This window comes from Martes martes (assembly GCF_963455335.1).
Source record: "Martes martes genome assembly, chromosome: 2".
Lineage (NCBI taxonomy): Eukaryota > Metazoa > Chordata > Mammalia > Carnivora > Mustelidae > Martes > Martes martes.
This window is the reverse complement of record NC_137889.1, coordinates 16,862,609-16,933,957: the sequence shown is the minus strand read 5'-3', so window position 1 is coordinate 16,933,957 and position 71,349 is coordinate 16,862,609. Positions and strand designations below refer to the sequence as shown.

Sequence of the window (71,349 nt, the reverse complement as noted above, 5' to 3'; positions counted from 1 at the left end):
TATACAGTTACATCAAAAAAAACTTTTTAAGTAGAGCTGGCTGTTTACTTCTTCAGTGTGTCTTGTAAGAAGTATCTTTAGTGTTCAGAGAATTATTTGCATTAGTCTCATTTTATAGAAGAAAGAACTGACACTCAGACATGATTATGTAGACAGCTAGTTAAGTGGCTAGTAAGGGCTAGGGACCCTGACTTTCATTTATGTGATGTTTTTACTATGCTACTTTGGCATGATCTTCCTCTCCTCTTCCCTCTGTCCCTTTTTTCCCCTCCCCTTGGTTTGTGTGTTTTTTGTTTTTTGTTTTAACTCATTCTACAGATATTTATTAGTGTTAAGAGCTGGGGTATGAGCATCAACAACAGAAAAACTTTTTCCCTGCTGTGGTGGACCAGACACCTCATTAGGGAAATAGATAGAGAGGCGCCTGGCTGGCTCAGTTGGCTAAGCATCTGACTCTTGATTTAGCTTCAGGTCATGATCTCAGGGTCATGGAATTGAGCCCCACTGTGGGCTCTATGGTCAGCACGGAGTCTGCAGCCCCTCTCCCTCTGCTCCTTACTCCCCTTCGTGCGTACTTTCTCCCTCTCTCTCTAAAATAAGTAAAGTCTTTATTTAAAAAGGGGGCGCCTGGGTGGCTCAGTTGTTAAGTGTCTGCCTTCGGCTCAGGTCATGATGCCAGGGTCCTGGGATCGAGCCCCTTATCCGGCTCCCTGCTCAGCGGGAAGCCTGCTTCTCCCCCCCCCACCACCACCACTCTCCCTGCTTGTGTTCCCTCACTGTCTCTCTCGCTCTGTCAAATAAATAAATCTTAAAAAAAAAAAAAAAGAAAGAAAAACCAATTTTAAATCTTATAAAATTACAGCTGTGATAACTGAGCAAAGGGGATGTATATAGTTGGGGGGGGGGCACTGCACATGCCTGGCCCTCTGCCTGGAATGCTCCCCTCTGATACCCACATGATTCACTCCCTCATTTCATACAAATCTGCGCTCAGATGTCACCTCATAAGAGATGCCTTCCCAGGCCACTCTGTCTAGGATAGTGCTCCCATCCTCTGACTCTACCTGATTTTTTTCATAACACTTAACATTCATTTGCTAACTTTGTTAGCTTGTTTTTTAATCATTTTGTTCTCCTGCTAGACTATAAGACTCGTGAGAGCAAGAGCTTTGATTTTTTTTTTCGTTGCTTTATCTCCGTTATCAAGAACAATGTGTGACACGTATTAGGTGCTCAATAGATATTTGTTGAATGAATGAATGTAATAGGGGGAATTGGTCTAGCAGGAGGTTTGAAAAAACTTCAGGGAGGAAGAAATGATTGAGCTGAGATCTAAAGGACATGGAGGAGTTCGCTTGGCAGAAGGAGGAAGGGAATGGAATGAGAATGCAAGTTCCATGTGTGTGGAAGGACTTTGTCTGGTTTATTAACATACCTCCAGTTTGGTTCTCAGTAAGTATTTCTTGAATAAATATTTCTTGAATGAAATGAATGAATGAAAAAGTGTCTGAGGTAGAAGAGACAACATGTACGAGGGCCATGTGAGTGAGGGAGCCTGCCGATTTCCAGGAAAAGAAAGGGCAGTGTAACTGAGTGCAGAGAGGATGGGGTAATAGGCTGGTGTGAGTGTCACTGGTGGAGTGAGAGTAAGCAGGGCCAGGTTTTGAGGACCTGTGAACGAAACAATTGGTAAACTCAGTATTTTTGTCCCAGTTGCATTCCATTGTAAACTTGAAGTTATCTGCTATAAAATGAAAAGTGCAATTCCTTTTCTTTCTTTTTTCTGTAACTGAAAATGTAATGGCATTGAGAACTAAATAAATGTGTTCAGGGTTGACATGACCTACATCAGTGATCTAAGTGAAAACCAAACTACCATGTGAGTAGGTGTCCTTGATTATGACCATTTTAATCCAGAGAAGTCTATGAGTAGTACCAGGCAGGATTTAACCCCTTTACTGTTAATTCTGGTTTGTATGTGTTAACTTTTCTCTTGGTAACTTTTAGACCTTCTACAACCCTTGTGAATTTTAGTGTTTCTCTGAAGGTTAATGGATTGCATCATTTAAAACAAAAAACACCTAAGTAATTCTCTTAGCCAGTGCAGTTGAAGAAATATAGAATTCAGATAAATTGATCATTTATATCTTTGCTTAATTCTAGGCCATTGATTAACTATGCCTATTGAAGAAAGTTGTTTCTACTAACTAATATATGTGAAAACACTTTACAAAATATAATGCTTTGTATATGTGTGTGTATAATTCTAAAAACTATGTTTTACCTGTAGAATGCATCTGTTGCTGGTGATAATATAAAATAGTGATACCAAAGAAGGATGTGTACCATTATCCTGCACATTTTCCAACGTATAAACAATTAGGGGAGGAAACCCAACTATAGTTTTGTAAACTATTCAAAGATCTATATCAAAATGAGTTGACTAAAATTACTAACACCAGATGTCCTTGGACACTCTTTTCTTACCAGTTTTGAGCACATTGGGGGTGTATGTTCAAGAAGCAGGAGCTGATCATGAAAGACTTTCCCACAGAATAAAGTTATGAAGTCCACTAAAGCTAAGAATGCACAGTTTCTCCACATCCTGCTTTTCAAACTGTAATGATCTGTGCAGCAAGTGGAACACTAATGACTGGAAGAGCATTATTGATCTGGCAGTCTAGGCTACTCACTGGAAACAGAGCCAGTAATGAGGGAATGTGGTGGTGTGCTCACTATGGGTCAGGGTTTTGAAAATCAGTGTTGCCTTTTTTTGCCTTGAAGACGACACAAAAAACTTATTCTGAGACTGACTTACACTCTTGAAGATAACTCCCTTTTAATGCATTTGGTTTTTTGTGTTGTGTTTTGCTTTTTGCTTCTGGGGTCACAGGTAATGTTCAAACTGCTAATACTAATATTAATAAAAATAATATTTAGTTTAATTAATACTTGTATTTGACTCTATTTACTTTGCAGCTTTGATTAGTTTGTCCTTTGGAGGAGCAATTGGGCTGATGTTTTTGATGCTTGGATGTGCCCTTCCAATATACAAGTATGTAAAATTTTTGTATTTTTGAGTGTTTAAGGGTAAAATTTTTTACTTTTAAAGCTTTAAAAATTTTTTGAATGGAAGTTTCAATGTTCATTTACCAAGGACAAACCTTTTTTAAAGTACGAAAACACTTTTGATTATTGCATTACTGCTCAGTTTTGAGTGCCTGTCGATAAAATTAAACACAAGGAAATGTAAAATGTCCTTTAAGCAAAAAAACACCAGAAGCAGAATCAAGAGACAGTCGACTATGAAAAAAAAGTCATGTAAGCAGTTACTTTCCATAGGATAGAAAGAAATATTAAAAATCAAAAGGATAGATTAGTAAGAAAAATAACAGGCAACTAAATAGAAAAATGCACAACAGATACCAAAAAAGAACTGCAAATTACTAATCACATGTAATTATACTCAGCCTCTCTTAAAATTAAATGAAGTCCTTTGGCAGAGATAAAAGCTATGGGCAGACAGGCACTGTCCTGTGCAGTGGGGTGAGGACTAGCTATGGGCAGTCCTCTTGGAGGCCAGTTTGCTTGTAGCTCTCGAAATGTATATATTCCTTAAACTAGTCCTTCCACTTAGAATTTCTCATATAAATCTACTGGCAGGTGTTGGCCAAGATATGTGTAGTGAGGGAAGAGTATGGATATTCTCGGCAGCCTTGTTTATAATAGCAAACAAACACAACACCTGGGGGCATCCTAGAGGCCTGTCAAAGGAGAAATAAATGGTTAAACTCTGGAATGTCATCAGTGGAAGTAGCAGGCAGTGTTAAGAAGAATGAGGAGGAGCTGTAAGTGCTAATATCTCAAGGTGTTCACAGTACAGTGTTAAATGGAAAAGTGCAATGGTTCATGTTGTTAAAATTTATCTGTCTGGAAATACAGAAGGATCCACAAGAAGGTTATTGGGAGAATTGGAAAGAGAAAGCAGGGGAAATATGTTAGCTTGGAGTTTTCACTTTTTGTGCTTTTGTTTTTTTTTTTTTAACTTTTTATGTTGAAATGATTGTGTGCTATCAAGAAGCTGCAAAAATAGTACAGAGAGGTCCTCTGAACCCTTCACACAGGCTTCCCCCAGTTGCCCTGTCTTACGTAACCATGGTTGTAGTATCCAACCAGGAAATGACATTGGCACAGTACAATAGCTAGACTGTACATTAAAAGCCATTTATTTCTTATATTCTGACTGAAAGTCTTCAGTATTACTTTCAGTTCGTTTTCTACATTTTGACTTCAGTATTTGGGGAGTTCACAGTGACCTAACGAGAGTGTGGGGATGTTCCAGCTTTACCCTAAGAAGGCTGTCATTCATTAGGAGTCAAGAGCAGTGAATCTTGAATTTTAAAAATGTCTGTGTTAATATTTCTATTTTCCATATGCCTCTTTATTTATAACCTAAAATAAAAAATATTTTTAATTTTGGGCCTTGATTCCAAATGCTTTAATTTATAAAGCGTTTTCTTTTAATATAAGAAATATTTAATCATTGTGTCATAATGGACTTTAGAAATACTGTGACTTTAAATGTTTCTCTTTTCAGTGTTCAGATTATTGTTTATTTTTAAACTGTATCATGTTTTGTACCTTGCAATATTTCTCTGGCCTGATTTTTAAAAAAGCATAGATTATTGTCTAGGAAAATGACATAGGTAGCGAAAACTACATTAACTTATTTTTTTTTTCTAGCCAATACTGGCCTCTCTTTGTTCTGTTTTTTTACATCCTTTCACCTATTCCATACTGCATAGCGAGAAGATTAGTGGATGATACAGATGCTATGAGTAACGCTTGTAAGGAACTTGCCATATTTCTTACAACAGGCATTGTTGTCTCAGCTTTTGGGCTCCCTATCGTATTTGCCAGAGCACATCTGGTAAGTGGATATTTTCTTCTGTCAACGATTTTACATTAGACTGTTAAAATGGTCTCAGGAAAAGATTTTGTGAAATGATATGAAAACGGGATGAGGGACCTAAGATCCTAGAGGATAGAGATAATCTTACTTTTGCTGTTAACTGATAAAAATGATACCAGAGAGCGCGCCTGGGGTCTGTGACAGCAGCTGGCTCCCCAGTATCTCACGCTCAGAACCAGGGCCGTCAGCTCACCCAGGGCTTACCAACCACAGGCCACAGGCCTGAGGAGACCTTGTGTTCTTTGCAGGTGGGAAAGTATAGAAGAGGAGAAGGGGCGCTGGGCTCCATATACTTGTCTCCCCAGACTCACCGGTCAGAGTCACTCCTCCGACACTGAGGAGGTGGAGAAGCCAGGGGCTGGCCACCCTTTCATATGCAGAGGGTGGTTCTCCCCCTCACCCCTGTAAAAGAATGTCTATGAGTGTGGTTTCTCCTTCAGTACTTTAAGCTGCTCTCTAGATACAATTTTAGATTCACTGAAGAAGAGTTGGAGTGAATTGCTTTATAAACAGAAAGTTGTAGAAGTCTGTGCTGCCTCCTCAGAGTCCAGAAGTCTGACTGTTGAATAATTATCATCTTCGTGACTTTCTGTCTTTTTAAAGGAAGCAAATTAAAAACAGTATTGAAAGACCATTAAGTGTGCAGTAGAGTGAAAGTTATTATTACAAATTGTATTTGTTTTAGAGCGTGACTGGCTTACAACTAGAGTCTTCATTTGCTTTTCATTCTCCTTTTGTTTTTCATGCGTCTGTTAACGAAGTGTTTATCTATCTTATTTCCCTAGATTGAGTGGGGAGCTTGTGCACTTGTTCTCACAGGAAACACAGTCATCTTTGCAACTATACTGGGCTTTTTCTTGGTCTTTGGAAGCAATGATGACTTCAGCTGGCAGCAGTGGTGAAAGGAATTACTGAACTATTGTCAAGTGGACTTCTTGTCGTTTGTTGGCCATCCGCGCACACACGAGCTGGGGCAGGAATGCTGAGTGGTACAGCAAGCCTCTTGGGGGTATCCTAGGTGCTCCCTTCTCACTTTCATTGTAAGCATACTATTTTCACAGAGACTTGCTGAAGGATTAAAAGGATTTTCTCTTTTTGGAAAAGCTTGACTGATTTCACACTTATCTCTAGTATGCTTTTTGTGGTGTCCTGCTGAATTTAAATACTTATGTGTCCCTGTTTAGTTTTTTTTTTTTTTTTAATCAGTATGCAATGTGAAGCATTTTTAAAATGTAACAACCATTTGCATTGGTTAGAAATTAGATTTCTGCTGGCTATTACTGGGCTAAAGGACATCTTTTATCTTAAAATTATTTAACCTCCATTGCAAAAAGTTCAAAAAAGTTTTCAATCAGTCAGGATGACATCACTCCCAATATTATGCAAACATGCAGACTGTTGGCATACCTTATAGACTGTATACTCAGTGCAAATATAGCTGCATTTATACCTCAGAGGGCCCAAGTGTTAATGCCTGTGCCCTCCGAAAGGGTTGCTGGTTTTGCCAGGAAGCAGGTGTTTTGTGAATTGAAAATTATTTTATGGAATTGCTGCAAAGGAGTGCTTTTCTTCTCAGTTGTTGGAAGAATTTATTGTTAAACTTAAAGGTAAGCGTGTAAAACCAGGTTTTTGAGATGGTTTTTATTTATGTTTATTATAAAGTAGAGTGAGTTGCATTGTGGGAAGAAATGACGTTGAAATTCCACTTTTTAAATCCTCTTTCTATCTATAAGTGAAACGTTTGATCTTCTATCAGCCTTTCCTATTTTACCATGGGTGAAATGGACATATGGAACTATACTACTGATAAGGGAAAGTTGTATGTTTGCGTCATCTAGACCAGAAAAACCTTTCCCTGCTTCCTTCTTTTAACTTAATTTTATACATTGTATATATTAAGTAAAATAACTTTTCAAATATAGTTTAATAACACTTTAAATTAGAGGTATTTATCTCACTTGGAAAGTAATCGCTATGCCATACATGCCGAGCGCCCCCTGTCCTGCAAGGCCTTGACGTGATTAACAAGTGACTTGTTACTCTTGCAGAGAAGTGATGCATTAACAATTTAAGATTTAGACCATGGTAATTGTAGTTCTTATTCTCTAAGGTTATATCATATGTAATTTAAAAATATTTAAGACAAGTTTCCTGTATACCTCTCAACATTTTTGGATTTTTATTTCATCATGATAGATACGCTGTTTCCTTTTAAATGGCATTTATTGTGTGAATTAATGCAAAGTAGCCAAATCCAGCTGTATAGCAGCTTCAAAAACAAACCTGACCAAAAAAATCCCCGGTAACCAGGCATGATCAAATCGTAGTGGTCATTTACATCTCAACAATTATCAGTACCTTTTTCGAGATCTAGTTATGAAAATGTTCGAGTTGGTCTGACAGTATGTTGTTGAGGATATTTGTATGTTTGTTCAGTTTAATGACAGGAAGATGACTTTGCCTTCAGACAAAACTGAGTGATCATGACAGCTACCTTTTGTTGTTTTATAAAGTTTATTTCTGAAGAAAATGGGAACAGATTTTGGGTTTGTTTAGCTTCTTACGAAAGATGCACAAAGGCCACAGGTTTTATTGCCAGACCCAAGTTGTGACTTTAGCTGTGAGATGGGAAGCAGAATGAAGGATCTGCATGTGGCCATCCCACTTAGACAGTAGGCTGGACACGACTTGCAGTGTTACAATGACAGAGACCTAAAGAGGAAGGTACAAGTACGCATGACATAGCTGGCCATGCAGTTGGGAACTCAGTGCCTGGGATCTACTTGATTGCTTTTTTGTTTGTTTTTTTGTTTGTTTGTTTTGTTTTGTTTGCCAGAAATACATCCTCTGCCCCTCCCCCATTTTCTGTTCTAGAATATCAGTGCAGTGCACTGCTACTCTTTTATTCACTTGGCCATAGACTCTTTTTCTAATAGCTGCATATTCTTTCTGTGTACTGATTGCATTGGCAGCATTGTGTCTTCCATCTTGCACACTAGCTCGACATAGTGCTGTCTCTGACTTCTAGTTAGTTGTTTGAGGTATGACTTTTCCATAGAACATGCACTGATCCTGCATTGCCATTCTTCTATGGAAAGAAAACTTTTGATGATGAAACAATAAAGATTTTAAATATCTATTTTAGTTTGTGGGTGTTTTTGAAATGAAAATATACAACGCACCTTGGAACTAAAGTGCATTACTCGTTTTAATAATGTGATCTAAAACAAGGATGGCATTAGTCATTAATGTCAGACTTGCGAGAGTTTTACTCCCAAAATAGAATTGAAACCGTAGTAATAAATGTTACTGAAGCCCTATGATTTTGTGCCATGATGAAAGGATTGGTAACCTGGAGAGGTAGATTTCTTACCTAACCCTTTCCAAAAAAGCCATAGATGATTTTGTTGATTAAAAAAAGACTGTTGATAATCTAAAGTCAAGGTTGTACCTGTTTTTAAAGCTTCAGATCTTTTTTATGACTGTATGTTTTATTGTGTATTTATCACCATTCATTGTTAGAGCATTTTGCTTTTTGCAAACACTTCAAATAGTTAAAGGTAAAAAAAAATCTGTGTGGTACAACGTGAACAGAGAAAAGTACTGTTATCTTTTATCAAACATGAATCTTGTCCCAAATTGTCCTAATTATATAATTTCATTATATACTTTAGAAAGTGTAGATCATAGTTTCTTAGTGTTTGCTCTAACAGGATTTTGGGGGTATTGTCAAAATCATCCAGATTCCTAGAGTAAACCCTAGAATATGTATATTGAATGTGACAAGATCCGTTCCTAAGTTTTAGGTAACTTTAATTCAGCACGTCAGATTTCACAAGCAGCCGTGCAACAGTACTGTCAAGTGATATGTACCTTTTACTTCTCGGGAGGCTTTATGGTTTATAAAATTGGTGGGAAATTCAAAATCATGTTTCTTCCATATAAGCCTATGTTATCCTTACTCTGGGTGAAGATTAGGGAGCTCTTTTTTTATTACAGGCCTCCTAGTTTTCTGGCACTCCCAGAGAAGAGAACATATCTTGTAAAATAAATATTCCAGGTAACTGAAGATTATCTCAGAAAGAACCGACATTTGTTTTATTTATTTTGGTGAAAGTATTAAATAAGCCATACGCTTTTGCACTTTCTTAGACTATAATAGGACATTTTGGATTTTCCTTGGTAATTTAAGGTTGTCATAAATTATTCCCCCCTCTTTTAAATAGCTCCAGATCTGTATTTTTCTGGAATTGTGTTTTTGCCGGCTTTACTTAAAACTGAATTTGTTCCTAGCATGCCTTAACTTCTTTTATTTCTGATTTTCTGAACTGTACTACATTAGGGGGCGTCTGGGTGGCTCAGTTGGTTAGGTGTCCAACTCTTGGTTTTCAGTTCCATATTCAGCAAAAAGTTGGTAGAGGGTCCCTCTCCCTTTCCATCACCTTCTGCCCTTCCCCCGACTCATGTGCATGGGCGTGTGCACTCTCTCTTTCTCTCCAAATGAGTGGATAAATCTTTAAATAAATAAACTAATACATCAGGAAGAATGGCAAGTTATTGGGGGAAAAATTAGGTAACCAAGCGGACTGAATCCATTATGTAACATTTCTGTACATAGTACCTCAGTGGGCCTCACCAGGTGCTCCCACCCCTTATACAAATGAAATGCTTTGAAAAGGCCTTTTTCCAAAACTGTAGCTGTTAAACTACACACCAGCCAGTGGGCCATTGTGAGAGGGAGCACAGACGGGGAGGTGTGACTGTGCGGCAGGAAGAGCCTCCGAGGTCCCGTGGCTGAACTCAAGGATGTAGCTTGGACACCCATAGGCCTCTAACTGATTTCTGAGAGCTCATCTCTTTTCACCGTTTGTTTTCAGTTGCAGAAAGTCTAGATATGAAAACAGTTTGACAGTTCATTTTTACTGGACACTCTGTGCTGAATATTTTGCTGCCAGTTTCTTGAAGATTCTTTGAATCCATCCTTGGGTTTAGGACCATACAATTCAGATATTAATTATTAAGCTTGTAATTCAGATATTTATTAAGATTGTAAATTCCTGTCAGAGGGAATAAAACAGTCAAACTCAAACATGTTTCCACAAGTGAGAAATTAAGACCATGAAGCATCCCTTTTCCAATTATAGTTGTTTCTTGTTTGTGTTTAGAGCTAGTACTCATGGGGAAATCAGGAACTTTTGTTTCAGAAGCCGGTTGAATAGCTAATACTGTGAGAGCGAAACTTTGTGGCAGCTTACAGCCATAGACACCATCAAATAGAACAATGTAGAATGAGACTTGAGTATTTCCATATCTCTTTGTAAGAGAATTACTATTTAATAATTTAGTTACCTTGATTTGTACTGTATCTGGCATTTAATATCAGAAATATCTTTTTCTTGGGGTGCCTGAGTGGCTCAGTGGGTTAAGCCTCTGCCTTCAGCTCAGGTCATGATCTCAGGGTCCTGGGATCGAGTCCTGCATAGGGCTCTCTGCTCAGCAGGAAGCCTGCTACCCTCTATCTCTCTGCCTGCCTCTCTGCCTACATGTGATCTCTCTCTCTCTCTCTCTGTCAAATAAATAAATAATCTTAAAAAAAAAAAAAAAGAAATATCTTTTTCTCTTTTGGCTGGTCAATATATTATGTAATATGTAAATGTAGTTATGACATAAAAGTCAGTAAACTTGTGTTGATATGTGAACCTCCAAAATAGAACAGATGTTTTCCTGAAAGCTAGGTATACTTCATAGAACATGTGGTGATTGTCTCCAAAACTGTTCACTATCGAACAGTTTTCTAGGATTAAATTAAAATGGATGGATTTTAATTCATTTTTGTCATGGTCTAAATCATCAGCTGCCAAAATACAGAATCAGCTCTAATACCTAGTTAATGAGTATAGCATTGAAGAAGAGGGTATTAGTCTCCCAAGGATTTTTAAAAAAATGGTTTTGAGCCATACTTCATACTAGAAAGGACATTTGTCATTTATAAGCATAAATGGACTAATCTAGTGCTTAAAAGTGTCCTCAAAAAATATATTATTACAGGGGTGCCTGGCTGGCTCTGTGGTAGAGCATGTGACTGTTGATTTCAAGGTCATAAGTTTGAGCCCCATGTTGGGCCTATATCCTACTTTAAGCAAAATAATGTACATACATATACACACACACACATATACGCATGTATGTATACTTAAAAAAATACCTTCCAGACACTGAGAAGTGTCTTATTAGTTGGACAACTAATTAGGTAGAAATGGTTTATAGTTCACCTTGACTATGTGAAGATAGTATGAGATATGTATACTGAAACGCTGCCTTTGGTTCAAGCTCTTTATCTAGATAAGTTCTTTGTTCCCAGGGGCAATTATATTCTACATGGCAACATTCTAGGTACTATTGGGGAACAGGAAAAAAAAAAAAAAAAACTTGGAACAAGGTCCCTCTCTGAACTAGAGACTCAGAAGTTATCAAAGGAAGCTGATTCCTATACATGCCAAAAGGGAAGTGTGGGGAACCGCAGGAGGAAAAGATTCGGGAAGGAAAAGGGAAGTGGATGGTAATTTCCTGTTCTGCTTTGGCCTGTTTCTCGCTGGCAGGCAGGTCTTGGTAGCAGGGGCCTTTCTCTGGAGCAGCATTAGGTGTGGTGTTGGCTCTCAGGCTTCCTGGGACTCGGGGGAGTTGGGGCAACAGAAATGGGGGTGGGCGCCTCTTGATTTTGACACCCTCACCCTGGATCCCAGATACAGTGGAGACATGAGAGGTGGTGAGATTTATGTTGTGTTGTAAAGGAATGACCAAGCAGATTTGTGGATGAACTGTGTGGGGGAAAAAGAGAGGAGTCAAGGGTAACTACCAAGTGTTTGATTGTCGTGTCAGGGTGGGGGATGAAGAAGTAGTAGTGAGGGAAGAGTTTGAAAACAATAAGGTCTAGACCATCTGTCCAAACTACTGGTTCATCATATCTGCTTGGGACCTGGATGTGACATCATTTGCCTTGTTTCAAACCTTTACCCTACGAAACAATACTGTGGGCCCTTCAGCCATGTAACTACTTTATAATCTCCTGGGGGTTGACACTAGCACACATCTTGACATAGTGGTTACAGCGTGAGCTCTGGAGTCAGCCTCCCTGTACCACCAGCTCTTCCTCCTACTAGATGTGTAACCTAAAGTGAGTTATTGGACCTCTCTGTGTCTCAGGTCCACATCTGTACAATGAGGATAATAACAGTACCTGCTTCATAATGTGGCTATGATGTTTCAGCATGACATGCAGGGGGCTCACAGTGATTGAGATGGTTAAATGTTAGCTATCATTACTGCTTCTTACCAGTTCTCTGCACTGCTAAGCAGTTCCCTCTTCTCATGGGAGTAGACAAACTGAAGAAACAGAACATTTTCACAATCCAGTCTTAGTATATTGCTGACAGGAGTCACCCTGTTAGCCTCAGAGTATCTCTTGGAAATGCTCTACCTCCCTGGTCTTCTCATTCATTGCAGTATTTCAGGAAGACCTATTGATTATCTAATAAACACCACCAAGGTGCCATGACACACTTCCGATGACTTAAGTATATGTGATCCTCCCTACCCCCACTCCCGCACCAAACTGAGAAATGATACACTTTTTTTTTTTTTTTTAAGAATAGGGAAATATATTGCCACACTTAGAACAAGAAGGGAAAGTCTTGGTAGATCTGAAACTAAGAAATCTCTGAGAAAATGAGAACCTACATGATCAAATTGAAGAACAAAACTGTAGCCTAGAATGCTGGTGGCAAGCGCATGGGAGGATGCTACCGTAAAACATGGGAGCCATGCCAAGGAGGCCCTTTATCAGCACAACTGGTGGCATCCAGAGTAGGGAAGGGGCTCAGAGAGGCAACATACTGAGGCAGTTTACTGAGAGATTCTTTGGGGTGCTGCAGGGGGAGCAGCCAAACCAGCAGATCTTTATGCATCTCCACACACAGACCCATCCCCGTCTCACACCTTCCAGGCTGGGTTGGAGGATGTTTCCTGAAGTAGCAAAAGTGGGAATAGCCAAGTCCAAGAGGCCAGCCAGCAGGAAACCCTGCGCAGTGGCACCTCTTTCTTCTCCCTAACTCACTGAAAACACCACCCCTCCCTTTCCTCAGGCTGGGCAAGCAGGAGCAACAGTTGGTCTAGCCAGGGGTTCTCCATAGCAGAGGGGAGTTCCCAGACAGGGATAACCGAATAGTTCAGGAATGACCGTCAGAAGACGACAAACTCACAGAATTTAGCACTGAGGAAACAGTTAACAGAACGAAAAGAAGCTCCATGTTGACAGTTTTGAAAATCGAAGCCATCCAAAAGACCATATCAAGTGGTGTACAACATCAGGCTGATGAAGTTACAGAATATTTTATGTATTTTGCACCCAAATCCAATTAGATTACCCAGGACCACTGTTTTGCCTTTTTCCTCAGAGCTGCTTTGTCATATCACAGTGGATTTAATTCAAAGACACACAGTATAGTCTTACTAACGGGTAAACATTTTCCCACAGCATATTCTCCCTGTAACATCCTCTCCTGTGACCGTGAACATGGAACCCACTATCTGCTTGGATGGGAAGGAAGGGAAAAGCTGTATCTGCTATTACACATCTTACATGAGACATTCCATAGGGCACCATAGGCATTTACTCATCACACAGACATTTTTGGAATCAGACACCAGGGCTACAAAATAAAATGGGAAGTGAGATGAGAACAAACAAAAGTATCTTGGACATCCCTGCTACATTCTATCTACCAAGTAGCGGTGTGACTCTAGAGGAAGTAGCAACAGCAGCAGAGGGAGGATAGAGAAGGCTTCACAAAGAAAATGGTTGTTGGGACACCTGGCTGGCTCAGTCAGTTGAGCATGTGACTCTTGATCTCAGGATTGTGCATTTGAACCCCATGTTGGGTGTAGAGATTACTTTTTTAAAAAGAAAAAGACAATGGTGGTTGATCTTGGTCTAGGATGATAATAAAGAACCATTCAAGCCCCCAACCTGTGTGACAGTTAATGTTCTTATGTTCATGTTTCTCTTCCAAAGTATTTCTGGGAATCCCAGGATTGCGTGTGTTACACAAACTGGTCATGGTTGTTGCTTGTCCCTCAGTTGGACTCTGGCACTGGATTGGCTTCCATTGTCTGCATCCACCTTTCCACCACTTTCTAATTGCTTTTCCCTTTATCCCTATATCCTGCACCCCAACCGTGGATAGGACCCTCTCCCTTGATCCTGTGAAGCACACCTAAAATCGGGCTATAACTTCAAACAAGTCTTTTACCAAAGGCCTGAGGGAAAGAGATAGGAATTACTACACAACCCTCACCCCCCCCCCCAAAGAAAACCCAAAACTGATCATCATACTCACTGTCTTCTACAGTCGTTGGCTGTGTACTTGCTTGTAAGGCTGCTCCAACTCTCTCTACAGCTCTGACCTGTGCCAGGTTGCAGGTAGCATTTTACCTCCCCTAAAAGGGATTCTCAAATCCCCTGCAAGGGGACTTATAAGGTCTCCTTACATGACTCCAGGCCCCCTTGATCTGCAGTAACGCATCTCAGCCCACAGAAGACAGGGTTCTTCATAATGAAGCATGTTATTCTTTCAACAATTTTAATCTAGAAGGAAGATTTTGTTTATTTTAGTCTCCATTGAATCAGAGAACATCAGATAAACCCACTTGGAGAGACATTCTATGAAACAACTGGTACTCAGCAAAAGTCATGAAAGACGAGTCATCGCGGTCATGAGAGACAAGGAAAAACTGAGGAACTGTCACAGATGGGAAGAAACCATGGAGACACAGCAATTAAATGGAAATGCAATCCTGCTGTAGATCTGGAGCGGCACAATGACATTGGGGGAGAATTGGTGAAATTTGAATAAGGTCAGTAGTTTGGTAGTTAGTAATATTGTGCTGATACTAATTGCTTTGTAATTGTGCTGTGGTTGTATAAGTTGATAACTTTAAGAGTAAAAGAGACATGAATTCTCTGTACTATTTTTGTTCAACTTTCTGTAAGTCTAAAACTATTTCAAAATAAAAAGTTTTTTAAAGTATCATTAGCACCCACCAGATCAGCAAAATTGTAAGTCTTGACAATATCAGTAACTGGAAAGGACATGTAGCAAATTAAACACAAATACTGCCAGTGTAAGTGTCTATTGGTATAATCACTTTGGAGAGTATATAGGAATATTTGACAACATCTAGCAAAATTGGAGATCTGTGAGCGTTATAACCAAGTGACTCCATGAGTAGGAACATATCCTGTGGAAACCCTGATTCATGCACTCAAGGAACCATGTATAAGAATGTCCATCACTGGGGCGCCTGGCTGGCTCAGTGGGTTAAAGCCTCTGCCTTCAGCTCAGGTCATGATCCCAGTGTCCTGGGATCGAGCCCCGCATCAGGCTCTCTGCTCAGCAGGGAGTCTGCTTCCCCCTCCCTCTGCCTGCCTCTCTGCCTACTTGTGATCTCTCTCTCTGTCAAATAAATAAATAAAATCCTAAAAAAAAAAAAAAAGAATGTCCATCACTAATTTTTTAAAAAGATTTATTTCTTTTTTTTTTTAAGATTTTATTTATTTATTTGACAGATCACAAGTAGGCAGAGAGGCAGGGAGAGGGAGAGGGGGAAGCAGGCTCCCTGCTGAGCAGAGAGCCTGATGCAGGGAGCTGAAGGCAGATGCTTAACTGACTGAGCCACCTAGACATCCCATCACTAATTATTTTAATAACAAATACTGGGGGGGGGGGGCGGTGGGAAGGAGACTGGGTAAATAAATTGTGGTGCATTCATACTGTATAGTGAACACTGTATACAGCAGTGAAAATGCAGGGACCACGGCCTGTATAGACCAGCATGAATGAACCTAACAAGGAACTGGGTGAAAAGTCAAGTCACAAAAGGATACTGGACAATAATACCATTTATATAAAGTTTAAAGCATTCCCCAGGGGCGCCTGGGTGGCTCAGTTGATTAGGCATCTGCCTGTGGCTCAGGTCGTGATCTCAGGGTCCTGGGATTGAGCCGCACGTCAGGCTCCTTGCTCAGTGGGGAGACTGCTTCTTCCTCTCCCTCTGCCTGCTCGTGCCCTCTCTCTTCTCTCTCTGTCAAATAAATAAATAAAATTTAAAAAACTATTTAAAAAAAATACACACCCCCAAATACTACATACTGTTTTGGGATAAATAAACTATGTCGTTAAAATATAAAATACAGGTGAGGTGAGAAAGTGGGAATAAGTAATCAAGGAGGAATTAAAAAAAGACTTCAATTGTATTCTCAGTGTTTTATTTTTTTAACTTTTCATGGTACATACACAGACATTTTATTAAATTATACTTTACCTTTTTTGATAATTACTTTTAAAGATAGAAGAACATGTTACAGGAAAGTCTTACAAATAGATTAGGGAAAAAAATTTAAAAGAAGTAGCAAAATACATGAGTCCACAATTTCTGAATAAAAATCTGTAAGTAGATGGTCAGTAAGGTATATATGGAGAGGGCGTTATTCTTGTTAGTAAGTCAATGAAATGTAAACAATATAACGCTTTATACCACTTACAAATATGGCAAAGAGTTTTATGAAATTATAATACCCAGGTAGGGCACATGAAATGATCACTCTCAACAGATTATAGGTAGAAGTGTAAATTGGTACAAACATCTTCAAATGTGGGGGACCTGGCTGGCTCAGTCAGTGGAGTATGGGACTTTGATCTTAGTGTTGTGAGTTCAAGCCCCATGTTGGGCATAGGACTTACGTTTAAAAAAAAAAAAATAGAAGAAAGAGAAGAAAACTTTTTAAAAAGTCTCAAATATAATTTGGTGATAAATATTAAAAGCCTCCAAGGATGCATGTTATTTAGTCTATTAACTACCTGAATCGTAATCCTTTCGAACTAATCAGAGATAGAAGATAGTCATCACCTTATTAATTATAGCAGTGAAAAATTAAAACAATGCTAAAGTCACATAACAGAAGTTGGATTAAATAAGTCATGAATGTATTAGGCAGTTATTAAAAATCACATAGTAAAAAAAATCACATTGTAAAAATGCAGACACAGGAACACTTCATAAGGAACACCTTATAAAGAGACACTTTATAAGCATCTGTCTTCTGCTCAGGTCAAGATCTGAGGGTCCTGGGACCAGGCAGAGCCCTGTGTCAGGCTCCCTGCTCAGCAGGGCGTCTGCTTCTCCCTCTCCCTCTGCCCGTTCCAACCCACTACTCGTGTGTGTGCACTTTCTCTCTCTCTCTCTCTTAAATAAAATCTTTTAAAAGTTAAGGATTTTAAGGGAACAAAGGGAATTGCAAAGAATGAACAGTCTCTACCAGACCAGGAAATACCCTAACCATATCAGAGGCAATAGATCAATGGTAAAATTCCCCATGCTGTTTGAAGAGTAAAGATGAGCCTAACACATTCTTGAGTTGTTTTTGTAGGATTGAAACTGTGTCGCATAGGGTTAACGAGTTTAAAACTAGCAGAAAATGTAGAACTTATTTTTCAGAGAATGATTTCTCCCTGATCAACTATTGTTTATTTTCAGATCCACTAATATATATTCTGTCTCTGCAGAAGCCTGGACGCAGGGTCAACTGATTAGGTTTCAGCCCTATAAACAAGCAAGGCCCTGCATGCCTTACGTGAGCCCAGGAGCCCATCCAGGTTACATCTGCTCTCAAAGCGCACCACCTCCTATTACAGGGGTCTTGGAACTATATTTTCCAGATTCCCTTGCCTCCAGGGTCCTGTGTTTAATCTATATTTTGCTAATAAAATATACTCACCATGCTTTGGTGAGATGAAAGAGGTTCTCCCTCTGCCAACAGCGGTATGCAGGCTTAAACAGATGTGAATTTTCTCAAGGGTTGACAGGACTCTGCATTCCACTGCTTTTAAGCAGATGCAAGGAATTTGTGACTTTGGCAGTGGTTTCCTGACTTGTGGGTGTTATTGGAAACTTTCTGACCTCTGGATTGAGGTATGTGATGACCAGAGCCAAAGGCAGACACTCAACCAACTGAGCCACCCAGGTGCCCCTTTTTGGTTCTTATCTTAAAAAAAAAAAAAAAAAAAAAATCTTTAGGGTCCAAAACAATTCAAAGGGGAAAGAATAGCCTTTTTAGCAATGGTGCTGGAACAACTGGATAAACACAGGCAAAGGAATGAAACTGGACCCCTACCTCACTCTGTCTTCAAAAGTTAAATCAAAATATATCATAGACCTAAATGTAAGAGCTAAACTATAAAGGTTTAAGATTTACATAAGTGTAAATCTTCATGACCTTGGATTATGCAATGGTTTCGTAGATAACGAGAAGCAACAACCAACCAAGGGGAAAATACAAATTGCGCTCCTCAAGATTAAAAACTTCTGTGCTTCAAAGGACACCATCAAGAAAGTGAAAATAAACCCACAGAATGGAAGAAGATATTTGCAAATTACATATCTGATAAGGATCAAGTACCCAAAATATTTAAATAACTCTTAATAATTCTACAGCCGAAAGCCCCTAGTAACCCAATTTTAAAATGGGCAAAGCACTGCATAGACATTTCTCTAAAAGAAAGGTACAAATGCTAATAATCATACGAAAAGGTGCTCAACATTGTTAATCATTAGGGAAATGCAAATCAAAACCACAATGAGAGCGGTGCCTGGGTGGCTAAGTCAGTCAAGCATCCAGCTCTTGGTTTTTTTTTTGTTTTTTTTTTAAGATTTTATTTATTTGACAGACAGGGATCACAAGAAGGCAGAGAGGCAGGCAGAGAGAGAGAGAGGAGGAGGCAGGCTCCCTGCTGAGCAGAGAGCCCGATGCGGGGCTCGATCCCAGGACCCTGGGATCATGACCTGAGCCGAAGGCAGAGGCTTTAACCCACTGAGCCACCCAGGCGCCCCCAGCTCTTGGTTTTGATTCAAGTCATGATCTCTTGGGTTATGAGATGGAGCCCCACATCAGGCTCCGTGCTCACTGGGGAGTCTGCCTGAAAATTCTCTCCCTCTGACCCTCCTCCCACTCTCTCTCTCTCTCTCTCTCTCTAATAAACAAATAAAATCTTTAAAAAAAAATACAGTGAGATACAATTTTAACCCACTAGAATGTCTAGAATGAAAAAGATATAACAAGTGTTGACAAAGATGTGGAGAAACTGGAATCCTCATACACTGGACTAGGAAGTAAAACATACAGCTGATGTGGAAAACAGTTTGACAGTTACTCAAAAAGTTAAACATAGTTCTGTATGACCCAGCAATTCTGCCCATCCATATATACCCAAGAGAATTGAAAACTTAGATCTACACAAAAAATTGAACACAAATGTTCATAATAGCATTAGTCATAAGAGCCAAAGAGTGAAGTGTCTTTTTTTGTGAGATGTCTGTTCCCAGCTGTGACTTTTTTCCTTAGATTAATTCTTTCAAATCACATTGTTCTTTATACTGTCCAGTATAAATGGAATACTTTTATAGGATGCAAATACAAAGAGAAGGAAGTATATGTCCTGGCTTTAACCAGTGAGAGGAGCAGAAATTATCCCTGACCATCAATAGGAAGATAGATTTGGAGGCCGAATTGCACTTTAAAAGACTTCATTAACCAACTACTTTTTATTTCTTAAATTTTTTTTTAGAGAGGGAGGGAACTAGGAGCGGAGGCAAAGGAAGAGAGAGAATCTTAAGCAGGCTCCATGACCAGTGTGGAGCCCAACACTGGGCTCTATCTCCCAACCCTCAGAGTATGACCTGAGCCAAAACCAGGAGATGGACACTTAACCAACTGAGTCAGCCAGACACCATGCAACAACTCTTAAAATTGAACATTCTATCATAAGCATTTTCCTAATCATTAAAAGCATTCGCGTAAGGAAATTACAGAAGTGTCATATACGTGCAGAAACTTGCGCTTAAGTTAATCATATAATCATCACAGCATTACTTATAAAACATGGTCAGCATTAGGAGAATTAACACCTAAGTAAACGGTTTGAAGGATTTTCATAAACTGAACACATACCTACCTCCACATGGTTAGCTCCTCAGAAGTGCCTCTATACAAGCACTGATTTTTTTTTTAAGATTTTATTTATTTGACACAGAGAGATCACAAGTAGGCAGAGAGGCAGGCAGAGAGCGGGGCGGGGCGGGGGGGGGGGGGAAGCAGGCTCCCCGCTGAGCAGAGAGCCCAATGCGGGGCACGATCCCAGGACCCTGAGAACTTGACCTGAGCCGAAGGCAGAGGCTCAACCCACTGAGCCACCCAGGTGCCCCTGATTTTTTTTTTTTTTTAAAGAAAGAATGTATTTATTTATTTGAGAGAGAACATAAATGGAACGAGGGGCAGACGGAGAAGCAGGCTCCCTGCTAAGCAGGGACTCTGACGCAGGGCTCCATCCCAGGACCCTGAGATCATGACCCGAGCTGAAGTTGGACATTTAACTGACTGAACCACCCAGGTGCCCCCAAGCATTGATTTTTAAAAAGCTCTATCATAGTCCATTGTAATTCTAATGCTGACCTTTTTTTTTTATGACAAGTAATGCTGTGATGATTGTTCTCTTTCCTCCCAACCCATAACGCCACCACCGCCATCCCACTTGCCCCTCTGGGTTGGATTCTAAGGATAGTCCTCCCAGTGACTTGCTTGTAATGGTCTTAAGAGTACTTTACCACCCCCTTGGCTATCGACTGTTTCCCCTTGATTATCCCCATTCCTGGAAAGCCCTGTTTGTCCATACTGTCTCCTCTGGGCTATTGAGTGTGGTGAGAGAAAGTCTGGAACCATGCAGGTTAAGGCCACTACAAATTCATACCGCCTGTTCAAGGCCCTCACTGCCTGCTGCGGTGTGCTCTGTGTGTGAAGGCTGGGCTGTTTGTCTGCCTTCATGCTCGTGAGTGATACTGACATACCTTTCTAAGTGATCTATCACTTCTAACTTAGTATTATCTTTGCCAAGTTTTAAAGAGTAGAAGCTCACTTGCAATTTTATGTTTTGAAAAGAATGCCGATGGTTGGTTTTGGAAGCTTCGATGCTCATACCATGCTTCCTGCGGTGGGGTAGATGGGGTAAGTGAATGATTTTAAGTGGGACACAAAGAAACATTTTGTACGTGTTTCTTTAGTGAGTGTGAGAGTCAAATATAGTGAATCCACTAAACTCAGTGTTCAGCGGTACCATGGCTTAGAAAGAGGACAAGTTTTAAAAGTAAGCTGAGCTAAAGTTAAAGAAAAACAAATTATGGGGCGCCTGGGTGGCTCAGTCGGTTGAGCATCTGCCTTCCATTTAGGTCATGATTCCAGGGTCCTAGGATTGAGTCTGCAGTCGGGCTCCTTGATCAACGAGGAACCTGCTTCTCCCTCTCTCCTGCTTATGCACTCTCTCTGTCAAATAAATAAATAAATCTTAAAAAAAAAAAATAAGTTAAAAGAGAGAGAGAAACTGTAATGATGTGACCGGCCAGGCAGCCAGCAGGCAGAGGCGCTGTGACAGCGACCGTGGGATCACACATATTCGCTACCCCTCAGCAGTCTTGACAGCTTTCTCTCGGGGCCCTCCCAGAGAGCGAAACAGAGAGAGTTATGTAGGCTATGCCAAGAAAAGGGAACCAGACCCTCAACATCGTACTAAAATAGGGCTTACTTCTTGTTTTTGGCCTCTTCATGTGACATATCTCATAGGTCAGTTTTGTGCCTGTTATGTAAGTGGTTATCATGGCTCAGCCAGATTTTCAGTGTATTAACAGATTCGGAGATAATAGCAGCCTTTCCATTTTGAGACCAAAATTTTCAAATTACCTCTAGAGGAGAATGAGTCTCTAGTTTGTGGACAAGCCAATATGAGAACCTGATTTAGAGGGCTTTTTAAAGTCATCTCTACATCCCACATGGGGCTAGAACTCACAACCCCAAGATCAAGAGTCACACACTCTGAGTGAGCCAGCCAGGCAGGTGCCCCTGATTGAGATTTCTGCTGTTTTTGTCTTGCTAAACTCGCCGTCCAGGATCAAGTGGAACTGTTGGAGACTCAGTGTTTGGGTGTCCAGCTTTTACCACTTGCCTTTTGGTTGGCAGTACCTTCTGTGTTCACCTATCACCTTTCCTTGCTTCCATGCCCAAACTATAAGTCCTAAGGGAAGAAACCATCTCTTTGTCTTTTTTTTTTTTTTTTAATCTTCAGTACCAGTACTATAGCTTGTGAAAGTAGATACACAAATTTCTACGGGCAGACACCAGGAATATACATCCAGTACTTGGAAAAAAACAAAAACAAAAACCTAGTATGGAAGAGTTCAAGCCTCGGCCTCATCAACACACCATCTGGCACTTTCTCAACTCTGTTTCGTGGATGTATAAGCTGAAGGCGGGAGAGAAGCTATGAGTTAAATGTCTGCTTTCTCTTTCCCAATAGAAAAAGCAAAATGCAGTACACCAGGGGGAAGACACTGTTGTAGGAACTACACAGCAGCCAGAGGGAGGAGAGGCTCCGGGCCTCCACGGCCAGCATTATGTAAGCAATGATGAGCTGGGTGTGGGCCCAAGTGAGTGCTCGATAGAGCAGGTGCATGGGCCAAGATCTGATAAACAAGCGGGCAGAAGCGTGAATCAGGTAGTCGGCCTCCACCATCAGAGCCCAGCACAGGAAACCGAACACCTGTCCTGGATGGAGCCCATGCCACCAGGCCGAGAAGGCGAAGGTCTTCAGCAGCGGCCAGGCCCCGCCGTGCTGGAACACGAGGCGTCGGAGCCACCGCGCTGTGCTTTGGTTCCACTTTCTCGCGAACAGGGAGATCCTGTGGGTCGTTTCCAGTGTCCAGATGTCCGCATCTGGGAGGTAGCCCTCCTCACCGGGGCCGTGAGCAAACCCAGGTCCAAAGCCTGCGGCGCGGAGGAGGGCGTCATCCAGGATCCAGCAAGAGTAGTAGGTGAGTTTGAAGAACCCGGCTGTGGACCACATGACTCGAATACACTCGAGCTGCTGGCAGTCAGCCAGACCTGCTCCTGCTCTCACCACCTTCCCCAAGACCGCCTTTAGGCACTCGAGGCCCAGGATCTGCAGACCCCTCTGGCTCAGAGCCCAGACGGAGCACCTGGGACTCAAAGTGCCAGACCCTTGAACACGAGCCTGGAATGTCTGGAAGGAACACAGGGGGCCTCCTAGGAGAGCAGGGAAAAAGAGCAAGTAGCTGATGTAGGACAGCACCTCACACAGATGCTCAGACAACGAGCTTCTTTCCCCGATGCCTCTTGATGCTGCCTTTACTTTTCCCTCACGGATATCCAGAGAGAGGGATGTCACCCTCTGGGTCAATAGCATGAGGGAAGAAAGAGTGATGCAGAACCTGAAAGAGATTTATTTCAAATGTAAAGACGCTCCACAATTTATTTCATCCCATTCCAGTCCCTCACACATGACCCCACAGCGAACAGCAGCCCTAAACAATGGAGACCTATGTCCAGCCCTGCGGGGCTCCCACAAAGATTCTTGTTTGTTTTTTTTTTTTTAAGATTTTATTTGCTCATTTGACAGAGATCACAGGCAGAGAAACAGGCGGGGGGTGGGGAGGGGGGGAAGCAGGCTCCCTGCTGAGCAGAGAACCCGATACGGGACTCGATCCCAGGACCCTGAGATCATGACCTGAGCCGAAGGCAGAGGCTTAACCCACTGAGCCACCCAGGTGCCCCGCAAAGATTCTTGAGTTACTTCTCACCACAGGCTGCTCTGGTTAGGATCAAAAGGTAAATGGGGGAAATGAGTCATTAGAGAGGCAACTAGAAGAATGACAAGGGATATTGTGGGGGAAATATTGTTAGGATATTTCTGGGAATGGCTTCTATAGACTAGGATCCGGGACCTGGGAGAAATTTGCCACAAATTTAGTACTGAAGAGATTATGGGAAGGCGAAGATTTTAAATATGAACCGGTCCTTGTCAGTAAGATTCTGCAGGCTTTTGCCTCTGTGCTCAGGAACTGTGAGTCAATCTTGGGGTTCAGGGTGTGCAGTGAGTCATTAGCAATTTGAGGGTGTTCTTAACCAGTCACCTGAACTGCTCGTGCTTCAGTGTTACAAGGTAGAGAAGATCGTGACAGCAAGGTTTTTATGGAGAAGAGTAATGAAATTACATGATGCCCTCTACAATCAGGAACTCTGTCCTGTGGAGAGAAAATGGCAGTTTCCCACGTTTCCCACAGTTTCTATCTGTGAGTCTGAGGATTTAAGGACAACTGGCTTCCCCTGATTGATCCAAACAGTAGGCAAAATAGCCTTCAAACGCCACCAACTCCTGTTTATACACCTGCTATTGTGGGCTGAATGTGTTTCCCCCAGATTCGTGTGTTGAAGCCCTAACCGCCAGTGCCTCAGAATGTGACTGCGTTTGGAGACAGTGTGAGTAAGTTAAAATGAGGTCATCGGGGTGAACCCTAATCCAGTATGACGGGCATCCTTATAAGAAGAGGAGATTAGGACACAGACACACACACACAGGGAAGACCAGGTGAGCACACATGGAAAGACAGCCATCTACAAGCCAAGGAGAGAGGCCTCGGAAGAAGCTGAACCTGCCAACACTTTGACCTTGAACTTCCAGCTTCTAGAGGAAGTACATTTCTGTTGTGTGAGTCACCTCCTCTGCAGTACCTTGTTTGGACAGTCAGAGCAAACTAATACATCTTCCCATCTCAGCTCTGGCTCAGTCTTCTTCCCATCGACCAGATCCTGTTCAGCTCGCTCCTCCAGCCCCTATCAGGTGCCCGCTTCTTACTGAAATCCTAATTCACCACACCCTAGTCAGTACTCCCCACCCCCTACCTGCCTGCCATCTTGCCTCTTCTCCCAAGAAGCAAACCCTTAAGCCTTTGGTGAAAACAGTGAGGATGAAGAAAAGGATTCTAGTGTGGTAGGGATGGTAGAATGAGAGCACCAACGGCAAACTAGAGTCAGACAGGTGACCCGCCTCGACAGGTCACAGCCCCTGTTCTCTGAGTGACCACAGACCCACACCAATTGTGGTAAGAGAGGAAGCCAGGGACCACAGGGCTCGAGATCGCAGAGATACCTGTTCTCCCCTAATCTAGGTGATCTCACTGCCTCATGAAAAACACTTCTCTAAATGGTAATCAGTGCCTGATTCATTTCCTAGACTGGTAACTACGCTTCTTCTGGGAGGACGCAACAGCTGAGTCTCAATGAAAGCAAAACCCTTGCATAGCAGCTTCCACCGGAAGGCAGCGAAGATTTACAGTGGGTTTATACCTTCCTGGTGCTGCCGAAGGGGAGCAGAGGCTGCCGACTGTGTGTCTAAACCAGCCAGTCTGAGCTGAGCCAACCGTGCTTAGTCACTTCTAAGCAGACCTTATCTGTGGGCCCTGGGACTCCTGGTTCGATGCCCTTTTCAGGCACAATGATAAGTACAGCGAAGTGCCAGGCACTGTGTGACATGGGCAACATGTAGCAGTTACTTATAGTCGTTTAATTACATTTATATTAATTATCTCGAACTTAAGAGTCTTACAATACAGGTATTATTATAGACACACACACACACACACACACACACACACACACACTATTGTTTTTTAGGAAAAAAAAATGAGACTGAGAGGTTAAATGACTTGCTTAAGGTCACACTGCCCCAATGTGTAAGAATTCGCATTCAAACTCATCCCCCAGGTTCTCTCCACTTTCACCGTGGTGCAAGCACAGCCTTGGCTGGGTTAGTATAACCAAGTGAACTTTACCTTGTGGAAGGACGTTCTTGGAGATAGTATTCGGTATAGTGCAGCCCCAGGTGACAGAGCGTCTGCCAGCTCATCTGGGAGATGAAAGCCCACCTGTGCACATCCCGTGGGCCGAGCCAGGAAATCAGCACCCCAGCCCACAGAGCGGGGATGAGGACAAGCACAGCGAAGGAACCCATGGCTGCCAAGGCCAGGGCGCCCCCTCCAGCCAGGAGAAAGAGGTACCTATTAAAGAGAAAGGACAAGTGTGAGACTGACTTGGAACGGTGTGACAAAGGAGTCACACAGATGTCATTCTCGATAATCCAATGGAGGTAAGCCCCATGTATCACCTGAAGAAGCCATCCTGTTATCACCCAAAGTCTTCCTTTTGTTTTTCTGAGGGAGTGAACCGAGGGAGAAAAAGCCAGAGTCCATTTGCAAACAACTATCTCAGGAGACAACTTTTTTAAAAAGATTTTTTTAAATTTATTTGACACAGAGAGAGAGAGCATGAGCAGAGAGGAGGAACAAGGGGAGAGGGAGAAGCAGGCTCCCCGCTGAGCCGAGAGCCCGATGCAGGGCTCCCAGGACAACGGGATCATGACTTGAGCCGAAGGCAGACGCTTAACCGACTGAGCCACCCAGGCGCCCCTCAGATGAATTTTGATTCCTACCTCAGTGATCCTGCGAACCTCTCTTTGATGTCCGTCACTCAAGTGGGAACGACACCCCTGACAATCCTCCGGAAGGTTTCTTGGTGGGGACAGCTTACAAATCTAGTGGCTTGCTGCCTGAATGAAGGGTTGTAAAGCCAGTGTCGAGGATCTAGGAGAGCTCTCTAGACATCGCCCCGTGGAGATGAGCCTCTTTCCTTGTCGCTGGGTTGCACTGTCCTGAACCATTCCGGAGACAGTGGGAAAGGGGATTCTGTGCCTCTCTCTGCTAAGTGTTTGAAAACTCAGTTAGAAAATCTTTATATGTGCTCTTAATCCTCTCGACTGCTCTTCCAGATCTTACAAGTTGGTGGGGTTTTTTTTTAATGTTGTTAAAGGACCCACATGAGCGGTTTATGGAAACTACTTCCCTTGGAAGCTGGCAGGTGCCTGAGGATGTGCAGAGACCTGGGAAATTTCACATGATAAGGTCTCAGTTCTTCTTTCCACCTGAACTCATGACCCCACCCTCAAGAGTCCCATGCTTTCCCGAAGGAGTCAGCCAGGAGCTCCTGTTTGTTTTAATTGGTGCCAAATTAATAAATCTGAATGGAGAGGTGTGAAAATCAGGACTGACTAGTCAGGGATAGGAAATTTGAGTCAAAGCGGCCTGTGTCTTCTCGACCACCACAGGGTACATATCACGGCTCTACGGCGTAGGGACACACACACATAGGTGAGAATGTCTTTCTTGGGAGAGACTGGTGGACACCCCAGTGTGAGACACTCTATCACACAAGGCCTGGCCCATTCCTGTGCTTCTGTTTGAGCTCACCCACCCCAGTGAACTCTATGGGCCAAGCCTTTACCTCCCTGCCGTGGAAAAACGAGGGGAACAAGTATTCCTTACACAGGGAAGCCTAAGGTGTCATTGAAATGTCTATACATGTACAACGCAGGCTACATGATATACTGAGTGCTTATTTTATTTCAGTCATTGTGCTAATAACCCCTGCATTAAAAAGTATTTTTATTTAATCCTTAAAATAACCCCATGAGAGAGGCATTATTATTTCCATCTCACGGATCAACTTGGAGAGAATTTATTCACATACATAAGAACACTCAGGAAGGGAGGGACGCAGGACCCACCAGGCTGTCTCCGAAGCCAGCGACCTTAACCCTATGGGAATGAACCTTTGTTTTTGCACTTGCTTTGCCTTATTATTTGTGATTCTTTATCAAGAAAAAACTTTTTTTTTTACAATGCCCCCCTTCCTGACCCCCGTCTCCTAAATGAAGGTAAGGGCCATCCACCAGTTGTGAACGGGTGATAACATACCACAGTTTAGTCAAACTCAGAAAGTCTAACTGATTACTAGATATAGCTGGATTTTATTGAAAATCCTCAATGTATAAAAAAAAATCTTAATTTCTAAAATAAGTGAATTATTAGGAGGTAGCCCTCTGGCAATGGATTTTCATTTTACAAAAGGATATTCCACAAACTTCTTTAAAAACAAGGACTGTGTCAGGGTGCCTGAGTGGCTCACTTGGTTAAGTGTTGGACTCTTGGTTTGGGCTCAGGTCTGATCTCAGGGTTTTGAGATCGAGCCCCCCGCCCTCCCCTGTGTCAGGCTCTGAGCTCAGCATGGAATCTGCTTGTTTTTCTCTTTCCTTCTCCCTCTGCCCCTCTCTGCACTCAATATATCCCTCTCTCTCAAATAAATAAAATAAACCTTTAAAACAAACAAAAAACAGGGACTGTTTTTCATGTATAGAATGTACTAGCTAGATCTAAAATAATTTCAATCAATCTGTCAAATCTCTAGTGACGATAATTTTTGAAACCTAGATTGAGATATAGCTAATCTAAATAATTTGTTTTGACTTATTCCACTTCTCTGAGAAACCATACAAAGGCATTTAAAGAATCAGTTATATATTTAACAAAATTTAATGTTATTGAAAATGATAAAATTCCATGAAATGAAGACTGTTCAAGACCATGTAGGACATACTGTGGGGATACAGATGTATCTGACTGGGGAATTACTGTACCATCTCAACAGCTGTCTCTCCCCAGAGTTTACTTTTATCCTTTTCCCATTTAATGGGAAACTTAGTCAATGGAGTCATGGTGTCAATTTCCAGTCCCATTTCACTCTATTAGAGACACTTATGACCAAACAATCATAGTGGTAGTGGGGTGCCTGGGTGGCTCAATGGGTTAAGCCTCTGCCTTTGGTTTGGGTCATGATCTCAGGGTCCTGAGATCGAGCCCTACATCGGGCTCTCTGCTTAGCGGGGAGCCTGCTTCCCCCCTCTCTCTCTGCCTGCCTCTCTGGCTACTTGTGATCTCTCTCTCTCTCTGTGTCAAATGAATAGGTAAAATCTTTAAAAAAAAAATCAATCGCAGTGATAATCACTTAAAAACAACTGAATAATTAATTATTTAATTTTCACGTCTACAAGCCGATCCATGCTCTTTGACCTTCTATGGTATTCATAGATGTAAGAGTAAAATGAGCCCTTAAACCTACCTGGCATGGGTGGGAAAAGAATCCATAATGCAGAGAAAATTAAACAAAAGTGCAAAAGGGAAAGCCGCCCCTTGATAAAGTGATACAGGATGGAGGAAGAACAGCGGAAGCCAATCCATTGTAAACTGGAACAAAGACTCTGTCCTTTCCAGAGTCCTTTACCGGTGCCGCCCTGTAAGCAAAACCTCAACCAGGCTCTCTTGGATCTTTTTATACGGCTTAGAAAGGACTGGGTGAGTAAAGAGCAAACAGATCACCAGCGAGAAGCAGCATAAAAGTTGGCTTTCTGATAAAAGGAACCACGTTATAGAAACCAAAACGCGTTTTGGTGTTCTATTAAGATGTACGGAAAACATTGCTTTCAGAAGTTCCCCTTTTGTTTGGTTTACATACTGCACTATTTGCCTTTCCAGTCATCTGACTGCCATATTTTCTTCACTAAGTTAATGAAAAATCTCATTTTCTAGTTGTGGACAGATACCTGGCCAGCTGGGGAGGGCAAGCAAGGAAGGACATGAGAATGAGGAAGCGAGACAGGTTCTCAAAGGGCAGGAAGATTCCTCTTCCCAACCACTGTTGTCCTCCTAATGCTATTTCTTTCTTTCTTTTTTTTTTTTTTATAGTACCTAGCACCACCTCTTCCATACCTATTCCTCAATTAGTTTATGGTCTGCCCCCCTGCCAGGATGTGAGCTCTACAAGGGAGGAACTTTGTTTTGTTCATTGCTGTATCCCCCGCACATAGAGCAGTGCTGGACATATGCTATGTACTCAGTAAATACCGGTTAAACATTAAAAGGTCTTAAGGAAGTGAAGTGTAGAGAGGAACATGTAAGGAGAAGCTTTTCTTTGGAGTGCGGACAAGAACTACAAGAGACACTGCCTAGAAGGAAGAAAAGAACAGGCCATCTCTTTGGTGAGTCCCTATCCTGAGCTCAGAGTATTACAACGATGTGTCTGACTGGCCATTTCCCATCCCCGAAGACATATGCAAGAGCGAGCAGCCTTAAGTAAAGGACAGAAGAGTACAGCCTGACATGAAAGCACCTTAAGGGCAAGGACCATCTCTTAGTGAGAGATAGTTCTGCAAAGAAGAAAAGACAGAGAATCTCTTATTAACTGGGGGACTCTGAACTAAGTCCCATCTCTCTGAGACTGAGCTTGAGCTCCTTGATTAAAAAATTAGATAGAAGGGGCACCTGGGTGGCTCAGTCGGTTGGGCATCTGCCTTCAGCTCAGGTCATGATCCCAGGGTCCTGGGATCCAGCCCCACATCGGGCTCCCTGCTTAGTGGGAAGCCTGCTTCTCCCTCTCCCTATGCCCCTCCCCTTGCTTGTGCTCTCTCTCTCTCAAATAAATAAATAAAATCTTTAAAAAATTAGATACAATAATGCCTGTCTCAACAGAATCGTTATGATTAGATAAAGTATGTAAAATCATGGAGTCTAAAGGTGCTTGATGAATGTAGTTGAAAGTAAAACAGATGGAGAACAATAACAATTATTGTTTTTAATGGCATTATTGGGCTACCATTTTATGATAGACTGGTGCCAAGCACCAGGAATATAAAGTTGAGTAAGACATGGCCTCTGCCTTCAAGCAGCTCTCAATCTACGAGGGTGATGGAAATGGCAACAAATACTTTCATCAAAGAATGACAGGTGCAGTGTACCGTGGGTATCCTGTAGTGGGTAAGTAAAGAAGCAATTAGGGGTGCCTGGGTGGCTGAGTCATCAAACGTCTGCCTTTGGCTCAGGCTCTGATCCCAAGGTCCTGGGATCAAGCCCTGCATCACGCTCCCTGCTTGGTGGGAAGCCTGCTTTTCCCTCTCCCACTCCCCCTGCTTGTGTTCCCTCTCTAGCTGTGTCTCTCTCTGTCAAATAAATAAATAAAATCTTTAAAAAAAAAAGCAATTATCTGCAGAGATAGGGAATTTTTAAAAAGCAAAAGAAATGGAAATGCTTAAATCGGTTCTGGAAAGGCCACAGGTGGCACAAAGATCTAGATGAACAGTAGAACAATGACTAAGCTTACACAATATGGAACATATTACAATGTAATCAGATCCCTCATTAAGTTTAACTGTTAGGTATAGAGGAATTGAGTTGCAGTTAATTTGTTAGGAAAAAAGTTATGCTTTTTGTCTTTGAATTAAATATTTATTAATTCCTACTTATACTTTTATATTTGCGTTTTGGAATCAGTACATTTTTAAAAAAGATTTTATTTATTTATTTGACAGAGAGAGAGAGATCACAACTAGTCAGAGAGGCAGGCAGAGAGAGAGAGGAGGAAGCAGGCTCCCTGCTGAGCAGAGAGCCCGATGTGGGGCTCGATCCCAGGACCCTGAGATATGATCTGAACCGAAGGCAGAGGTTTAACCCACATCTGAGACTTAAACCCTCATAGAGGGGCAGGGTGGGGAGCGGGGCAGGTGGAAGCCATCTGGGGCAGAGAGTCAGCTTGGCTTTATGGAGGATGAAAGTGTGATCAGAGAAAGAGGAAGAGGAACATGAAAATAAGGAAGAGGGAAGTAGGCCGGGGCTGGATCTAATCCAGAGGTAGGCGATGGAAAAGAATTAGGATTTTATAAAGAATGGGAAGTGAAATAACTGGATTGGTTTTTACAGTGACTTTTGGCTACAGGAGAATGGCTTGGATGGGGGCTGGAGGGTGGGGATGGGGATGTGACTTTAGAGGTGGGGGGTGGAGGGAGCGGACTGCCCGGGAGAGCTGGCTGTTTAGAGAGGTGGCAGGGTCTTGCCCATGCATTCTGTGCAGGGAGGTGAGGAGAGCCTAGGCTGCCTACTGAGTTTCTAGCTTGAGCATCTAGGTGAATGGTGGATCCCTTCACTGAGATGGAGATCAGAGCGCCAACCGAGGGCATAATTCACAAGCTCCGTTCTATACGTTTTAGGTTTGATAGAACTTTGAGGCATCCAAGTGGAGATGCCAAGTAGGCAATGGAGTAACCAGATGTGAAGCTCGGCAAAGAGGACAGAACTAGAGGTATCAACCCGAGAAAGCCGGCAGGCAGGAAGGCAGTAACCTATGGGAATGCTGAGATCGCTCAGGAAGAGGTGAGCTCACACAACAGAAAAGGGCGCAGGGGCCTGGCCGGAATCAGACAGCAGACACCGGAAAGCAGACCGAAAAAGAACAGTGGCCTATGATGAGGTCGACAGGATGTGTGCCGGGCTGGCACCAAGTCCAACCATCCCCGCCGGACAGCACTGACAATCAGCCGGATCCCACGCGCGGCTGCAGGGTACCAGCCGCCTCCACCAGGGGGAGGAGAAACCTGCGGCCCCAGCAGGCCCCGCCCCGCTCGATCCTGCCAGGCGCTCCAATCGCTTGTAGAGATCATCGCTGGACCCAGGCGGTTGTGTCGATCTCCGCTCCAACTGGAGACCGGGTCCAAGCCATGGCGGAGAAGGCTCAAAAGAGGTGAGTCCGCTGTTTGAAACAGCCCTATTTCTACACTCCGCAGACGCGGCAAAGCTGCTTCTGGTCGCCAGTGGCAGGATCTGAGATGGTGTCTTCTCCCGGGCGCTCGGCCGGGCTGGTTGTTAAAGCCCAGAGCTGGCGGCCGCTGAGGGAGGAGGCGACGAAGGGGGTGTCAGGGAGGATGGGCAAGGGACGTGGAATCGGTGCCAGGAAGGTTTTTTGTTCTTCGGTCCCGTCGCCCTCCTCCGCGACGCGCCGGCGCAGAGAGGGTCTCCGGAGGCGTTGTGCGGGCAGCCTGTCGTCGCCCACTGCTCCGGCACACAGAGGGACGCCCCCGCTCCCCCAAATCCTGCCGGGTTTGGTGAGGCTGCCCACGGTCGGCGGCCTGTAACCTCCGGGCGTTCCGAGACGGCCGCGAAAGTGCCGGCCACACCCCAGTCCCCTCCTGCCCAGTCGGGGGCGGTGTGTGTTGTGTCAGCGCGTCACTGTCGCTCGTCCAAAGGGGGGCCGCGCCCGGCCCGGAGCTGCGTGGATAAGCTCCTTCGCAAACGCGTGAGGACAGCGATGGGGCTTCTCCTCCAGCAGTCCTCACTGCTGGAAACGGGTGGTGGCAGGGAAGGGCTGGGTGGGAGAAGGGCAGCAGCCGCGTTGAGCACCCTCTACTGACTCTTCCTTGAACGGGAAAACCGACAAACCTGATTCTGTCGTAATAAATTAAAATTTAGGGTTTTCTTCTCTTGAGGCAGTTATTTTAGTAGGTTAGGAGGCTAAGGAAAAGGCTAAGCCTTTTCCTCCCAGCCGTCTGAGCCCCTCAGCCACATCACTCCGAAGTGCAGTGGAGCCTACACGGAGACGTTTGGACTGTGTTTGAGTTGGTCTAGTGAATTTAATTATTTTAGACCTCAGAAGTATGCCGATCGGGACACAAACTCGACCTGGGTCCTCTCCCTCAGGCTTAAGACTGGACAGAGGGACACTTGGGAATCGCTCCTCTCCTCACTTGTCTAGGACAAGTTAAATGTTAGCTAATGCCCTTTTCCTAAAAAATCATAGTGAGAGGAAGGCTGAGGAAATGGAAACCTGGAAATAAGGTCTAAAACAGGAGGCATTTTAGAAAGCCTGGTTTATTTGACCAGGGCCTAATAAAATTGCATTATTTTAACACACACCCTCACTCTAAATGAAAAGCGTCAGAGGAATAGCACTTATGAATGGTGATGTATTCAAAGACAGCATCATTCTGCTCTCACAGGAAAAATGCCCAACATGTCAGGATGTTTCCAGGAAACTTTCAGCTAACAGAGAAGACATGATTGATGTTCGATAATGATGCCTCAGGGGCCAACTGCTTCAGGAAATTTCTAATCTCTCGGCTTCAGTTTCCTCATCTATAAGATGAGAGGGTTGGGCCATTTCTGCTTTCTGTTCCATGGTACTAAAGTTTTTCATGCACTGGGTATAGAAAGGTTATATTTTTTCTGTGACTTCAGTAAACACATAACCCAGATACATCATTTCTAGAATTTCGTTAACTTGTGCCTTGTAGAAAGTCGATGTATGTCACAATGATGAACAGATGTAGCTGTGTCTGATCTCACAAATATTTGTGAATATTTGAAGATAGACTCAGGGATTATCAGTTTGGGTTTGTTATATCTTCTTTTAGAGTTTTAAAAATACTTGGCGGTAGGAGAAAAAATTGTGTATGTCTCCTTTTTTTTATTTTTCCCTATCAATAGGGAAGTTGGTGTGATTTAAGAAAAATATTTTTGGTGATACTTTGCACTTGTATTAGTGAATATTTAGGGGGATTCTGGAATGTGAATGATGGAGAGATACGTTAAGGTGTTTGTACCCTGCTAACTCTCAGAGCTTTATTTCTGGTCTCGAACTCTCATGAGCTCTGTTTTCACTTTCTTACTGGGTCTTTCTCTTGAATTTTCTATGGACCCTCAACCTGAATTAATCTAAAATTTAACAAAATAAATTCATTATTTTCATATCCTTTCTTTCCTATGTACTGATGATTTTCAAATCTTCTCACAGATATACCAAATATCTAGTAAACCATCACATAATCTGTCATCGTCTTTTTTTTTGTTTTCTTGGAGATCTCCCCCTTGAAACCTATCAGCTTTGTTCTCTGAGGCTGATGCATGGCTTTTGTCCTGATAATTTCCCTCTGTCCTCACACACTGGGGCCTCTGTTTCTAGAATGTATCTTGTCTGTTGGCATTTATTTAGCTTAGTACATCCTTTGGCAGCTTCCTAATAAAGAGTACTTAAGAGATCTTTTTTTTTTTTTTTAAGTATGAATGTAAGTATGTATGAAAGTAAGTATGAATGAAAGCAAGTAAGTAAGTACTTAAGTAAGTATGAAAATGTCTTTATTCTCCTTCCATACTTGATTGCTAGTTTGGCCGGATAGGTAGCTCTAGTTTGAACATAGTTTTTGCTTAGCATTCTGTAGCTATTGTATTCTGGTTTTCTAGCCTCCAGTATTGCTTTGGCAGCTTCCTAATAAAGAGTACTTAAGAGATCTTTTTTTTTTTTTTTAAGTATGAATGTAAGTATGTATGAAAGTAAGTATGAATGAAAGCAAGTAAGTAAGTACTTAAGTAAGTATGAAAATGTCTTTATTCTCCTTCCATACTTGATTGCTAGTTTGGCCGGATAGGTAGCTCTAGTTTGAACATAGTTTTTGCTTAGCATTCTGTAGCTATTGTATTCTGGTTTTCTAGCCTCCAGTATTGCTTTTGAGGACTCTGAAGCCATTCTGATGATTTTAATCCCTCTGTGTGCCTTTGTTTTTGGTTTTGGTTTTTTTGTTCTGCAAACTGTAAGGATCTTTAGCGTGGCATTCAGAAATTTTAAGAGGATGTTACTTGGCATGGGTCCTTTGCATTCGCATCCTTTTAGAGTTGAGATTAATAACCTTTAGTAATGGGAAATTTTCTTGTATTTTTTTTTTAATTTTATTTATTTATTTGACAGACAGAGATCACAAGTAGGCAGAGAGGCAGGCAGAGAGAGAGAGGAGGAAGCAGGCTCCCCGCCGAGCAGAGTCCGACGTGGGGCTCGATCCCAGGACCCTGGGATCACGACCCGAGCTGAAGGCAGAGGCTTTAACCCACTGAGCCACCCAGGCGTCCCTATTCTTTTTTTTAAAAAAGATTTTATTTATTTATTTGACAGAGAGAGATCACAGTAGACAGAGAGGCAGGCAGAGAGAGAGGGAGAGAGGGAAGCAGGCTCCCTGCTGAGCAGAGAGCCTGATCCCAGGACCCTGAGATCATGACCTGAGCTGAAGGCAGTGGCTTAACCCACTGAGCCACCCACGCGCCCTCTTGTATTATTCTTTAATAGTGTTTTCTATAAATTCTTTTCTGCTTTCAAGATTTCTTTTTTTTTTTTTTCTTTTCCTTAGAGAGAGAGAGAGAGCACAGTGGGGGGGGGGCAGAGGGAGAGAGAGAGAGAAGCAGACTCTGCTGAGCTAGAGCCCAGTTCAATGTGGGGCTCTATCCCAGGACCCATGAGATCATGACCTAAGCTGACCCAGGAGTTGGACACTGAACCAACTGCGCCACCCAGGCACTCCTTGAGGTTTCTTTTATTTGGATTCTCTAATTTTCTTATTTTTCTCCCCCCCCCCATTTTGTTCTACTTTTTGGAAGAGCTCTTTTTTTTAACCTCACTCCTAGTGATTTCAAATTTCGGTCATGTTTTTAATCTCTTGGACCTCGCTCTTCTTGTATTAATTTTTTAAAAGATTTTATTTATTTATTTGACAGAGCGAGAGAGAGATCACAAGTAGGCAGAGAGGCAGGCAGAGGGGGAGGGGGAAGCAGGCTCCCCGCTGAGCAGAGAGCCCAATGCAGGACTCGATTCCAGGACCCCGAGATCATGACCTGAGCCAAAGGCTTAACCCACTGAGCCACCCAGGCGCCCCTTGGAGCTCGTTCTTAGACATTGTTCCTTTTTCCTAGACTTCTGTCTTGTTTTCTGCAGTAATGTCTCTTATTTCTCTGAATTATAAGGTTTTTTGTTTTTTTTTAAAGTTTTCTTTTAGTACCTGAATTGTCTGTGTTTCCTCAAACTGTTCTTTTTCCTCTTTGATTTGCTTTTTTCATTTTTAGTTGGAGGCTTTCCTGATTTATCTGATAATCTCTGGCTCTTGGTCCATTATTAAGAATGAGAACTAAACAACTGTAAAGGGGGTGGTGCCTGGGTGGCTCAGTGGGTTAAAGCCTCTGCCTTAAGCTCAGGTCATGATCTCAGGGTCCTGTGATCGACCCCCGCATCAGGCTCTCTGCTCAGCAGAGATCCTGGTCCTCCTCTCTCTTCTGCCTGTCTCTCTGCCTACTTGTGATCTCTGTCTGTCAAATAAATAAATAAATATTTAAAAAAATAAAATAAACAACTGGAAGGGGAGCTGATGGGCTAAACTAAACAACATGGGGGAAGGGGAGCTGGTTGGCTCACTGTTGCTCTGTCATCATTACCTACCTCTTGACCTGATGTCTCAAGTGCAAGGCCACAGGGAGGAGCAAACTTTGTCTATAAAAAGGTAGTTTTGGGGGGCGCCTGGGTGGCTCAGTGGGTTAAAGCCTCTGCCTTTGGCTCAGGTCATGATCCCAGGGTCCTGGGATCGAGCCCCGCATCGGGCTCTCTGCTCAACAGGGAGCCTGCTTCCCTTCCTCTCTCTCTGCCTGCCTCTCTGCCTAATTGTGATCTCTGTCTGTCAAATAAATAAATAAAATCTTTAAAAAAAAAAAGTAGTTTGGGGAGCCTGGGTGGCTCAGTCATTAATCGTCTGCCTTCGGCTGGGGTCATGATCCCAGGGTCCTGGGATGAAGCCCCTCGTTGGCTCCGTGCTTGGCGGGAAGCCTGCTTCTCCCTCTACCACTCCCCCTGCTTGTGTTCCCTCTCTCGCCATGTCTCTCTCTGTCAAATAAATAAATAAAATCTTAAAAAAAAAAAAAAGACAGAAAAAGTAGTTTTATCTTGTTTTTTCTTTTGTTAGGGAGTATATAGTGTTCCAGTTAGGTGATGATTATATTTTATTTCATTACTCCTCCCCTTTTACGATTTCATTATTCTAAACAACATTGCCAATTTTTACATATATATATTCCTCCTATTGAATTCTTGATGAGAGAACTCCAGAAATAGATTTCCGAGGTCAAACATTGTGACTGTGTTGATGATTCCTGATGCATATTGATACACTATTTTCCAGGAAGTGTCCTAGTAATTGTCAACAAAGGTGTCCAAGTGTCTTAGTTAAATTATAGGTGCATCATCATTTGATTACCATCATAAATAAAAGCAAAAACTCCTCATTAACCTGAACAAACTAATATAAGAAATAGACCAGAATATGATTATACTGACTATTCTAAGTGTTCATATTTATTTCATAACACAACCTTTTGTTTCTTACTTATATTGACTTGTGTCATGTATCAAGCATCCTGAATGTAATATGACACAACAGGTATAGACAATGATCTAGAAATACTATAACCAATGTCATTGAATATGACATAATAAGTTACATATGTGATAGCTGGGTATTTATTTGAAGGTTGGAAGTAAGAAGAAGTGATACTAATGAATAATAATTTTATCCTTGGTTAAAAAAGATTGTTGTTGAAGCAATAGGAACAGTGATTTAAAAAACAAAAAAACTGGTCTTGGGGTACCTGGGTGGCACAGTGGGTTAGGCACTGGACTCTTGGTTTTGGTTGAGGTAATGATCCTAGGGTTATGAGATCAAGCCCTGTATCTATCTGGCTTAAGGGCAGAGTCTGCTTGAGATTTTCTCTCCCTCTGTTCCTCCTCCTGGTGTGCACGCACGTTCTCTCTCTCTCTCTCTCTCAAATAAATAAATAAATAAATCTTTAAAAAAACAATCTTAAAGGGAAACTGAGAAGTCTAAAATTAGTTAAATGATACTTAAGAGTTACAAGAAAGTATTTTTAGGTAAAATAAAGTTTAAGTGGGGGAGGGCGTATAGGGATCATAATTTGAGGGAGATTTTTTAAGGAAATAGGGATAAATAAATAATCACCCTGATTATGGAAATGAATCCAGTACCCACTTAGCACCTGGTGTTAAGAAAATTTTATCACTCTCTTTTTTGTTTTGTTTTATTTACATATTGAATAAGCAGTGCATTTGTGGGTTTCAAAATGCAAGCAGTTAAAAAATGGGCATCTAATGAAAAAGTGTCTGTATACCATTGTGTCCCTGCTATCCAGCTCCTCTCTCTGAAGGTGATAAATATTATTAGTACCTTGTCTGTTCCTCTGGAGTGGGTTTGGAAATATTCAAGCAGATACAAATATTCAGCAGGTACACACTGGTGTGGCTGTATTGGTTGCATCAGTTGTAAATGATGCTCAAAAGTTAGAGAAATTTAATGTGCTAATTACTTTAAATATTTTGTTAGATTGCCAAGCATGTCCTTTTTAAGTTCATGTTTCATATAATGAAAATTTACGTTAATCAAGGAGGACAAATACGAAAGCATGAGCCTGCCTCACAGTAAAACATTTGGAAAAAAAGAAAACCTGGCAATAACAATTTTTTTAACCAAAGAAATGTCCCCCCAAAAAAGACATGAAAAACAAGTAGAAAGTACCATTAGCATTTTTATACTATCTACTATGTTAAAAATAAGCAAATATTTTCATACGTGAATATTTATAGAACTTAAAAAATAATATCGATGTGAGTGAATCATTATACTCTACATTTATGGTTCTTACTGCTTGAAAAACTATTTGCTAGAATAAGAAAACAAGTTTTTAGAAAATTTATAAACCAAAACATTAACGTTTTGGTCAAGAAAGTTTCAACTGTTTTACATACCAGGTTTTATTAATTTATTTAAAATCCATCATTCGGGGCGCCTGGGTGGCTCAGTGGGTTAAGTGACTGCCTTCAGCTCAGGTCATGATCCCAGGGTCCTAAGATCAAGCCCCATGTCAGGTTCCTTACTCAGTAGGAAGCCTGCTTCTCCCTCTCCCTCTGCCTGCTTCTCCGCCTGCTTTTGCTCACTCTGTTAAATAAATAAATTAAATTAAATTAAAATAAAACGCATAATTCATGGCTTAGAAAGATAGTTTGATAGGTTTTGTTGGTCTTATGGAGCCAGAACAGGTTAAGGCTATTAAACATCATACTGAAATCTTAACCAGGGCTATAAGGCAAGAAAAAGAAATAATATGCATATAGACTGGAAAAGAAGTAAAACTGTCCCATTCACAGACAACAAAACTCCTTTTGTGAGAAATCCTAGAGAATCTATGTGAACTGAGTGGGTTTAGCAAGGTTTTAGGAAACAAAGTCAATATACAAAATTATATTTCTTTCTTTCTTTTTCTTTTTTTTTTAAGTGAGCTCCACACCTAGCATGGAGTCTAATGGGAAGTTTGCATTCACAATCCTGAGATCAAGACTTGAGCTGAGATCAAGAGTCTAACACTTAACCTACTGAGCCACTCAAGCGCCCCCAAAATTATTGTGTTCCTATATACTTGCAGTGAACAACTAGAAATCAAAATTTTGAAAAATCCAAATAGGATTATAAAGTAAAATTAGCTAACATGGTATTGCTGCTATTTTAGAGAAGCTGAGTGCATATTTAACACCATGAATAATTTCATTACTACTAAGGAAAATACTTAATAAGAAAAAGTTACCGAATGATTATCAGTTTAAGACGGGGGAAGTCATTTGGTACAGTTCTGCATGTCAGCTCATGGCCCAGCCAAGGCAGCATTTAGCTAGATTGAGCTGTGTCAAACAGGACGTCACAGGGATGCCTGGGTGGCTCAGTGGGTTAAGCGGCTGCCTTCGGCTCAGGTCATGATCCCAGCGTCCTGGGATCGAGTCCCACATCGGGCTCCTTGCTCCGCAGGGAGCCTGCTTCTCCCTCTGCCACTCTGTCTGCCTGTGCTCACTCACTCACTCTCTCTCTCTCTGGCAAATAAATAAATAAAATCTTTAAAAAAAAAACAAAAAACCAGGACGTCACAGAATATCAAAAAGCATTAGTAAATTATTTGTACATTAGTAATTTGGGGACAATTTGCATTCCAATTTATATCACTCAATAAGCAGTTTTATAACATATATAGTTAGAGAATAAATAGGAATCTTTGTAAATTTTAAATCTCTACATTGATTTCTATATTAATATTACCTTGCTGGTTGGTAAATATTTTGAATGTACATTCATTTACAAAATTTATGATGCATTATGTACCATCCATTTTCTGGCTTTGATCTTTTTTGACTTAATATAGCTTGGAAATCATCCCAAGTCTTTACATAAAGTATTATTCTTTCTTTTTTATGACTGTGTAATAAACTGTGGTGTACCGTAGTTATTAGTATTAATCAGTCTCTTACTAATGGATGGTTAGGTGTATTCAGCTTTATCCTATTTAGAAACAATGCTGGTGTTAAAGGAATCCAAAGCCTCTTTTCTTGAGCATTTTATTTTTATCATTTTTTAAAAGATTTATTTATTTTAGAGAAAGAGAGTGAGCACAGGGGGTGGGGGCAGAGGGAGAGAGAGAATTTCAAGCAGACTCCCCAGTGAGCACAAAACCTGATATGGGGCTCAATCCCGTGACCCTGAGATTATGACCTGAGCAGAAACCAAGAGTCAGTCACTTAACTGAGCCACCAAGGCACTCCCTCAAGCGTTTTAATAAGGTATCATTAGTGATTTTAACCAATGGATAGTATGCCTCCTGAGAATTTTGTAATATATTAAATACCCTATTCTCTTACAGTTTTTTAAATCCATTTTTTAAACCTTTTTCTCACTGCAGCATTAAGATAACTTCTATAACAATATTTTTAAAATGTACCCATGGTGAATATTACCTTTTTCTTTCTACAGTGTGAAGATTGCTCCTGGAGCAGTTGTTTGTGTAGAAAGTGAAATTCGGGGTGATGTAACCATAGGTAAGAAAATCGTTTATTAGTTATTTAGTTAGTAGTTAGTTAGTTTAATAGTTTATTATTTCTCAAAAATGGATGTAATTTAATTTATTTCAGTGTTTTACAGTTAATTAGGTTTTATATATTTGTCTGTTTCACTGATGTCCTAATTTTATTGACAAAATAATGTATTTTTCCTGTAAATATTAAATATTTCTAATAGAATTAAGTCTGATGGAAACTTTTTAAAGATTTTATTTTTAGGTAATTTCTACACCCAACATGGGGTTCAAACTCAAAACCCTGAGATCGAGTCTCATGCTCCACCCACTGAGCCAGCCAGGCCCTCTGATGGACTCTATATTTAAACTTCTGTCTGATAAACTAATGAAGCAATATAATGAAGTCATTGATTTATTTGAGAAACATCCAAATGGGTACCTGCTGTGTGCCAGGCATGTGCTAGCACTAGGGACACAGGAGTGAACACAGCAGACAAGGTACTGCTTCATGGAGCTTACATGCTACCGTTAATGAGTGTGGACCATGGAGTCTGACAGATCTGGGTTAGTATCCTTGCTCTTTACCTGCCGATTTACTTTAGTAGACCGCTTAACTTCACTGACCTTCATTTTCCCCATCCGCGTGTAATTGTGTGTTTTAGAATTAGGTTCAGCTGCATATGGTGGTGGCTTTAACTATGCAGAGGTTTATTCTTTTATATAAAGAAATACAGAGGTGGGCAATTTAGGACTACTTAGTTGGTTGTCCAGGGGCTCTGGCCTTGTAGGCCAGGATGCGATCCTAAAGCACCAAGAGTGATCTTGGATAAGAAAAGGGAGGAGTGGAGACAAAAAGGTGTACCTCCCAGTTGAGTCAGCTTCCTTTAAATAGTCTTCCTGAAAGTTCCACACAGTCTCTCTTTGTATATACAGTCTCTGCCTTGGATTTAGTGTCATGGACACGTGTAGCTGCAGGGGAGGCTGGGAGATCATAGTCTGAACTGTGCTTTGCTTCTCCCAGTCCAATAGGGTTCTGTTACCAGGGCAGAGGAAAGCATGGATATCTAGTGGCAATTAGCAGTTTTTGTGACATGCAAAATAGGAGTGCCTACCTCATAGGTTTTTGAGGGATTCAATAAGAGAATGTTTGTGAAAGTCATTGCCCAAATCCTAACTCTAGCTAATCGCACCATTTTATCTTAACATTGTGTACCCTTGCTAGAGGTGAGATCCAACACTTAAATCAAATGAACAGTTTAACAGGTGGCATCTTGCTTATATGGACATAATTAAGTTCTCCCAAACTTACATTTTAGCCACTTATTCTTTTACATATGTTGTCACGGCCTGTCATGCCCTTGGAGCTTTACAAACGTGAGTCCGTCCTTACTAGCAGCTGCTCGTTACCAGAGTAGAGCTTTCAGAGAGAAAACATGCCCTGCTCCCTTACACCAACAGGATCTTTAATTGGAAAAAAAAACTATGAATTTTATTTAAGCCTCTGACCAATTTAGGCATCATGTCTTAGAGAACACGTGAAGATTGTGCTGGTATTATGGAACATCATTGGGAATTTGCCAGGTTGGATTTATGTAATTATTTTAAGTTGACAGAATTTCAGAGTTTAGAAGATGACCCGGTTTCTGTTCAGTGCTATGTTAACTCTTTGTGAATTCCCAAACTGCTTGCAAACTTTTTATGAGGAGAAATCATGATGGCTACTTGTTTATCGGTGCTCTTCTGCACTATTTTTAATCTGATATTTTTATGGTTTTCATCATGATTTGAGGAATAACCCTTTCATTAGCTCACAAGGTATTCTATAATTAGAATGAAAGTAAGACTAAAATAATGTAGCTAATTACGCACATTTTTCCTTTCATTTCTACTTCTTCCCCATTCTAAACTAAGTATACTATACCTACTATGGAACAGATGCAAAGATGGCATAGACGCCTCTGCTGGCTAAACGTGCAAGGTGTATATATATGTTTGTGTGTGTGTGTGTGTTTCTGACTTGGAAAAAAACTCCTGTTACTTGTAGAAGCTTATGTAGAATAGCAGGAAAACCTTTCTCCTGTGAAAAGGAAGGGTGGGCCACTGGCCACTGCATGGGATTAGAGCATGAGGGTTACCAGGAGTCAGCACTCGCTTTCTTGTTTCTCCTGTTGTCTTTCACTACTTTATGCTCCTCTCTTTTCTTTATCCTTATGTCAACCAACCTTCCCTAATGTTGAAATTATGTAAGGAAATACAGTGTTTATTTTTTATTTTATTTTATTATTTGTTTATTTATTTGACAGACAGAGATCACGATTAGGCAGAGGCAGGCAGAGAGAGAAGAAGGGAAGCAGGCTCCCTATTGAGCAAAGAGCCCGATGCGGGGCTTGATCCCAGGACCCTGGGATCATGACCTGAGCCTAAGGCAGAGGCTTCAACCCACTGAGCCACCCAGGCACCCCAGGAAATACAGTGTTTAAATCTACTTTCCATATAGGTTTTTCCTCTAGCTGATAGTACACAGCTCTGTGGTTAAGATATAAAATGACAGTTCAATACAGATTTCCAGTGATCGATTAATAGTGTAAGAAGTGGTCATAATTTTTTAACTAGTGATTTGAAGCTTGTCATAGAATGAATCTAAGTTAGTATTTGTTATGCTTATTTTTGACCCAGTTTTTTTAAACAAGAAAATGTGCTGAAATACTTTACAGAAATATCTGTTTTTTATTTTTTTTATTTTTATTTTTTTAAAGATTTTATTTTTTTATTTGACAGAGATCATAAGTAGACAGAGAAGCAGGCAGAGAGAGAGGAGGAAGCAGGCCCCCCGATGAGCAGAGAGCCCGATGTGGGGCTCGATCCCAAGACCCTGGGATCATGACCTGAGCTGAAGGCAGAGGCTTTAACCCACTGAGCCACCCAGGCGCCCCTTTCAGTTTTTTAAATTAAGGAAAATATTCAGAAGGGATATAGTTACCCATTGTTTAGTCTTTTACAATTCTTCATTTTCATTATGTGTTTCTTATCTTTTTGTTTTTGTTTTTTTGTTTTGTGTTTCTCGTCTTTAATTGTATATATAAGTATGGAAACTTTCTAGAATCGGAATTTAGAGAGCCATTTCTATCATTTTTTTAAAAGATTTTATTTATTTATTTATTTGTCAGAGAGAGAAAGAGAGAGCACAAGCAGGCAGAGTGGCAGGCAGAGGGAGAGAGAGAAGCAGGCTCCCCGATGAGGAAGGAGCCCGATATGGGACTCAATCCCAGGACCCTGGGATCATGACCTGGGCAGAAGGCAGCAGGTTAACCAACTGAGCCACCCAGGCATCCCTATCATTGTTTTTTTTAAGGATTTTTTTTTTTTTTTTACTTATTTAAGAGAGAGCAAATGAGTTGGGGGGAGGGGTAGAGGGAGAGTGAGAAGCAGACTCTGCTGAGCAGGGAGCCCGACGTGGGGCTTGATCACAGGACCCTAGAATCATGACCCGAGCCCAAGGCAGATGTTTAACCAGCTAAGCCACCCAGGTGCCCCTCCATCATTGTTATATTTGGTATAGGATATCTCTAATCACGGTGCCTGGGTGGCTTAGATAGTTAAATGTCTGACTCCTGATTGCGGCTCAGGTTATGATCTCAGGGTTGTGAGACCCAGTCCTGCCCTGGGCTCCATGTTGGGTGCCCTGGGCATGGAGACTGCTCAAGATGCTCACTCTCCCTTTCCCTCTTCCCGCTCCCTCCCCAGATAAATATAAATGTAAAACCTTTTGACTGTTATTAATTCATTTTTCTGATGTAATACATCAGATTAAAAAGCTCCTAGGAGATACGAAGTTAAATCAACTGGGAGAGTAGAGATAAGTTATTTAATTAAAACTTACTCTCTCCACCATGGTTGGTTGGTTTGTTTTCTGATTTATGGCTTTTATTTATTTATTTATTTATTTATTTATTGTTTTTGCCTAATATACTAGAATAAAGTCTTTTTCTCTTATGCTATGGATAGGGAGATTTGAACACTTAATAAGCTCTATTTTCTGCGTTAAGTAGCAATAAACTTAAGTGTAGTTGAATTAATGGGTTTTTCACAGGATGTTATGCATAACTTTCTGTCCCCTAGTTGGGTATACTCCTACCAGATTATTCCATTCTGAAATATTTTGGAAGTAATTTTTTCCTTCTCTATGTTTCAGGGGTGTAGTAGAACTTTAAACCTGATCTTCTATTCTAGAAAAATCAGGTGTTTGGTTTATCAAAGACACTAGTCTGAAGCTTTGGAGTATTGTCCTTAAGCAGAAATTCTGTGACTTGAGGCTCTGCTGGAACCTGACCCCTTTCATTAGAGACTGCTGGGAAAAGACCTTGGGAAAAATAACAGCTCTCTTGTTAATTACAGTGTGGGTAAACAAGGTTTCATAGTATCAAGCCTGTTTGTAATTAGGCTGCCTTGGATTTTGGGCCATGCATTATTTCCTTAAATTTTGCTTTGAAAGCTGAAAAACATTGCAGAAAGTCACTTCTAAGCACAGTCTGTAGTCCCACCATGGGGTGAAAGTCAGTCTCCTGGTCTTAGGACAGGGCTTGGTTGGGACATTGCAAGTAGGAAGGCAGAACTCCACACAGTGTAAAACCCTGAGATGGAAGCCCTATTCCCACTTACTCTGTCTTTCTGTCCATTAGAGTTTTTAATACAGAGCAAAAGCTTCCCTTTAACCATGGAAATCTTTTTCAATAAGGCAGAACAGTGGCTTTGACTTAAACTTCATCAAATATAAAGCAGCGCTTACAGGTACTTCGGCTTACAGGTCAAAAGAATTGTTTTAATTTTCAAAGGGAAAAGCTTGTGGCTTTTTGAACTGTTTATTGACATATGAAAATGTGCACAGAGATTGCTTTCTGTGGCAAAGACAGACAGGAAAAATGTCCTTTACCAAATGAGGGGAATGGAAATTTGATGCGAGGAATGCCTTTCTGGCTGTGTTGCATCAAGCCCAGCCAACCATTTAGAAAAATAATTCATCAGCCGGCAAGGCAACTCCAACTCTAGACACATTTATCCAAACAAGGAGATAAGCCAAATAGGGTTTCAGCGCATTTGGTAAGAAAATACACAAACTACCCTGCCAGCGAGAGCTCCAAGAAGTTCACAACAACCTTTAAAAAAAAAATCTTTCCATGGTGACAGATTTTATTTTTAAAGCATTTTAACCTCAAGATCCTTAAACTTGGTTTGCAATCAGACCCATTCTAGGTAAAAGTGCTTCTCGCATGCGGAAGAGTGTGGAGCAGTCTGTGCTCACATTTTAGTCGGCTGCAGCTGCCCGGGACTTGGAATAGTACTTGGATGCCCGGGCTCGCTGGTGCCAGCCACCAGCCCCAAACTGTGCAGAGACGGAGCCCACACTGTGGACCGCACACCTGCCCCCGAATGGCCCTTTAGGGAGCCCTCCAAACCAAAATCTTAGCAGTCACGTGCCGAAGGACGTTGGTACTAACCTCTCTAGTCTCTACCCCAAAAGACCTACGACAGGTTTAGGGGAGCTGTTCAGTTTATTATCTACCGTGACTTTTGCTGTTACTTCACAATTCAAAGTTCATGTTTTGACCTTTTACGTTCTTTCCGCCCCAAATACGGGGACTTGTAGTTTGGCGGTACTGCCACTAGGGGGAGGTGCTGTCTTAAGTGCAGATCTCACCCAAGCTGGTGATGTTTCTTCGTATCTCAGGGCCTTCAGATTTCTAACCAGGAGTTTTCCAGTTTTCTTCTAGCTAACTTATTAATAATGATAAAAATGGTAACAACAATAATAAAATGCCTGGTTAAAATAGCTCAGGCGTTATATTTAAAACTTGTATGAGACATGGAGATCGTGTCTTTGTTTTTTCAAATTTCATTTTTTAAAATTTGTGTTTGTATAATTAACATGTATTATATTATTTTTGAAAGGGAAAAATGGAAGTATCAGTTGTTTTCAGAGCTACACTTTAGTGGAACTTTTAAAGAAAGGCAGGTTTCAGTGATAACCTTGTCATACTAGTCCATTCTCAGGTAGCTTCTCGCAGGTGGACTTGCTGTCGAAAGCTACAGCTTGAGGACCAGCAGAATAGCTAGTGCGGCCGGCTTCTTGTCCAGCAGTGACAGCCGATCTGCTTTCTATCACAGCGTGATGATCTCTTCCCTAAGATTCTAATGCTAGTATGGAAAATACTTTTTTAATTTCTTTTATTATTTTACAGTAATATATAAATTTCTCCACACTGATTAAAAGGAGTTACTACCCTAGTAACCTGAGTAGAGGAGTAAAGTGGACCCCTTTTTTGTCTCTCAGACCAGAAAGAGTTGTTTTGCTTATTATGATAGTTATACAAATAGCCTTTGGTGTCAGATAGTGATGAACCTCCCATTTTTAACAGTTACGGACCAGACCCTGTGATCTGCCTTTCAGACATTATTTCGTATAACCCATACTTCAACATGATGAAGTAGATTGCTCCAGATCTCATCTTTTTATGGGGGAGAGAACAGGCATTTGAGAGATGAAGCACACAGCCTTTCCGTGGTAGAGACCACGGTCAGGACCTTCCAGACGAGGGGTGGGGTGCTGGCAGGGCTCTAATGACAAAGAACCTAAAATTGAATGACTTGTCCCTTTTATCACAGAACATTTTATTTTGTTTTATTTTTAAGATTTTATTTATTTATTTGAGAGAGAGAAAGCAGAGCGAGAGAGAGCACCACTGGGGGAGGGGCAGGAGAGAGGGGGGAGGAACAGGCTCCCCAGGGAGCAGGGAGCCTGATATGGGGTTCCATCCCAGGACCCTGGATTCGTGACCTGAGACAAAGGCAGATGCTTAACCGACTGAACCACCCAGGCACCCCCATCACAGAGCATTTTAAAGTAAAATGCAAATCTGGTATTGTGCAAACTATAGACTCAAATTGGTTCACACAGCTGGAAGACCTGTAAGAAATTTCTCATTTCAAAAGAATCCAGTGTTTGTTTTAGTATTTTTTAGCACCTCTCTCCCAAAAGTGGTAACATCTAAATGCCCATCATTAAGGGCTTGGTTAAATAAATTATGGTATGTTAATATGATACGAAATACTGTTCAGCCACTGAAAAGAATAGCTAGCTAAATGTACTTACATGGGAAAATCACCATGACTTTTCAGGTGAATAAAGCAAATTGCAGAATAATAAGTACTGTTCCTTGATTTAAAAACAAACAAACCATGTGCCTATAATCCGTATTTTTCTACCTTCAAATTCTATTTATTCCTTAACTTTATGATAAAATATATTTTATATATAGTGACATTTACAGGACTTAAGTATACAGTAGAACTTAAGTCTGGAATAATATACCCCAAACTTTTAAGAATAGTTACCTCTAGGGAATAGGCTTGCATAAAGAGAGGATCTTTCACTTTTTGCTTTGAGTTTTTATAATGGGCACATACTGCTTTTATAAATGTGTGTATTTTTTTAACAAAGAAAAAAAAGGCACGCATGTCCACTTGAGAACCTTCCCAGAGATCCCGAGAAATCCCATCTTCTGTCCTGAATAGGAGAAGTTGCCAGAGAAATTTTAGTTTGGCATCTGAGGACTTGGGGAGCGAGAGGTGACAGAAATAGCAAAGCCTCTCTCCTGTTGTTCCTTATCAGACTGTGGGTCCTTTGCCCGCGCATCCTGTCTCGGGCCCCACCCTCCTTATCAGTCCCCAGCTCGTCATTGTTAGGGGAAAAATAAAGCTGCACGGGGGTTCCTTCCAGTTCTCTGGGCACCAGGAACACCTCATTTATTTTAATACATTTGTGTGTGAGTGTGTTAAGTATTCCCAGTTTTCCAGATAAACAAAACAAAGAAGATACGCAAGCTCCAAAGGGCAAAAGTAGCATGTATTCCTTTTTGTTTCCCTGTGACCTGTAGCACTGCATCACCAGCAGGTAATGACTACGGAATAAATTAATTTACACAATCCAATACCGAGCTACATGAACAGTGTCATCTTCCTGACTGCCTCCCACCTTCTGTCAATGCTTCTGCCCACACTCTCCTACTTTCAGAGTCGATCCCACTGCTTGTTTACCAGTAGAAATAGCCTTTGGCCTCGGGGGTGGGCGGGGCCGTTGCTGCAGGGAATGGCGAAAGTGAGGTTATATTTTCTCCTGAGTGGTTTCATGATCACCAAACACTAGGCCTTCAGGAAATTAGGAACCAGGGGAAGGAACGTGTTAGCACTCCAGAATGCTGTCCCTGTTTGAGCAGTGCAGTGCCTCCTCCACCCTGATGGTGAAATGGATGTGAGACCCCATCTTGCTCCCTTTGAGATGGGAGACGTTGCCTCAGTTGGCCTATCTCAGAGTCTTAGGACTCCAGTAATCACATTTGTCTCCTTCCACTGTCTCCCTGTAACCTTTTTCAGTAAAAGCTCTGCCTCCTTCCAGGGGTTAGGCTTGCTGTAGGGACAGAGACAAAGTAACAAAGACAACATTAGTTTACATATTTCCCGTCTCCCATTGCTCCCATATTGCCTTTTAGCCACATAATAAAGAGGCTAACTCTGCAGTACACTAGAATAAGAAAGTGCTTTGTGGTTCACTAGCATGAGAAAGCCATGGCGTTGTAAGCAGAGAGCCTCACTTTTATGAAGGAAAGCAAAACAAGGAAGGGAATTAATTTTTATTGCCAACAATGTGCCAGAATACTGTGTCCACAAACATTATCTCATCTAATCCTTACAACCACTCTGTGAGACTGGTATTTTCGCCACCCCCATTTCACTGCTGAGATAACAGAGGCTTCCAAACAGCCGCTGAGCCAGGGCTGTCTGGCTCCAGAGCCTGGGCTGTCTCCACTCACCTTGGCTTGAGATCTGGCTCTGACTACTGTTGATAACAGCGAAGAGATAACGTCTGTAATGTGCCTAGTGTGCCTGGCGCATACTTTAGAAAATGTGCCTCCCAATAGCCTTGACCAACACCCCCCTATCTTCTCCCCTCCTATTGGAAGCGTAGCCTCCACCAATAAATCCGTTTCATCATATTTTTAACAGGACCTAGGACGGTGATCCACCCTAAAGCACGCATTATTGCCGAAGCCGGGCCGATCGTGATCGGTGAAGGTAACCTCATAGAGGAACAGGCGCTTATCATAAATGCGTGAGTACGACTCTTACAGATACTTTGAATGAAGGGGCACAGATTGTGTTATTATTAATTTCAGCTTATCTATAGGAACATTTTACAACAGACATCTGAAAAGCCTGCTATTTTAGAACTAGAGAAACATTAAGGATCTTTTTAACACAAGAAATTAGTTAATGAGGAAACCAGAGACCAGATGGGTGAAGAGACTTATCCAAGGTGAGAGAACTCGTCCGTAGCTGACTAGAATCCCCTGCTCTGGGTCTGATGGCCTTCCCTTACATTGTCACTACCTCTTCTGTACATTAAGCAAGCATTTCCTGACTCTTGCCATCAAGTGCTGTGCTGACCACCCCAAAGAGAGTCTTTTGATTGGATGATTTCTCAGTTCTGGCTGGAATGTTATTACTCATGCCCAGACACATAAACTTAATTCTGTTGTATATTTTCATAAACCTTATGTGGGGGTAGCACCCAGAATTATATTTGAAAATTTGGAGGGTTCTAGAGGCAATTTTTAACTTTGAAGAGTAAAGAAATATTAAAATATTAAACATGTGCATAATCTTAGTGAACTAGACTGTAATACCTATGAAGTTTTCATAAGCATTTGTGAAGCTTTCTAGATAAAATTTTGGCAGGAAATTCAAGCTTATACCTAATTTATAGCAACAAATGTATGGAATTTTTAAGAAAGACCTTGGGAAAATATTTAACTGATAAAGAGATTGATTTGTTTTAACACTTACTTAGAATTTGGGAGTTTCTACTATATTAAGCAGTTTCTTTTTAAAATCTATTTTGGCACCTTTACTGTAAGTCAGTTGACAACAGCTATATTCTGTAGTAACTCAACTGTCAGAGATAAAGCTCCATTTAAAAAATGGCTTCCTCTTAGACCACAAACATTTTATGTTCCAAATATTTCAAACTACCTAACAGCATAAAATAATTATTTGGTGTGAATATCTGTTTGCATTTCACAATCTCGAATGATTATTAAGAATGGAAATTTTTTGACTCAGGCACGATTTTGATTCTAATTTAACAAGCTAAAAATGATAGCCAGCAACATTTTTACCTTGTCCTGGAAAAGGCCCTCTGGGCTTTGAGCTTTACTATGACGTCTTTAGGCATCTGCCTTTGGCTTCTTTACATTTCAGTAGTTCTTTTTCAATTCAGAATCAGTTCTTCAGCATAGAGGATAAATAATTCACTTGGATTAAGAAATTACTTATGTAGTTATATATTTTAAGCTAGTTGGAGGTTAAATTGAAAGAGTGAACCCGAATTCTAAAACAAGAGAAGTGCCTATTGCATTATTAATTTTGATGATTTGTCTCTTCTTTTTATAGTCACCCTGATAATATCACTCCTGATGCGGAAGATCCAGAACCGAAACCTATGATCATTGGCACCAATAATGTATTTGAAGTTGGCTGTTGTATCCTTTACAATAATTTAAGTAAACTCTTCTTCCCACTTGTCTTTAGCATTCAGATCTGTCCCATAGAAGTTGTCATGTTTTAGCTATCAAATATATCACGTATATTATAAGTGTGAGTTCACGCACACACATACGTATCTTTAGGTACCATCTTGCTCCTGTTGCTACAACTTGTTGATGGGTAGCAATGACTGAGTGGCGGTAGACACAGAAATAGGACTCCTGGCTTCTAGCCTCATTTAAGAACCACGGCTCTGTCCATTTGGTTCCTTTGTGGTTTTGGTTAACAGTATGCTGTCTGATGCAAAGAAATGGTGGATGGGGATGGAAATATTTCATTCTTTGTTTTTTCCCCCCGGAGTGCTATCAGTTCTTGTGCTTGTTTTTTGTCCTCTAAAAAGATAGTAAAATGTTTTCATGGTATCAGCAAAACATTATTTTATGATAGGAAAACTTGGATGAAAAAAATCTAAATGTTTAACAATAGCAAAATATTTAAATAAATTAAGCTATATGCACAAAATGGACGATCAGGACCATTAAGCAGTCATTTTGCACTATGTTTTTAAAGATTTTAATGGTATCGAATAATGCTTGCTTACAAATTTAATTGAACCAAATAAGTGAGCTGTGAGAGTTTATACAGTTTGATGTTTTACAGTTTGATTCCCAGTTATATAAAGAGAATTGTATGTATTTATATAAAGATATATCAGACTGTTAGCAGTGTTAGCATTAAGTGATTTGGTGATAAGTAATTTTAATTTTCTTAAGACAGTCATGAAAATACGTTACTCGTAGAATTGGGGTAAAAGATGCTCATTTCTTTAAAAAATATAGAAGGCGACTGCATCTGCTTTGAGATACTTGTATTTAAAGATTAAAACTTTACTTTCAGGCTGCTCTGAGCAGGAACTTCTGGCCAGACTGGGGCTGCATGGCCCTTCCCACGCCTTTGTCCTCTGCCGTGGTGCAGGATAAGGATATAGTGAATTAGGGACACCTGGGTGGCTCAGTTGGGGAAGCGTCTGCCTTCAGCTCAGGTCATGATCCCAGTGTCCTAGGATTGAGTACCGCAGCAGTTCTTGCTCAGCGGGAGCCTGCCTCTCCCCCTGTCTGCTCCTCCCCCTGCTTGTGCTTGCTCTGTGACAAATAAAGTCTTTAAAAAAAAAAAAAAAGGATATAGTGAATTAGTGGAGGGAAAAAAGGATGAACGCATTTACAGTGTTTACTTAACTCTGGCTTATAGATTCTCAAGCCATGAAAATGGGAGATAATAATGTTATTGAATCAAAAGGTAAGCTATATTTGGAATTTTTTTTTGTGAAAAGTGATTATCTCTTTTCTCTTTATTGTGTCCTGAAAAAACAACCTAAGTGGAAACTATGGCAATGTGGAAGGAGGGTATGGTTGAAAGTGGACTAAAATGTTACGAGACTAATTATTTGCCTTTAAGGAACTTAATAATGTGTATAATATATTGAATTAAAAATTCAGCCGTGGGTCTGCCTGGGGGGCTCAGTTGGTTAAGCATCCGACTCTTGATTTTGGTTCAGATTATGATCTCAGGGTTGTGAAATTGAGCCCCATGTCAGGCTCCTGGCTGGGCGTAGAGCCTGCTTAAGATTCTTTCTCCCTTTATGCTGAGTGAAATAAGTCAAGCAGAGAGAGTCAAGTATCATATGGTTTCACTTATTTGTGGAGCATAACAAATAACATGGAGGACATGGGGAGATGGAGAGGAGAAGGGAGTTGAGGGAAATTGGAAGGGGAGGTGAACCATGAGAGACTATGGACACTGAAAAACAACCTGAGGGTTTTGAAGGGGCGGGGGGTGGGAGGTTGGGGGAACCAGGTGGTGGGTATTGGGGAGGGCACGGATTGCATGGAGCACTGGGTGTGGTGCAAAAACAATGAATACTGTTATGCTGCAAAGAAATTAAAAAAAAAAAAAAAGATTCTTTCTCCCTTTCCCTCTGCCCCTCCCTCCCTCCCTTAAAAAAAAATCAGCTGTGTACATTTAAATCAGGATTGAATTAAACCATAATTTTCAGATGAAAGATTTGAAAAAGATTTCTGCTAAATACTAATGTCAGTGATAACTTAGTTGATTAATTGCAAAATTAAAGGAAATAATCATTTTCTGTAGCAGTTTGCTTTCTTTAATTGCAGGAGTTCTTTACCCTAGCCAGTCAGGAACAAAGGGAAGCTACTTATAAATGGAGGTAGGCAGGAGGTCATGTGAAGTTACCACCACTACTGGGAAAGCAGCTCCAAGACCATGTCCCACTACAGTCCACAGAGAACCTGAACAATGAGTAATGATTAAAAAAGAAATAGAATAATGATTTATCTTTGCTGGTCCTGATTGGTGTGAAATAAAATTATTTTTAATTAATAAAATTAGACTTTTTGTTAATCTACTTAATGGTCTTTTATTTCAACTTGGATTACCAATTATTATCCTTGTTATTTTCTATTTATTATATACTTACTGTGCATCAAACCTGTGCGCAGCATTTTACATTTAATATCTCACTTATTCCTTACAACAAACTGTAAGCAGGTCGGTCTTTCCATCTTATAAATAAACTTGCTCAGAGAATTTACAGTGACATGCCCACGGTCACACAACTAGTCAGCAAAGGTCTGTTTTAATCCATTTAATACTAGTCAGGCGCCTGCCTCTATACTTTATAAACTCTGAACTGAAATATTTCCTTAAATTTTTTTTCTTAAGGGTAGTTTGCAATTTAATATTTAAGTCATTTTAGAAAAAAATTAGCATTCTACTCATTTGTTTTAAATTGCAGGTCTTTCTTTGTTTTTACTGCAGCATATGTGGGCAGAAACGTAATATTGACAAGTGGTTGCATCATTGGGGCTTGCTGCAACCTGAATACGTTTGAAGTTATCCCTGAGAATACGGTGATCTATGGTGCAGACTGCCTTCGTCGGGCGCAGACTGAGCGGCCACAGGTACTAGAACCTGTCTTTAAAGAGTTCTTTCCAAAGGAAACAGACTTACATACAGAGAACAAACTGGTGGTTGCCACAGGGAAGGTAGGTGGAGGGGTGGATAAAATAAAGAGGTACAAGCTTCCAGTTATAAAATAAATAAGTCAAAGAGTTGAAGAGTACAGCATGGGGCATGTAGTCAATAATATTGTAAGAATAGTGTATGGTTGGGGCACCTGGGTGGCTCAGTGGGTTAAGCCTCTGCCTTCGGCTCAGGTCATGATCTCAGGGTCCTGGGATCAAGCCCCGCATCAGGCTCTCTGCTCAGCAGGGAGCCTGCTTCCCCCCCCCCCCCACCTCTGCCTGCCTCTCTGCCTACTTGTGACCTCTGTCTGTCAAATAAATGAATAAAATCTTAAAAAAAAAAAAAGAATAGTGTATGGTTGCTGATGGCAACTATATTCATCGTGGTGAGCACTGTGTAAGGTATGGAATTGTCGAGTCGCTATGTTGTACACTTGAAACTCATACAACACTGTTAATTATACTTGAAAGCTCTTTCTAGGGCTGCTGATTTTCCCCAAAATGTCACATGATTGTTTTAATGGGACAGCAGTCTGCTATTTAAAAAGCAGATGATTAAAATAAAACATCAGAGAAACATTCCTAAAGCTAGAATTTATTTGTAGTGAAATTATTCAGTATTCAAGTTATTACCAAAATTATGTACAAAGATGACAATGACAAATTGATAGAAAAAAGGAAATCCAGAGATGTTATTCCTGATCTTACGTGTTTTCACTGAAGATGCGTCACCAAACTTTATAAACTATTGATTCACTCTTAAAATATTAATCCTCCAGGGTAAGGAATGACCCTACCAAATGTATATGGGGCAGCCAACTTAGATCCATCTATTAGTTTGCCAACATAGACTACTTGAAAATAAACACAGTTGGTGAATATGCAAATGTATTTGGATATTTTCCTGGCTTATGAGAATTTATCTTCTCCTCCTAAGAACCAGGAACAATGAAGAATATGTATTTAGAGTTTCATTTAGGAGGTAAATAAGATAGGGCATTTGGGGCTTTCTTGGGACAGAAGACATTCTAATTGAGGTCTTGAGCCTCATCGCTTGGCCCACACTATAGGGCTTTAGTGACCCAGCATCTTTCCCCTCCCCACAAAGAAAATATTTTTTAAGTCATTTATCACTTTGCATCTGAATCTTAGCCATATTTTATCAGAAATTAAAACTCCAGTTCTCTTTGGGCTATTCTGTTTTTCTGACATTTGGCTTTTATTACTATTATAAGCAAGTATGACTTCTGTAGACTAAAACGGCAATGAGAACAAATCCGTTTTTCTTTTCACTGTCTTTTTCATAACAGCAAAAATGATCGAAGAGGGAGAAATGAATTGGGTTAAGGGAAATTAGAGTTAAGTAAGCAAGAATATCTGAAGTTTAATGGATACTGTTTTCCACATTTCAGTGATCACAGTGATCACATAGAGGTCCTTATTAAAAGAAGGACTGCCCAGACTTATTGAATCACAATGTCTAGGGGAGGGGCCTGAAACTCCGTATTTGTCACGAGTGCCCCTCGTGAGTTTCACAGTGAGGGAAATTGGGGCAAAGCTGATGCAGGAAGGGGGACGAGCCACTGAGGCCTGCAGCCAAGTGCTGTGTGGGTCCTGTGCAAAGCCGTGCGCTCCAGGTTTCTACTTACGTTGCTGTCTGTGATAAGAACTGTTTAACTTTTTGGAGGCCAGGGTAAAGTCTACCAAAGCAGGATTGAAAACCAAGTCCTGTATAATTTTATATATAAAATCTTTTGGCTTTTTCTTATTTCCAAACTTAACATGTATTCATTGTAAATTAAAAAGAAAAAAGAACAGGTAAGCAAAATAAGCCAGTGAAAATCACCTATATTTCCCTGGTGTGGTGGTAATTATTTCTGCCTGGTATTCTTTGCCTTCTGCTTGTCAGTCCATAATTATCTTATCTTTTTAGCCCCAGACACTACAGCTGGATTTCCTGATGAAAATCTTGCCAAACTACCACCACCTAAAGAAGACTATGAAAGGAAGCTCAACTCCAGTTAAGAACTAAGAACAATACATGACATCAAGATAAGAGTTTGTCTTTGACCACTGTCTTTTGAAAGGGCCACAGTGTTCATGCACTCTTAGCAGTTCCCAGAATAATCCATGTTGACTTTATTTTGTAAAATTGAGTCAGAGAGGAAGGTAATGGATTTTCACTGTAACTGTCCTTTGTAATTTATATAAAATGCATTATTTTCTTATATCCTTTCTCCTGAGAATTTACAGGTTTAGTTTATTTTTCTTTTGTCATATAAAATGTCGGCTGTGGATTTTAGTTGTATAAAAGACTCCCCGTGATAAGGAAGGACATATTGCTGTGTATTTATATTCTAGCATATATTGTACTAAATAAAAATGCTAATAGCAGGACTTTTAGTGAACATGTTTTAATTGATTTTTCTACGTGTGTTAACTTTCCCAAAATAGATCTTTTCATTTTTATTGCATGCTAGCTACATTAAAGCTAATGTGCTTATCTTCTCCTTTTGTGGCTTTGGAGCTGTTTAAAATTTCAGGTGAAATTTTCACAGCTGTTGAATTAATTTGACTTAATTTTGTTTCTAAGAGAAAAAAAATTTATTTTCATTTTAGTAAAACAGAAATAATTAGGGAAAGATGTATTCAGTAGCATACAAAATCAGTAAGAATAATCTCTAATGAAAATGACAAGTAAATGGCCATTGAGTGGTCCTGGGTTTCTGAAGACAATAAAACTGAAAGAGATTTTGATATATTTATAAATTTATGAAATGATTTTGGCATACTACTGAAGACTGTTGATGTTGTTATGATTTGTCTAGTTACATAATGGCAACATTGAGGATTTTATTGTTTTCTAAGTTTTAATAATTTAAGTGTGTACGTTTGATGGAACATACTTAATCAATAGCTGTTGATTAATACTAAGACTCTGAGTACTAAGATACCTTCTCTTAAAATTAAATATTTAATTATATAGTAAAAACAATTTTTTAAGTTCTGAAACTGACAGGTACAAATTAGCTTTTGTTCCAAATTTGAATGATCCAGTTTTGGTAAGAACAGTCATGACTTAAGTTAGAAAACTATACTACCACATATAGTGGATTGAAAAAAGGATAACATCACGTAAATGCCCTGTTTTTGATAACTGCTATTTATTCATTTTTCAGCCCCTGGTGATCTCAACTTCAGGTTTTGTCGATCATGGAAGTTTTCTAGATAAAAGATCAGAAATTACAAAACTGCCTTTCAGAGGCTATGCCAGTTCTAAAATATTATCTCTGTACAAGCTCTGATATCCTAATAAATGTCCTCTGTCCCAAACTATACAGGTAATGTGTGAAGACAATAGTGAGACACCTCCGCGGACATGGTGGTAATAAAATACCCCCAGAGACTTAAACTAATTAAGTCAGCAAGTGGTGAGGTGAGCCCCAGTATTTCCTAGGTACACTGTGGTTTTTAAATAATACTGACTCATTGAGGAAAGAAAATGTAAACAGAAATAGTCAATTTGCCAAGAGCTTGGAAAAACAAAATAAGACAGTGTACATACAGAGTTATCCATGGAAGGGAGGTACTAAATCCAAGACATGTGAGCAGTTTAGTGGCCAGAAGTGTTCTCTTCATCAGGTAGTATCAGTTTATCAAGACTTGCTGTGGCTTGGGAAGAACATACCTTGAGACTCTTCACTTTGGGCTCTAATTGCAACCTTAACTGAACCACCTTCTGATTTGCTCACATGACCTCCAAGCTATCACTCCGGGAAAGGAGGAACTCTGATTTCATTTCAACACATAGGAAATTCAGAGAAGCTTCCTGGTTTATACATTAGTCTCGTGTGAATTTAATTTGTATGGTTCGGCCCCCAAGTCTGTCAGTTTAGTCTACGAAGTTCTGAACATTCTGAAAAATAGAGTTCCTGACCCTTTAGGACGACCAAAGCCCAGACAGTGTATTGTGCAAACTTCACTCTTTGGAGCTTCTCCATAGCCAGGTTACTGCCTCCTCTTACTACAGTCTCTGTCTCGCTGAGACTGCACTCAAACTTCATCACAGACACTCTGGGCAGTTATGCTAAGGGGTAGGGCAAACCCTGACATGCTTGGGATGTAAGAAGTAGCAACTGGGCAAGGAGAAGAAAGAAACCATTTTATCACAGCGCCTAACTGCAAGGTGCTGATTGCTCTTGGGTCAAGATGATAGGTTTTCACTGGTTGGGCGGTATCAGGTCTAGAAAGGGTACTTCATACTGCTCTCTTACTCACCCGCGAGCACACACTGTAATAGTTATCTGTCCTGTGTAGAAAATTACCCCCAAATGTAGCCGCTTAATGCAGTGAACATTTATTATCTCACATGGTCTCCACAGGTCAAATCTAGGAGTGGCTTAACTGGCAGTTCTGGCTCTGTGTGCCTCATGTTTCTCTCAAGCAGTCAGTCAGACCTGCAGTCATCTGAAGACCTGACTGGGGCTGGCTGGTCCACTTACAAGACGACTGCCTCCCAGGGCTGTTGGTAGGATGCCTCCATTCCTTACCATGTGAGCCTCTCCACTGGGCTGTTGGGTTGCCTTATGACCTGGCAGTCGGCTTCCCTCAGCCTCCTTCAGATCCAAGCGAGGAAGGACCTTGTCTCCAAAGTTGTCGCCATCACTCCCACTTGATTTTATTTATTTTTTAAGATTTTATTTATTTGAGAGAGAGCATGTACTAGCATTGAGGAGGGGCAGAAGGAGAGAGACAAGCGGACTCCCCACTGAGCAGGGAGCCCCACATGGGGCTCAATCCCAGGACCCTGAGATTATGACCTGAACTGAAGGCAGACGCTTAACTGACTGAGCCACCAAGGTGCCCCTCATTTGATTTCTTAGAAACAAGTCACTAAGTCTATCTTACACTCAAGGGGCAGTTACATTGAAGGGAGGAGCTTCCAAGAATTCAGGTTAATATTCTAAAACCACACACGCATACATCCTGGGTTATGCCTGGGTTCCTTGCTAATGCACAGTCAGTATCTCTCAAGGGCCTCCACATTGGGGAAAATGGGCTCTAGAAGAACTTCTCATTAATGGGCATAGCACATGACATTATCAGAGGTCTTTGTCATAACCTTCTCTAAACACCATCTTCTTAGAAATTTAGATTACTTGTCCCTAAATAAATATCTTATTAAGCATACATTTAACTTCTCTAGGCTAAGTAGAAGTTATTGTTAACAATCCTAAGGGGTAAGAATGTTGAATAAGAGAGTGTAGAAAATAATACAAAAACTATTCTTTTTTAAATTTTTTAATTGATCCCTACACCCAACATGGGGCTCGAACTTAACCCAGAGATCAAGTCACACACTCTACCAACTGAGCCAGCCAGGTGCCTCCAGAAAAACTATTCTTAATACATACTTAGTAAACTCACTGACATTTTTAAAATTTGCATTTATTTATTAAGTGTGTATAGGACCTACTACATGTCAGGCACTGTTAAAAGCAGTTTACACATAACTGGTTGATTACATATGAAGTCACTTAATTCTCTGAACAGTCAGGTAAGTAATATTATTATTATACAGATATGGAAATTGAGGCACAGGCAGGCTAAGTAACTGTCCTAAGGTCACTGGCAAGTAAATGGGCATTTGGCTCCAGAGTTCATGATCTTAACCCCATTCAGCACTGCCTTTTAGAGACTCCATTATACAGTGGCTTCCTAAATGCTAGTTAGTAAAACAGCTGAGGATTTGCCTTGCTTATTAGTCTTTGTTATTTTTAAAGTTCTTGGTGTGCCTGGGTGGCTCAGTCGTTAAACCTCTGCCTTCGTCTCAGGTTCCTGGGATAGAGCCCCGCATCTGGCTCCCTGCTCCGCGGGAAGCCTGCTTCTCCCTCTCCCTCTCCCCTTGCTTGTATTCCCTCTCACTGTCTCTCTCTCTCTCTCTTTGTCAAATAAATAAAAAAATCTTTAAAAAAAAATGTTCTTAAACAGCATGAGGCAAAACAATAGGAAAACTTAAAAAGAATTATTGGTCTTCCCCCTGAATTAAATAAGAATTACTAGAAGAGGGGGATGCCTGGCTGGTTCACTTGGTAGAGTGTGTGACTCTTGATCTCTGGGTTGTGAGTTCAAGCCTCACGTTGGGTGCAGAGATTACTTAAAAATAAAATCTTAAAAAAAATTACTAAAAGATGGTCCTCATGTTAGGGCTATAGGTTGTTCTGTTCAAAACTTTAAAGTGGTTCTGCTTATTATTAACTAACTGTGGTGGTAAATCATGGTGGTGTTTTTGTTGTTTTTACTTCTAAAAGTAATGTAATTTTGTTTTAGATAATTTATGAGGTAGAGAGGAAATAATTCTAATCCTGTGGCCCACCTCAAGCACATCCTTTTTGGTGGCTAGTTCTTATTGTGCAGTCCAACCATTAATGAAGGGAGATGATCTCTTTCAGATACTTGAATCTTAAAGCTTTATAATCCCCACTGTAGACATGCTGTTTTATCACAAGAGGGCACCAGGAAACAGGATCATTTCTCCCCCTCTTGATTAGCAGATTGGTTCTCTTAGAGAATTTTATTATCCTTAGTAATCTGACTCACATTAAGCCTACTTTAGACTTCAGTATATTTTTTTTCTTTTTTGGTTGTCAAATGATTCTTTATTGAAATATTTTCCTTTCTGGTTTTTAACGAGCTGGACATTCCACTGCACCGCTGTTGATGTCATCTGTGATATCATGAGGGTGGCGCCATTAACATTGCAGCCCACAGACTGGGTGGTTCCAGAGAGTTCTCTGGCTCAAGATCGGTGCTGTATCTGTTGGGCAGTGTTGACAGTCACATCCCAAGTGCTATTTCCACTGCACGTAATGTTTTTTTCTGCTTCTTTCTGTCTCTTGGTGGTCCCTTGAGGGCTTTGATCATCAGGGCAGAGGCAGAAGGTACCACTTCAATCCAGGCTTGTCTGTTCTGCCTGTCAGTTTCACTGTAATGATGGGTGATGTCGTCACCAACCTTTTTGGAGAAAGACCCAGGGGGGGCTGATTATGCGAGGGCAATCATGGCCTCAACTTCCCCACCGGTGTGCCTCACGTATGCAACTTTGATCTCATTGGGGTCAAATTTAGGCGGCATGGTGGAGGCAGCTGATGTTGGGTGAACCCGGACTGGGGACAACCGAAGACAGTTTGCACCTTCGCCTCCTCTGAGCTGAAAGCCAAAAGTATTTTCTTAAACATAAACTAGATGCAGTTCCTTTTCTGCCTTCTTCAAAGAGAGAGATATTTTAATACTTTAGAGCATTCACCGAGAGTAGACCCAGTGACCCTAACGACATCCAACAGGAGGATCAGGCATTATGGCCTCCGCCAGAGAAGGAAGCATCACGGGCCCTACTGGAAACTCCATAACGAAAGGTCGCTCAGATCCTATTTGTTAGCATTCCTCTCAGAAGAGTTTCATAACTTCATACAAATTTAAGTGCCGTTTCTGAATTCAGATTTTCTGTTTCTAAAACCAGCTCTGCCTTCCTGTGGCTCAGACCTTTGAACCAGTCTCTGTCCTGTGTGAAAAACATCCCTAATGCTGAAGGCCTATGCAATTTTTACAATTAGTAAGTAGGCTAGTCCCTGATGGGCTAATCACTTCTTCTGGGTTGTATGCTTTCCAAAAGTCAGTCATTTGTTCCCAAACTTGTTTATGCAAGTTGTACTTAGTAATTACATCGTTTAATTCAATATCACCCAAAGCAGACAAGTAGGAGCATGAAGAGAGTTGTGATATCTATGAAAATAAGTTGACTGCTTGGGAAGACCTGATAAAGACCAATCTGATATCAGGACCTATCTCTAAAGATAGGTCTTTATCACGTCTTGAGAAAAAATGCTGTGGAATTAGGTCTGGGTGAAACAAATGTATAGGTTTGGAAGGAGGAAAGGACTGTCAAAATCCAGCGGAATTCTGCCCTCATTCTTCTCCACAGGTGCCTCGAGTCCTCACTCCACCGAAACTACAACTGGTGGCACCACATGCTCGTGTTAATGCGTGTCTTCTGTACTGCCCCCCTCCATAGACTCCACTCCAAGAAAAGGCCTTTCAGTCCGATAACAAAGGAATGATGGATGAATAGACCTGTGTGTTTTTAATTAAAAATAACATTTTCAGGATATGTATTACAATTTTGTGATTCCCCACTTTAACTGACTTTTCTCTTTAACTGACCAGCTACAGATCCTGCTACGGAGGGAAGAGAGCTTCTACCATAGACCTCCATGAGGGGCCAACCACACATAGGTAGGGTTGCTTGCGATGCTTGCTAGTGACTTATGTATATTGTCAAATAATAACCTCATTTTTATGAAGATGACACAGAGAAGCCCTTACCTCTGGGTTAAATGCACTTGATTTTTAATACAGCAGATTTTTAGAATTCAATTACCTATAATATATCTAGGTCTGTTAACTGAAAGAATGGTTTCAGGTCTTTCAGCTTATCCCGTAACTGTGCCTAAAGTATGTTTTCTTTTTACTTAAGTCTCACTGGCACAATTGTAGATGTGTGGTATATATTGCATAAATGTATAGAGCCCAATAAGGAAATGTTTGAAAAAGAAGGACCCATTCTTGATCCCATATGATAATCTTTACATTTAACTTTATCATAACGCAGTAAGAAAAATTGGGAAGCTCTTCACTGAATTACGGATAAATTGTTAAATTTTGTTTGTGCCAGATGAGAGAAAATGCATTTGAGTTTTGAATATTGAAATATGAAGGGGGAAACCTCATGCTGTAAATAATATTTTCCTAAAGTTAGCTTCCTCTTTCTGCAATATATTAGGGCCCCTTCCCTATGTTTCAAGTCTTGCCTAAAAGAAGAGCCATATTATTGGATAAAGGCTAAGTGCCCATTTCTGTCTTCCTCCTCCTCAACAGATTCTCAAATTTTATTCAGATCTCCATCCAGTCCACAGGTAGACCTTAATCAGTTCATGCCTTAATCAGTCCAGACCTTAATGAGTGAGTGTTTGGCCTTTCCCTGATCCACAGGTATGCCTATAAGTTAAATTTGCCTAATACAAGCTAAGGGAAGAACTTATCCTTGAGGGAGCTTTTCCTTCCATCACTGGATGTGAAGAGGGGAACGTGCTTCCTATTTGATGCTGGCAGCCCCCTACCATCATGAGGGGAGGCAGCAGAATGGCAGTAGGGAAAAAATGTAGGTGCTTCAAGACATGACTGAGCTTAGCCGTGGAGCCTGCCTTACTCAGGGCTTGATAGATGAGATAATACATTTTCCCACTATCTCAGGAAGCGTGAGCTGGTTTTTCTGTTACTTAGAGAAATGCTATATCCTAACTGATAGAAAATATCAAAATTTTCCAAGAAGTTTGCCTCAATTTGTAAGCGGCCTGCTTTGCTGATACAGTTGGTAAGTACCTGGTCTATCTGCTGAGCAGTCCAGTGCTGCCAGCTGCGGCGGGGATGGCTCCTTGAAGAGGGGCACGAGAGCGTAAGTGAGGAAGCCGGATGAGAGGGGGTGTTAACGAGAGAGGGTGGCTGGGGGATGGACAGTTAAAGACAGGGGCAGATGGGAAAATTAAAGAGCCATTTAGGAGGTAAAATTGATAGGATACAGGGATGGACTAAATATTGGGGGAAGGGAGTAACAAGGTGGCAAGCATGACCCAGCGTTTCTGTTGTGGAAGTAGATGGGTGGTGGTCCAGTCACTGAGCTCTAGAGAGCATAGGAAGAAGACAGGGTTTGGTATGAAAGAACAAGGATTTGATGTTGGGCACACTGATTCTGAGATGCCTTTGAGACATCCAATTTAGATTTTTCTATAGCAGCTCAAGACATAATTTATCCTTTCAAAGCGGACAATTTGGGAGATCTTAATACATTCATAGAGCTATGCAATCATCATTACTAATTTCCTTTTTAACGTTTTCCTCACTCCAAAAAGAAAACCCCACGCCCATGAGCACTATTTCTCATTCCTTCTTCCTCCTAACCCTGGCAGCCACCAGTCTGCTCTCAGAATCTGGATTTGCCTGTTCTGGATAAACAACTCATCATAGCAAATGGATCCTCAGTAAACTTACTGGCTGATTTCTCATCGGAAATCATGGAGCTTTTTCCCCTTCTGGGGGTGAAATCCATAGGCATCCAGAACAGTCCAGCACCTGACATACTACTGTAGGCTGTCCTGTGATACAGCCTCTAGCAAAACTAGGCTGTCCTGAACCTCTGGTGATAGAATAATTTCACTTTGTACCAGGAGGGTTGGGAAAGCACCAAAATCCGCATGTGGCGTGTGCCCAGGCCAATTCGAGGAGTTCGTGCCGTGAGACCTACTGTTCTTATGAAATTGTCTAAAATGAAAAAACACGTCAGCAAGACCTGTGGTGGTTCCATGTGTGCTAAGTTTGTTCATGACAGGATCAAGTGTGCTTTTCTACTGAGGACCAGAAAATCATGAAAATGTTGAAGGCACAGCACAGAATGAGAAAACTAAATTTTAAAAATGAAGTTATTTTTAACTTTTTTATTTTATTTTTGAGTAATTAAAAAAAAATCATGGAGGCTAGAAGGCAGTAGGGTGGTTTATTTGTTTATTTATTTATTTTCCAGATTTTATTTTAAAGTAATCCCCACACCCAGTGTGGGGCTCAAACTCACAACTCTGAGAGCGAGAGTCGCCTGTTCCTCTGACCCAGCCAGTGAGGCACCCCTAGGTGATACAGTCAAAGTCCTGAAAAAAAACTGTCAACCAGTTGAAAACAGGTGCTCACAAACAGATATTTGTACACCAATGTTCATAGCAGCGTTATTCACAATAACCAAAAGGTAGAAACAACCCAAGTATCCATTTACAGAAGAATGGATTTAAAAATTATGTATTCTGGGGTGCCTGGGTGGCTCAGTGGGTTAAAGCCTCTGCCTTCAGCTCGGGTCATGATCCCAGGATCCTGGGATCGAGCCCCGCATCGGGCTCTCTGCTCAGTGGGGAGCCTGCTTCCTCCTCTCTCTCTGCCTGCTTCTCTGCCTACTTGTGATCTCTGTCTGTCAAATAAATAAATAAAATCTTTTAAAAAAATAAAAATAAAAAAATAAAAATTATGTGTTCTGTCCATACAGTGGACTATTATTTGGCCATGAAAAGGAGTGAAGTATGGATCCACCTCCAACATGGAGGAAGGTTGAAACATTTCAACAAGGAAGCCAGACCCAAAAGGCCACATGCTGTATGATTCCATTCATCTGATATATCAAGAACATCTCCATCCAGAGATGGAAAATAGACTGGTGGTTGGCAGGTGGTGAAGAGACGGGCAATTGGGAAGTACAAAGTTTCCTTTTAGGATAAAGGAAATATTCTGGAATTGAACAGGGATGATGGTTGCACAGCAATGTGAATATGCTTAAAATCACTGAGTTGTATATGGTAAAATGTATAAGATTGTGAATTATGTTACATGAAACTTATCTAAATACAAAAATTGTCTACATCAGAATTGGGAAAGGATGATGAGACTATTTCCCAGTATCTGAAATAAAAGGACAAAACTGAATTCGTGGCTGACTCTAGTCAGGGAGAACAGTGCTTGCCAGGCCTGGTCTCCAGGAACAGAGCAGGCTGCTGATCTCATGTAGGGTTTTTGAGAAGTGTGGAATTCATGGGATTGATGGACTTTCAGAAGTGTGAGTAGGTTGACATCATCTGTGGAAGTGTGGTTGCTCGGGTGAGACCTGTGGATTTGCTGGTACTCGGGTGTTTTTACTGGAGTGGGTCCGTCCTGATTTATTGGCCGATTTTCTAAGCCAAGAGCCAACACCGGTTGGTTTGCAAAAGCGTGTTCACTTCGGCTAGTTGTCATGGATAGATTGAAGAGACTTAAAACCAGTTGTTGGTGGCTCCTCGTTACCATGGCTGCAGAACTGTCAGTCTTTCCCTATTTGTAGGCTCCTTCTTATTCTCATACCAACCTCTTCGCTTCTGCTCTCCCTCACGATCTGATCAATGAGAGGGGAAGGGCAGGAATCTCCTTCAGTGTTGGTTCTGTGCATCTTTACTCATGTATTTATTCTACAAATTATCTTATGGGATACAGAGGAGGAGAATAATTTGGTCCCTGTCTCAGAGCCTGGAGATGGAGCCCAACTACACAGTGGATTCCAGCTCAGTGAGGAGGAATACCCAGGGAAGCCTGAAGAGGTCACTTGTTCTGTCTAAGAGAGGGAGGGAATTTCACAAAGGAGGAAAGCCTTGAGTGGACCTTGACCCTGACTCCGTCCTGGCCCTTACTCTATCAGTGTAAGATGCTGGACAAGTCAGGAGACAAGGCCTTTCAAGAGAAGCAAGTTCACAGTATATTGTGACTAAATTTCTATGTCAGTTCATCTAGATAATAAATTAATATTTGTTATCTTGTGCTAGGCATTTTGCCAAGTGCTTTAAATGGAATATCTTACTAAAACCTCACAAAAACCTTATGATTCTATACCACTGTTGACCTCATTTGCCAATGAAGAAATTTAGTCTCAAGAGACTAGAGAACTTGACCAGGGTTATGTGGTAAGTAGTAGAGACTAAATTCAAATACAGGCTGACGTGTAGCTACTTGGGCCCTTAGATAAATTACAAGTTCAAAAGAGAGAAGAAAATATTGGCCTCAGAAGAGGGCATTCCATGTCAATGTGAAGTACTCTCAATCCTCCTTAATAAGACATTTATGTTTGGGGCACAGATCATGATTTGCATCCAAAAAGTATTTTAATATTATAAAAAAGTATTATGATACCATACATACCCATAATTTAACAGATTATAACTTCATTGAGTAATTCTGATTGAGCCATGAAGTTAAAGGAACTAAAATTTACAGAGAAAACTGGTTTCCTCCTTTAGAAAGAAGCTTATAACCTAAGTGGGTGACACAATGAGAATGACGGGTATATGTGTACATTTATTAAGGCTCAAATCAAAACACTGATTACTTTAGTATTTATCCTGTGGACGTGGATTATATGCAAAATGTGTTTTTTTCCCTTAAAGAGAAGGTCTATAATGTCCATCCACTTCTTGAAGAATTCTACTGATACAACCCCAAAAAGCTAAGAATGATTGCTCTAAAATTTTCAGCAGAGAGAAATGACTAATACATCCTTAATGTTGCTTCCATTTACGTTTCTTTCTCAGTGTTAATTACTGGCCAGGTTAGGCAGTTTGCTTTGGTTACCACTTTTTCTAGTCAAGGCCCTTTGGTAAAGGCATCACTTCAAACCAGTTGAAGCAAAAAGGCCCTTATGGAAGGCTCTTGAGATGGCTAATGGAATCCAAGGACATCAAGCAGAGCCGGGACCCACAGAGGACTGGACCAAGAAGGCAGCAGTCAGCTTCCCTTGCTCAAGTTCCCTCACATTGTCCACTCCGTTGATCTCAGCAAACCGGCAATCACTGCTTATGTGTGCACGTGACCCACACGGTTCCCCTCGCTCCCTGGTGTCCTCTGTTCACTGACCTGCAGGAATGACTTCCTAGCCGCTCAGTCCGAATTCCAAACTCTCAGAATCGAGACTCTGCTCGACCCACTGGTAGTCTCCTCAAACGTAGCCAGGAAGGCAAGTGTGACTGCAGCTGTGGGCCTGACCGCGGGCAGCTCCTGGGAAGGGGAGCAGTAGCTGAGGGACACCCTGTCTCTGTCTCCTATTCACTCAGTTGAAAATGAGTTTGCTTGTCTGGACGCCTGGATTTCGGGAAATTTTCATTTATGATAGATAGCCTTCAGAATCTGAAAATATTCTCTTTTCCTATGGAGATGATAATTAAGAGAGAAGACTTTACATAGACAATGATCTTACCTTTATTTTTTTTAAGATTTAATTTATTTAATTGACAGAAAAAGAGCACAAGCAGGGGGAGCAGAAGAGGGAGAAGCAGGCTCCCCGCTGAGCAGGGAGCCTGATGCAGGGCAGGGCTCAGTCCTGGGACCCTGGGATCATGACCTGAGGTTAAGGCAGATGCTTAACCGACTGAGCCACCCAGGTGCCCCTGATCTTACTTTTAGATCAAAATCTCCATTATGTTGATTTACATCTCTTATCTTTATTGTAGTCCAAGCCTTAAGGAATTTGTGTCACTTCCCATATTATAGTTTCAGATCCTGGCCACCATCACTACCACTGCCACCCCACCATCCTCTCCACCCCTACCCCCCCCCCCCCCGCCCCACATATTTAGCTAAAAAGATGCCTTCTTGAATATTTAGCTTAAAAGTTGTCATGGTTGGATCGCCTGGATGGTTCAGTTGGTTAAGTCTTTGGCTCAGGTTATGATCCTGGGGTCCTGGAATTGAACCCAGAGTCAAGGTCTGTGCCCAGTAAGGAGCCTGCTTCTCTGTCTCCCTCTGCTGCTCCCCCTGCTTGTGTCTCATTGTCTCAAACAAGTAAAATCTTTAAGAAGAAAAAAAATTCTCATGATTGATCTATTCATTAATATCAATCACTGGAATAGGTGAGCTCCAACCTCTAGTGTCCCATATATATTTTATTTCACAGATCCTCTCCCATTTCTGAGAGTGTTATGGGATCTGCACTTCTTTTTGAAAAATGAATTTGGATGAATATTGCATTAAGAATTACCTTTGACTATTTTCTGGTTCCCCTTAAGCTAATAAGTGACATGGAAACCTCAGGGGCAACTCCTGTTCAAATGGATGCCCCCAGGAGACCACACTCTGTTATCTGCCACTCATGACCATGGGCAGCTGCAGACACTCCCTTTGGCTTCAGTGATTCTAGTCTAGAGTTGTTTGTCATGGACCTCACAGGAGGGTTAGATCCAGATTAATGAGGAAGTCTGTGGCAACCATCAGCTCCGTGGTCCTCAGCCTTGGCGAGCATTAGCTCCGCAGGCCAGACTTCACGGTCCCTGAAAAATCTAAAAGTTCCCAGATGACACCTACCCCCAAGGTTGAAGACTATTAATTACATTTGATAGGATTTTCTGGACAAAAATATGTGACATAAATTGCAAAATAAGGCTAGGATTTTTTTTTCCAGCTTTCAGTTTCATTATAAATATTTCTCATTTAGTACATGAAGTTTAGAAAAAAGAAAAACAAAAGGAAACATTTACAACCCCAACATAAAGAGACAACCACTGATACCATTTTATTATATTTTCTACTAATGTTTTACCCGTTTTTTTTGCAAAACTAAGGCCCCAGTGTAAATACACAAGACCACTCGGGTTTATTTTGTACTACTTGACATTACAACGGGAAGCATTTTCCAGGCAGTACAGGTAGAAAAGAAGACATAAAAATCTTTCCATTGCCTTAAGGTCCATCCTTTCCACTGACTCTTACCCTTGCTGGGTGAAAATAGTGCCTCACCAGAACAAACAATAAAACACAAAAACATCAAGTCTGGACTACCAGGTTCACCTGAGAGCCTTACCAGATTGGGACTCTCTTAATAACAAAGCCCTCATTTAGCGACTTTAAACTGAACTGCTTTCCCCTTCAGACTCTCAGGACCATTTGCTCTGTTGTGTATTACTGTTGTGTATTGAAGGCATCTGGAAATTCATGAAGATCTTTGAGTCCACAACACTGATTTCTGAGCGGCGACCCAGCCTGATGTCTCCTCCCTACTTTCCCGTAAGCCTCTCCCAAAGGCAATGTGCCTGTGATTAATGACGGAATCTCCCCTCCAGAGGCAGCAGCCACCCCGGCTTAACACATCCTTGGTGAAGCCAGTGAGCAGCCAGTGGGAGGTGGCTTTTGCTGCCCTAACTTAAGTGAAGTTGTTCGTTATCCCTCCCGGGTTTCCGACAGCTCCCACACAACCAGCTCGCCAAAGGCCACTGTCCTTGTCAATGGGCAACTCTCCATCTCTCGGAAAACCCAAATTCTTTTTGAACAGTTTATATTTTAGCTGGGTCATTGTGCAAAAGTATTTTGCAGTAATTATGGAAGGCTCCTCAGGGAGAGATGAAACAGCTTAAAGAAATGATCACACATATACTATATCCCCACAAATAAACTTCATAAAGTACAAGAGTAAAGATTATGCATATACGAACACCCACTGTTTATATTGAAAAGGAGAGTAAGTTAGACTTCATTCCAGGAGACAACCCACCCCACGGTGTCCCTTGTGATCCACCGGAGTGTGGAAATGACTCCCTCAGGAAGCCCTCCCAGAGGATACTTAGAAGGAGGACCTTTACCCTACAGGGCCCAAATCAAGACTTTCCGATTTTGTTTGCATAAAATACCAGTGTTTACAAAGCAAACATTAGCAGAATAATTCAACAAGAATGGCTGTTGTCTTCCTTCCAGGAAGACATTGATTTCTTT

The 71,349-nt window shown here is 41.2% G+C and overlaps 3 protein-coding genes and 1 pseudogene across 5 annotated transcripts in view; 2 read left to right on the top strand and 2 right to left on the bottom strand.

The window, feature by feature from the left end:
- Positions 1-6,075, top strand: part of LEPROTL1 (leptin receptor overlapping transcript like 1) — a 9,095-nt gene extending 3,020 nt beyond the window's left edge. Inside the window, exons 2-4 of the mRNA XM_080796184.1 lie at positions 2,980-3,055; positions 4,744-4,930; positions 5,758-6,075. Of these exons, the coding sequence (XP_080652310.1) occupies positions 2,980-3,055; positions 4,744-4,930; positions 5,758-5,874 (380 nt within the window). The 3' untranslated portion in view covers positions 5,875-6,075. The remainder of the gene's footprint in view (positions 1-2,979; positions 3,056-4,743; positions 4,931-5,757) is intronic.
- A 16,110-nt stretch (positions 6,076-22,185) lies between these two features.
- MBOAT4 (membrane bound ghrelin O-acyltransferase MBOAT4) lies at positions 22,186-32,157 on the bottom strand. 2 transcript variants are annotated; one of them, XM_080797824.1, is made up of 3 exons: positions 32,085-32,157; positions 25,757-25,981; positions 22,186-23,356 (listed from the first exon to the last, which is right to left on the bottom strand). In XM_080797824.1, the coding sequence occupies exons 2-3, from the start codon at positions 25,933-25,935 to the stop codon at positions 22,390-22,392; spliced, it is 1,146 nt and encodes a 381-aa protein (XP_080653950.1). In that variant the 5' UTR covers positions 25,936-25,981; positions 32,085-32,157; the 3' UTR covers positions 22,186-22,389. The 2 variants fall into 2 exon arrangements, with proteins under 2 accessions (XP_080653950.1, XP_080653951.1); XM_080797825.1 differs by lacking the exon at positions 32,085-32,157 and adding an exon at positions 28,935-29,068.
- Positions 32,025-57,378, top strand: DCTN6 (dynactin subunit 6). Its single transcript, XM_080797829.1, has 7 exons — positions 32,025-32,381; positions 41,302-41,366; positions 50,402-50,507; positions 51,848-51,936; positions 53,189-53,236; positions 54,776-54,918; positions 56,915-57,378. The coding sequence occupies exons 1-7, from the start codon at positions 32,104-32,106 to the stop codon at positions 57,011-57,013; spliced, it is 828 nt and encodes a 275-aa protein (XP_080653955.1). The 5' UTR covers positions 32,025-32,103; the 3' UTR covers positions 57,014-57,378.
- Positions 57,379-61,667: 4,289 nt separating this feature from the next.
- Positions 61,668-62,454, bottom strand: LOC308338218 (large ribosomal subunit protein uL11-like; annotated as a pseudogene). Its single transcript has one exon. The product of its transcript is annotated as a large ribosomal subunit protein uL11-like (transcript).
- Between the last annotated feature and the right edge of the window lie 8,895 nt (positions 62,455-71,349).

Coding starts and splice junctions, on each gene's coding strand:
- MBOAT4 (XM_080797825.1), bottom strand. CDS start 29,053: ATGGATTGGCTTCCGCTGTTCTTCCTCCATCCTGTATCACTTTATCAA. Junction 25,982..28,934: donor TCTTTTCCCACCCATGCCAG/GTAGGTTTAAGG, acceptor TCTCTTTAATAG/GTACCTCTTTCTCCTGGCTG. Junction 23,357..25,756: donor CAAGAACGTCCTTCCACAAG/GTAAAGTTCACT, acceptor AATCTCTTTCAG/GTTCTGCATCACTCTTTCTT.
- DCTN6 (XM_080797829.1), top strand. CDS start 32,104: ATGATGAGGTCGACAGGATGTGTGCCGGGCTGGCACCAAGTCCAACCA. Junction 53,237..54,775: donor TAATGTTATTGAATCAAAAG/GTAAGCTATATT, acceptor TTTTTACTGCAG/CATATGTGGGCAGAAACGTA. Junction 54,919..56,914: donor CGCAGACTGAGCGGCCACAG/GTACTAGAACCT, acceptor TTATCTTTTTAG/CCCCAGACACTACAGCTGGA.